Here is a 60,948-nt window from a genome sequence, read left to right as displayed (position 1 = left end):
AATAATTTTGTAATTTCTGATAGAAATTATTTCACAGTCAATAAAAGAATAATTGCATAATTATTGAAAGAAATGATTGCAAGATATATTGAGAAGGCAAATAATTTCAGAATCACCAAAATAAATAATTAATGATTTAAAGTATCTCAGAATTAATTAATTTAATCAGTTATATTAATCAAAAACTTTTTCAAAATTAGTGAAAAGAAATAATTCAGAACTAATCAAAACTAATATAATTAATAAAAATAATTTCGGAATAAATGAGTCTCAATTATTTTTGTCTCTGACTTGAGGCCCCCCGTTGGCTCCTATTAAGATGGCACTGAATTACATGAGTTGGGGGCCCACAGACTTTGTGGGAAATTTCAATTTGGCCGCCATGTCTGAGAGGTTGAAAAGACCCCTGGTTTAAACATTTATGCTTGATGAATTCATGAATCCCCTAGGCAAATTGAGATTGAAAACGACTGATTTATGTGAACGATAAGTTTCCAGACCAAATGCAGTGGCCTATATGCAGCCTTAATTTTCATAAACTTTTCAACATTCCGAACCTCCCGTTTCAAAAGAAATTTCATGAAAAAAATTTGAAAAAAATAAAAAAAAGCTTTTTATCACTCTAAATGCTCTCAAAAAAATTTGCAATGCCAAAAAAAAAAAATTCTCAACCAACAATAGACTGTAATTTATTGGAAGTCTTGGATGATTTTGCCTGGTATTTACGGTTGGGTTACGTTCTTATTTTCTGTGTCATTTTAAGGGTCTTCATTATGCTTTCACAATTTCTTTTGTTCACCTTCATTTTTAGGTTCAATTTTGATGTGTGTGCAAAACAATTATCAGTCACCAGTCAATCTCTGTATGTCTATATGCTCATTTTATGTTTTACATGCTCTGACAAATTTCCATTGAAATCCACAAGAAATGAGAACCGACTACCACCAAGCAGTCCAGAGGTCAATTCTTCACGAGCTATATACATTTGTTTGTTTTTGTTGCCTTTAAGACGATCGTAGAGAGTGCAGTAAAGTAATTGAACAACATGAAATGCTGCTATCTATAAGAATTATAAAATGTTTTGTCCTTATTTTTATGAATAATAATATTTTTACATCTACTTCGGCCAATCGTAGATTAAAAATATAAAGGTTGGTGCATGATTACCAGGTGCAAGAGACAATATGGCAATGATGCAATTAGGATGCAGGTTGCCAGACGTGGGAAAAGTTGAAATATTGACATAGGAATTTTGTTTTTGTTGGAAAACTGTTGTTGGTTTTTGTGGGTGCAGTGGCATCATCTGTTGTAAACATGGGAAAATGATATTGCCCGAGTATACAGTAGCAGATTTTGTAGGAGCCTCATACATTTACATAAATTATTTTCAGATGTAAGCATATAAATGCATGTATATGCATATAATTTCTATAACATTAACTGAACAGTACATTAAAAAAAACCTGTTACAATAAACTTCACTCAAGACAACATGAAACATCATTGATCCAGTCACATCAAGACATGCTCAAAATGCAGTTTATTTAAATTATAGCAAATACAACAAAGAAAAAAAAGAAAACCTGTTTTTATATTCAATATACATCGCAAATGAGTTTGGTAAATATAAAATAACTTGTGTCTATTATATAAGCTGTATTTTGTAGTTTTGCTGGAAATCATTAGCAAAAAAGAATAAAAAATAATTTCATAAGTATAGTTATTTACTTTCCAATGAAAAATATATTACATGTTTTGAGAGTTCATTGTTCTGTTTTTCTTTATACTCCACTATACAATTATATAGATGCTAAGCAATCGCGCTTACATACAGAAGTATTTTTACCATTGAGTATTCACAAAAGTAAGAGTAACCAAAAACAGAAGCTATCAATGCTACTGATGGAAAGCCCAGTCAGAAATTCTCGTCTCAACTGTCTGTAAGAATCTGAAATTTTGAGCTATCACATCAACCAAATTTACCATTAAATTCACATCAATTGACCGAGATCGCATTTGGAAAAATGTTAATTTTACTCATGAACATACGAAGTATATATGCAGGAAAATAATAAAATTGCGAAAAATTTTCTCCATAAATAACTGGTTACTCGGAAATATACATTTCTATACTGATGATTACGTAATTTGAGTATCATAAGGGTGTCATTCATATCAGAGGACAATTAACTAATTTGAGAACTTCATTGGAAACAAAACTTTTATACTTTTTTGCGATTAGCACCTGCAATTGTCAGAATCCAATAACTAGATACTACAACGAAAGAATTACCTTATCCTCTGCCACCAAATTAAACACAATCATTACAAAAACAAATAATAGGTAATTGATGCCCGTTATACACAATGGGTCATTATCTAATCCCAGATATTCATAGAAATAATTTAGCCACAGCATCACAAAATTTGATACCATAGGCTCCGAGATGTAGATAAAAAATATACATACACATAAAGCTTATAATAGAAATATCAAGTACATTATGTAAAGCATATTAAAAATCTGAACACATAACACAGAAGTAAAAAAAGAGGACAATACTACATATAATATATATACTATTGATGTTTTCATATCGCTTGTAAAACTTAACGAATTTCTCGTAATAAGAATGCATCTTTTCCCACTCTCTACGATTTTGTATGTTAAGTGAGTTTTGCAATTATAATTAATTCTTGAAAAAAAAATCAAGTTCTTTCATTGAGGGAATTATCAATTATAAAATTTTAAGCCCATTAACTTGCTTGCAGCAACTTACTAGCACGTTCAAAAAGTTTTGCAATTTTTTCAATATTTGCCAAATGCCGAGTGAGTCACACAATTCCTTGCTGGGTAAGAAAAGCACCATGTGATCAACCCACTACAGAACTGTTTCATCAGAATCAAAGACATACAAGCAGGTGACTTATGATTGCAACACATTTAAAGTTCTCTGTTGCAAAAAGAAAAAGTTAATTTTTAAAAGCGTTCAAGTGTTTAATTTTGCATCTTACTAGTAAAATCCTTTGCTGAAACTTTTGAAATGATCGAGTCAGTATATTATGAGAGAACAATGAGTAAACAAATAAGTGGTATCGATAACTGAAATTGCCAGGCGGGGTTTCGAAAGAATGATAGTTTTCAACATTGTAAATAAATGAACATATCACAAATGTAAAAAAAGAGTCAAAACTGTAGCAGAGACTAATAATTAATAATGATTTTAGTTATAACTTCTGATGCCATTTTAACAGACCAACTAGACATGTATATATTGAGTGCACCAAAAAATTGTTCCGAAGAACCTGTCACTTAGAGAAAGCCTATCACGCCCTGGCTTCTGATCATTCTCAATCTGTTACACATTTTAGAATTGATACTACTGATAAGATCTGATTTTCTCTGTCACTACACACTAACTTGAGCATTTGAAAAGTCTAAGCGAAGAGAGAGAGAACTTGGCACTTGAATACTGTTCAAAATCAACATAGAATCCCAAATATGTTGTTTCAATCATGAATTATCCATATTTGCTGAATGCAAGTGATAAAGATGAAATAAGTTCAGGTTATCGGTCTTATAACTATTTGCTTACCCAGCAAGGAATGATATAATTCACTCACATCTGTTAAACATACAAAAGTTACAGAACTTTCTGAATATACCAACATATTTGAACGGTTTGAAAACATATCAACAAGAATCGAAATCTCATCAACAAAGGCTTCTTATGTTCCGGAGAGTGTATAACAACATTTTCTTCTTTATAAATCTTAAAAGGGGGAAAACTATGAAATTTGATAGTGAGTTTATGCTTTTTCCAAGTTAATGTACAAGATCTAGATTGTAATACCATTGAAATGTTGGAAAAACTAATTGCCAAGAGATTTTACGAGTTCTCAGATACATTTTAAAAATTCTGTGGGTCAAAATAATGGTCACAGATATCACTAAAATCAATTCACATGTCTGAAAAACTCATTCTTTCAAAAACATTGTTAAAAAAAATCTTTCAGTAAATAAAAAAAATGGCAAGAGAAGGGAGGGAAAAAAACGAGCGATACAAAGTACCTGCTTTCTACAGTCTCAAATAGAAACCGTTTCTCAATAAGATCTTCAAAACTAGTGATATTTATCAACTTGTCAATCATCTCCAGAATGAGCTCTACATACACTGCTCTAATTTTTTAATCATTATTATTATTATTACATTTGGAAGAACGATAGAAAATTTTCAGTTCTCGATACTACAAATTATTTATGGAAATTTGAATTTGAAAGATAGAGAGTGTGTGTGGACAAACAATGAAACATGAAATGGATGTACAAAATGAATGGAAGATATTGAGGGAAGGGGAAGGGTGGGGAATAAAGTGCCTCAATACATGCATGGCACAATAAAAGAAAAATGTTTTTGTACAGAATTTTTTTTTCCAAACCACATGTTACACCAGATACACATAGCAAAAAAATTTAATGCAGAGAATACCTATATATGTGTATCAAATAAACACTACGAAAAGACGGGGTATCATGAAATTCATTATTTTCAATATTAAAATTCAATTATTATTTTTTTGAAAAAATGATAGACATATGTATTTTTTCAAACAAATATAGAAAAAAAAGCAATAAATACTGAAAATATGTATGTACAAACTAAAACTGAGCAATCGAAAGAAAAAAAAGAGCATGAATATGCTAGTACTATCAGCCTCGTTAAACCCACAGTGAGCCCCAAAAAAGTAAAATATTTTGTGAACATTTTTTGTTTCTTTTCTTTCTTCTTTTTTTTTAAATATATCTTTCCTATATACAAAGACACACTGGTTACTGAGACAATTAAAAATGTGTATTTCCAATGCCAACAGCTGCAGTTATGTGCAAAGGAAAAACAATGTACACCCACAATGTCCCATATACTTAATAATGATAGTAATAATAATAGTGATCATAATGCTGTGGGAAAGGGGGGAAGTATCCTTTTGAGTATTTAGTTTAATGATTTGTTTCTTTAAGATACATTTCATATGCCGCTTGTATCTCTTCGCTCATTTCTTCGTAACCAGCGTCATCTTGGGTGCTGAAACAAAAACAAAATAACTTTAATTTAATCAATTGTTCATTAATACTGCAATATAACTCTGTGAACACCTGTCAATTCATTGTATTTCTTGAAATAAGTGCCTTTTTTTAACCCGCCATAGCCCTGAAGAAACAAATACAAAGGCTACAACAGACAAAATGTCCAACAAAGTGGCTGAAAAAAAAGATGCCCATAAAATACGATTGTGGAATACGTATCTAAGCTATATCTCAAAAATAACAACTTCCATCTTCAGCTCCATCTCAGTCCATCAGTTGAGGATACCATAGGCATCAACTTGTATTGGGTCCATGCCTCACCCAAAATATTTGCCCCACACTCTCTCTCTCTCTCTCCCCCCCTTCCCCATAATACCTATGAAACTATGAAGGTTTGAGACCCCCAACCAATATTTTCAGGCCTCCGAATATTTAAGCTAACTTCACTGATAAGTTGATGTTGTGAAGCAGCTGTCATCAAATCGTAACATGCAAAGCTAGTTGGTGAGACAGTATCAGTTTAAAATTTTATTTTTTTTTATGTTTGACTGACTTGTCTTTTTTTTCTTTTTTTGTATATTAGTATAGCAAAGCCTGTCTACAATGAATTTGCAAGGGATAGAGATTTGCTTCTGTTGTGAACACAGGTTTCTGCTTAATAAAGGTTCAATTGGCATAATGTGTAAAATTAGGTTTTCACAGCATCTGTATAAAACTCCATCTCACACTGTTCTTGTTATTTTGAATTGATAACATTTACGTTCTTTTTTACTTCCTCTAAAATTTTGAAAGAGGGTGTCAATATCTGTCGTGTCAGACTCAGTTTGGACATTGTCGTCTATGTTTATGCATCAGCACCAGGGCTATAACTGGAATTTTTGTGGGGGGGGGGGGGGGCATGATTTTGCTGACACTACCACTATAAAATTTGATGATTTTATAACTGTTTTTGTTTCCATCTAAAATCCTCCAAATTCTGTCACCCGAGCAGTTTTCCCCTTCACCTCCCCCTAATTCCGACCCTGGTCAGCACTGCATCATGGAAAGCAGCTTGCATACAATTTTGTGTCTTGCTTGTCATTTGCAAATCCAAAATTCTTGCACAGGTTTCTCCCATAGAAAAGCCTGCTTTTCTAAAAAATTTTTGTTGTAATTTCAAAAGCAGCTGCTTCACTCACTACATATGGGTTACTAAAACCTTAGCATCAAGTATGGAAAAAGTTTTTAACAATCTTAGGGTGGATGGTGTAGAACTTGCATTGGCAAGCAGAGATTGCATAAAAAATTTTGGTACAACATTTTAACATTTTGTATGATCCCTTGGTCTATCGACCAGGAAGCACTCTGAGTATTTGTATGAAATTTTCTGTTGAGGTACAATTTCAGTTTTCTCGTTAGGTTCTGTTTAATCCAGGTTTTTAAATGCTTATTTGGGCATTTTGGAATAAGAGGACTAAGATTTTTTTCCACTGAAGACAGGTTTCATTAAAGACAGGTTTTAATGTATAATACTTTTTGAATGGTGGAAACACTAGATATATGTCAAAATATGATTTCTTATCTTCTACTTACTCATATTCTTCAGCATCAGATGCATTATTAGAATACTGACTGTGCAGGAAAAGAGATTCTTCATCAGAAATCGGCTTCCCATCGGGTCCATACATTACAGGTTCATTCTGCAAATATTCAGTTATAAATCTTTACTAACATTTTATTAAGAAAAATATATACACCAAAAATTTATTAATATTAAATTACTATAATCAACCTGAAAAATTAAACCATGAACAGTGTGATAAAAAATTATAACTTCCAATGTCAAGGAAACAAACAATTAAAAGTATTCACCAGAGGTGTTGGAGGCGGAACTTCTTCAATAACAGGTTCCTCTTCAGCACCACGGCCCCAATTACTAGACCTCAGGTCAACAACATTAGATACCATGCTACGAATGTCCCTAAAAACAAATACACGGATATAATCTGTAAATTATTTCAAAATCAATTTTAAAAAAATGATAGCCTCTCATCGTATTGTGTGTGTAGGGGGGGGGGGGGGGGAACCACGAAAAAAGACAATATATTTAAAGTAATATAACCGATGACTTTAGCTGGTTCCAATATTGTTCAATCTTTTACCAAAGGTTCTAATAGAACAAAGGAGCAAAATATTCTAAAAAAATGTTTATAGTAATGAGCATTGTAATGATGAAATTATTATGCATGATTTCAAATGAAAACATATTATTTGCATACCTGAGCTTTAAGCTCTATGAGCTATAAGTGTTCTTGCACGTATTAATAGTCTTATTTTACGCTATACATATGATGCTAAACAAGGCATGAAAATTGATTTAAATGTGTGAAATCTTAATTCAGCGGACCTCAGATCTTTAGATTTAACAAAAAAAAAAAGTGGTCATTTTTCCCCGCTTCAACTGAAAAATTCTAAATGGATGCAGTATTAAGTTTATTATAATTACATTTTGATATTTTAGCAACTCACTTTGGAAAATCCTGATTTTTTGCAACTGCGCTCAATGAGCCTATGATTTTGTCCATCTCTGGAGCTGAACCATTGTTGGGAGTCTTATTCCTCTCTTGATCTTCCACGTAAACCCCTACCAACTGCACAAAAAAACATGACAACAGAAAAATATTTCATTATTTTGACAGAGGGAATTTTTCTCCCCAATCTTGCATATGTGTGTTACAATAAAATTACTGTACAATAAGTGAATCGCTTCATGCAACAAGGGTGTCAGACACAAAAACTGGTTTTTACAAAACAGCAAATTACTTTCCAAGACTGTATTGCCTTTTAATTAACTTTTGCTATGTATGTCTCAGGATTGTCTGGTTTAAACTATGGGTGGCCAACCTTTTTTTCAAGCCGTACCACAATGAAAAGTATTTTCGATGCACCAGCCACTCATACAAATTTCAACAAGCAGACCATATGTCTTGTTTTTACAGGACACATGCATTTTATTCATTCTTTGAAGATATTGTTCAGCTGTCTTCTTATTTTTTTTTTAAATTTCAGTTTGTCACTCTTTTCAGTTTCAATTTTTTATTTTTTTTTGAGTCATAAATTTCGTTATGAAAATGCAGATTGTGTAGTTATGTATATCGGTAAAAAAAGTTGATCGTACCTACAACATGTTGGCCAATACATCGCACATGACTGGTGCTTGGGGACCCCTCCCACCAATAAGCTTTGTAAGAGGGCTTAGCATCCCCCAACAATTCGTGGATATAAAATGTAATTGTGTGTCATGGCATTACAGGCACTCGACCCCAATCATAAAATAGGTACATACATTGGTCCCCAAGAACATGTGTGTGGTCCCTGCAAAGAACACACTGTACTTTTTGTTGGCAGAAAGTCATTTTTCTGACTACACCACTCTCAAATTTTCAGCAATCGTCCAGATCATTTACATTTCCATACCAAAAAGGGGGTTGCCAACCGTTTACCAACTGGGGGCACACTATCGTTGTCAATTCAATGCCAGGGCCTTTGCATAGGCTTGGTGACAACTAGAAATCACCAGTTACAGTGACCATTACAGCACAAAAGGACAGTCACATATGCCAGTGGCGAGCTCGTCACGTACACTTGGCAAGCTCGTCACGTACACTTGGCAAGCTCATCATTGATAATGAGTGAAAACATTGAACTCAGTCATGTACAAACCAAGAGCATAGTCACCACGTTTTTTTAGAGGAAACGGTCCACTGTGGGCCGTGTGGTTTTGAAGTGGCTATGTAAATCATACTAACATAGTTTCTGTATGTATTTTTTTTAACCAATGCAAGTTACTCTGTAAGGTCAGAAAGAAAGCAAAATGCCATAACAAACGGGTCTACCAACATTTAATGAATTTTGGGCTGGTGCAATAAATCATGCTGCATGGAAGGAAATTCAACATCTGCAATATGAAAAAGTCACTCGAGCAACTGCCACTAGTGATTGAGAACTTTCCGTGAACAAGAACTTCCACCACAAAAAAAGGAACTTTCCCTTGTCATGATCATGGTGAAATGGGTGTGTAATTTTTTTCAATTTAAATTAAATTTATTACACATGCACAAGGAAGAATATTAAATGTGAACAAATATTTGCAATTGGATGGTGAAAACAAGTTCAGCACGAGATTTGCCATGATGTGCAACATAAACATGATAATAAAACAATCGTGGGATTTTTCTTGTACTCCGACACGACATTTAAATTACCAAAAATCTTTTATGAGATGAGTAAATCGTTAGATGTCTCTGTGCCTCGAAGCAGAATGTTTTGCATTGGCCTGCAAGGAGCCCTCAGCTTACTGGAAATGTTCTGTAGTAAAAATTCCCATAATTATGTTTACACTTTTCTTAAAATTTTTCCTGATTGTTCTGCAGTAGCACTTATTGTTCTGCGACGTACATCGCAGATTTCAGCATATTCTGCTTTGGAGGCTCTGTGTTTAGCTTAATATATTAATCACGGGATGAAAAGCGCTGGCATGAATATATATATATTCATGTTGAGAACTTTTGACTAACAATTGAGAACTTTCCATGAACAAGAACTTCCACCACCACAAAAAAAAAAAGAATTTTCCCTTGCCCTGATCATCATGGGGTAATAGGTTCATGAATATATAAACTGAAGAGCCAAAAAAACTGGTACAGGTATGCGTATGCAAATAAAGAGATATGGAACAAATCAGAGTATGGCGTTGCTGTCGGCAATGCCTATATAACACAACAAGTGTCTGGCATAGTTGTTAGATAGGTTACTGCTGCTACAATGGCAGGTTATCAAGATTTAAGCGAGTTTAAACGTGGTGTTATAGTCGGCGCACAAGAGATGGGACATAGCATCTCTGAGGTAGCGATGAAATTCGGATTTTCACGTACGACCATTTCACGAATGTACCGTGAATATCGGGAATCCGGTAAAAAATTAAATCTACGACATCGCTGCGGCCGAAAAAAGATCATGCAGGAACGGGACCAACGAGAATAATTAAATGTGACAGACGTGCAACCCTTCCGCAAATTGCTGCAGATTTCAATGCTGGGCCATCAACAAGTGTCAGCGTGCGAACCATTCAACGAAACATCATCGATATGGGCTTTCGGAGCCCACTCGTGTACCCTTGATGACTGCACGACACAAAGCTTTACGCCTCGCCTGGGCCCGACAACACAGACATTGGACTGTTGAGGACTGGAAACACGTTGCCTGGTCTGACGAGTTTCGGTTCTAATACGTCTAGATACGACTAGACCTGATACGTCTAGATACGACTCTGACAGGTGACAGGTACGTAAGCATCCTGTCTGATCACCTGCACCCATTCATGTCCATTGAGCATTCCGACGGACTTGGACAATTTCAGCAGGACAATGCGACACCCCACACATCCAGAATTGCTACAAAGTGGCTCCAGGAACACTCTTCTGACTTTAGACACTTCCGCTGGCTACCTAAATCCCCAGACATGAACATTATTGAACATATCTGGGATGCCTTGCAACGTGCTATTCAGAAGAGATCTCCAACCCCTCTTACTTCTACGGATTTATGGACAGCCCTGCAGGATTCATGGTGTCAATTACCTCCAGCACTACTTCAGACATTAGTCGAGTCCATGCCACATCGTGTTGCGGCACTTCTGCGTGCTCGCGGGGGCCCTACACGATATTACGCAGGTGTACCAGTTTTTTTGGCTCTTCAGTGTATATATATATATATTCATGAACCTATAACCCCAATATGATCAGGGCAAGGGAAAATTATTTTTTTTTGTGGTGGTGGAAGTTCTTGTTCATGGAAAGTTCTCAATTGTTAGTGGCAGTTGCACGTGTATGGGCGACTTTTTCATATCAAGGCGTCAAATTTCCTTCCATGCAGCACGATTTATCGCACTGATTGAACAGCACAAAGTTCATGAAATGTTGGCAGGTCTGTTTATTATAGCATTTTGCTTTCTTTCTGACCTTACAGAGTAACTTGTATTGGTCAAAAAAAATACATACAGAAACTATGTTAGCATGATTTACGTAGGCACTTCAAAACCACATGGCCCACAGCGGACAGTCTCCTCCGAAAAAAACACGATGACTATGCTCTCAGTTTGTACATGACTGAGCTCAACATTTTCACTATAGGCAATGATGACCTTACCAAGTGTGCATGACCGAGCTCACCACTGGTGTATGTGACTGTCCTTTCGTGCTGTAGTGGTCACTGTAACCTGTGATTTCTGGTTGTCACCAAGCCTATACAAAGGTCCTGGCATTGAATTGACAACGGTAGTGCACCCCAGTTGGTAAACAGTTGGCAACCGCCTTTTTTGGCATAGAGACAGTCATTCTGGATGATTGTTGAAAATTTGAGAGTGATGTATTCAGAAGAATGACTTTCTGCTGACAAAAAGTACAGCACATTTTTTGCAGTGACCACACACACATTCTTGGGACACTGGTGTATGTGCCAATTTTGCGATTGGGGTCAAGTACAAAAAAAAATAATTAAAAAATGCAAATTCCTGCCTGTTATGGCATGATATTGTGTTACACAATGCATGTCCTCCATGCGGATGATCCTGAATGCTGTACACATGGGACATCCAGCAATTGCATCCACAGATGTAAAACCAAACAAAAGTATTGAATGGAAGGTAATGACATAATTTTATTATTAAGAGTGTCTACTATACTAAATATAGGTTTGGCAACCTACAAGACCATAATCCATAAGAAAAGGATTGTTGGGAGAGAATTTCTTTAATATTTTAAAAGCTTTTACTCTTGATAACATGGTGTGCCACAGGGTCAGCCACCCCGGTTTAAATCAAACAACCCTGAGATGTATACTGGGTATCTTTTTTAAAAACTTACCTGTTTTGAAAAAAATCACATAAAAGTAGCCCAAATATAATTTTTTCCCTTTCTAAAATATCACATCTGTTCTTTATTAGTCAAAATTTTTCATCCTTACCACATTTTCTAACCTTGGAGCACATTCTGGTAGTACATATTTAAGTTGTACAAAATGGTATAATTGGTTTTTTTTTTCAAAAAATTCCATAAAAGTCATCTGAATATATATATATATATATATATATATATATATTTTTTTTTTTTTTTCATATAAAGTATCTTAGTTACCAAAACTTTATATACAGTAGCCAAAATGTCTCATTCTTACCATATTTTTTAACATTGAGCTACATTCTGATGCTTCTATCTTTAACAAGTGCATGAATGAGGATTACATAACATATTTTCTACTTAGTGGGGTATTTATTATCTCTGTACTGTGTAAATGATTCATAAAAACTAATCAACTATGTACATGGTGAATATAATTGAATAATTGAAGTTCCAATTCCAAAATGCAGTAAAATAACCACTGGTCAGAGTTTGAAAATTTACATAAATACTCCTGAAGCTATAAAATTTTCTTTGGAAAAGAAAAAAAAATACTTAAAATGCACAAGTAGATGATTCGGTACTTAGCCAGTGGTATAATCTATTTTGTGCAACCACATCATTTCATCACTTCAACAGCATCAGTGTGTGGCTAGCATAACTTTTATCAAGATGCAAACATTGCAACCAGGGTTGGCAGGTTTTTGACACATGGCAGTTTTTGACGGTTTAACTCTTTAACGCCCAGGTAGAAAACCTGGGAGGGTTGTGAAAATACCAAGTTTTTTGTGTTCGAAGTGGACTCGTCCAAATTTCGGCCACTTTCCCTCTCCCTACCCTTTCTCCATGAGTTTCTATTCATGCCACCCTTTGCATTGACGTTCACCCCTTCATTTCAATGGATTTTCGGGAGATAATTTGTCTACTGAAAACACCCCTTTCCTCACAGTATTATCTCTTTGTAAAATGCATTGAGTACCCTTCGTTCATTCTCAAGGAACATTCTAGTACATCAGCTTTTAAAATCCCATTGATAGGGCGTTGCAGTTTTCTTTCCCGTTCCCGCCTCTGACAAGAGCTTTCATCTTCTTCCCCGTTGGTGACAAAAGCCCACCAAAACATACCCATACCCCCTAGCTGGGCCGACTTGAGGCGGTTATGGGCATTAACCTACTCGGCCGACTTCGGGCGATCTGGGCATTATAGAGTTAAACCGCAGTTTAAACTGTCACGTCAAAAACCCTTCGTCAAAAACTGTCAAAAACCTCAAATATTGCTTTTCGATATAAAAATTCCCATTGAAAATGCACACGTTAATTGCATGTAATGTTTAAAGTGACTATGTTATACAAAGAATAAATATTTAATAAGATTCTAAAATAATTTTCTACTCCCGACAGAATTATTTTGGACAATATATGTTTTTTTTTTCTTATAAAATTTGAATAAAGCATAACATGAACATTGAATGGAAAACTGTGGAACGATTTGACATTCTTTGATTCAAGATGATTCTTGACCTTCCAAAATTTCTTCAACTGCTTATATATATGCATTGATATAAACTATCTGCTGTACTCTTTTTACAACAGATAAGTGTTTAAAAAAGTTTATTACATCATGTATGTAATGTTGATTTCTGTTATTATTAAATTATCTAGATAACCACTGATACTTAAAACAATACTCTTATTGCACATAACATTGAAATATATCTAGCGATCAAAATACTAATTTGTAGGACTAAAATGTCATTTAATTTGGCAATGCTAGCTTGTATATGTCAAACTTGGTTTATTCTTACTTTTGCACTATGATATGGTACATTTACTAGTATTTATAATGCAATGGTTTTCCAATTGAAGCTGTATTCAAACGTGCAAAACAAATGCTTTGGGTATCAAGTCTTGTCAGCTCTGCGTGTGAATTTATACACACTGATCTAAGAAATTTTCAGGCGAAAATAAATGAGTTTAGTTAGTGCATTAACAGATGCTGCGTCAGAAATTTTATATGGAATAAAATTTTGGGCAGATCAGAAAATTTAAAATATCTAAATATATATTTTTCCTCAGTAATTATAATTCTGAATATAAAACCCTTTAATCTAAATAAAAGTAAGTATTTTGTTATTTAACATATCTATCAAGTTAACAAAAACTATTTGACATCATTGACAGTAAGATTTTGATAGTTTTAATACCGAGTTAGTTTCTGGGGTCAAAAACCTAACCCTGATGCCCTATCATACATATTTTGAATAAGCAGCTCTAATCCACTTAACAAATTGAACACAGGTAATGAGTAGCTTAGATAAATAAACCATAAAATTATATTTTATATGTTCTAGACTAGATATGTTGAAAAATTCAAAAGTGCAAATTATAATTAATATTTTGTTTTAATTATTGTAATAAATTAATGTTTAAAAATAAAACATTGTAATATGCCAAAAAGTAAGTTTTTCATCATGTTGTACACCTATTATGTTCAAAACATTATCAAAAGGCATTCATTTAGGTTTTTGACGGTTTTCGACAGTTTTTGATGGTTTAAACCAGTTTTTGACAGTTTAAACCAGTTTTTGACACTTGTCATGTCAAAAACCAGTTTTGACGTCAAAAACCCAACCCTGATTGCAACACCAACAAAGCAGATGCTGAAGAACCATTTTGACAATAACAGGATAGCACGACACCTGGCCGCCATGTTCATGTCACCTTAACCCTCACAACTTTTGGATTGGGAGGGGGGGTACCTCAAAATGTTATGTACGGTAGTCGGATTGCAAACTTTGGTGAATTGAAAGCACATCCACAATACTCTGAATATGTTGTTTAACAAGCATTTTTGCACTTCCACATCATAGCCAGAACACAGTGTTCACAAAATATTTAACATTTTCTCATGTAAGCTGTAGTTGTTTGCTTAATGGCTTTATTTTTGTGATGTTTCTATGAATTATGAAATCATGCTATGCTAATTTATTTTTTTGCCCTGGCCGACTATCATTTCCATTCTGCAAGCAAATTTCCCACATGCTGGATAAGTATAGCGTTGTCTGTTTTACATTTTTAAGATTCCCCTCCCCCTTCACCATACAAAGTTTCACTGCTTCAGAAATATTCACGCAAATTTTCATGTCATTCTGACCAGTGGTTCTTATTTTAGTGTTTAGAAATTAGAACTTCAGTTATAATCACCCTGTATATTGTAAATCATCGCTAATTAATCTACATTAATTATGATCCACACATTGAATTTACCTAGTTTTCATCACAGATTTTTTGCCAATGATTAATAATAACATAAGAGAGAATTTTCAATCACAAAATAATTCCTTGAGTTAAGCTATAAAGTAATTAAATTGCAAAAGTTAGTTTTTGTTAAACTAATTATATAACAAAATATATAACAAAAATATATATAATATATGTTATAAAAATATATATAATATATGTTATAAAAATATATATAATATATGTTATAAAAATATATATAATATATGTTATAAAAATATATATAATATATGTTATAAAAATATATATAATATATGTTATAAAAATATATATAATATATGTTATAAAAATATATAACAAATATTTACAGATTAATTAATAAGGGGATAGTTTTTATTGCATTGAAACATTTTACTTTAATTTAGAAGTTTGAACAATTTAAAAAAAAATTTGTTTTCAATGCTATTTAAAACTGAACAAACTAGTTTAAAACAAAAACAAAAAAAACCCTAGTTTTTTTTATCAACCCAGCTTTTGGGAGTTGAGTTTATTTCTTTTATCTGTCTGAAGAAATCTCTCCCATTTCACCCATGTTAAATTCTACCCACATTTCATCTTACACTATCATTTTGCCGAACCAATCAATCACGTAAAGCAAGAACATATACTGTTTATGAAATAGCATTAATTTCATTCATCCAATCATAAATTTCCGAGACTTATTAAGAACTACAAATTCATTCACGAAAATTTCTTTCCATGCTGGGTGTTCTCTTTTATCCTTCAGAAGAAAACATCTATCTTATCCATACTAAATTCATTTCACTTTACATCAGGGCTTGACAAATCAAAAAAAATGTAGGCACCAGACAAATGATTTTAGAAGCCAATCATATCTTCTTTTAGAAAAATGATCCAATGTTTCTTGACCTTTCCAGGACTTGGTGAACCTTTTCCATGTCAGTAGGTACGTCATATAATTTCTAAAGATTTTGTGTTGTGCTCAGACTCTAATTTACCAATCATGCATAAAATTTTTTAATCATCAATACCAATTTGTGAATCACCATGGTGACCCGATACCTGGGATTTGTCACACCCTGCTTTTACATGATTTAATTTTGAGATTATGTAGTAGAACTAATTATTATTAGTGTGAAACAAGGATAACCTGTAAATATTTAACTTGCACATACAAGCATATGCAAAATACACATTCTCACCTTCAAAATCTGGCATATGCATTTTAAATTATCTGATGAGGGATTTGAAATGAGAGTTTCGATAACTGCCATCAAATAATCACCCAAGACTTTGATCCTCTGATGTGACACCTATACAGAAATAAAATAGCAACATTTTATTAGGTCACAAAGGTACATATAGGCCCATTGCAATTACTACAATTCATGAATTACGAAATCCAAATGATAATATAGTACAAGCAATAGACCCATAGAGATAACCATAATAAATTCTGAAGCAGTTTTAACCTCCCTTATTATAAGATACAGTCTGGCTAGAAAAGGAGTTGCATACTCCGAAACTTTGTTGGACTGCCCTCAGCACAATTTACAGTACACATGTGATGGCCTTAATTTTATGAGGACCTCAATAACATGCAATATCTCAACACTTATATTTAGTCATATTTGCATCAAGGTTCTAACAAGATTTTTGTTCGACCAACGAATGGCTCCTTAATTCCTTATTAACAAGTTCCATTTTCTCCTGATCAGATTCAGGTTGAGAGTTGATAGTATATGTGTGTGTGTGAGTGTGTGTGTGCATGTGTTCTCTATACAAATCTACAATTTTAGACCGACCGTCGCCAAATTTTGCATATATATGAAATGGGACCCGACTTGAACGATGGGCTACTTTAAAATTTCATCAGAGCAGGGCAAATGCCCCAAATGGACAAAAAACTGTCAGACAAACAATTTTTTTTGGGCCTCAACAATCACTTTCGGAACGTTTACTTTGGTTACCGTGGTTCCCTAGCAATGCGTTTAAGACGTGTATATGCCTTTACAATGGTTTGCAATTTCTTCAACGCTGTCAGTATATGTATAACATTTATGCCTTTTTATAATGGTCTGCCACATTTTCAATACTCCCAGTAATGAGGTTTTTGAATGACGTCATAATCATCATCAGCATCGCTTTGAGGGCCAGGAAAACGGTGATCCTCATAGAAATCAGTGCTAAAATTGCTGATTTTAATGTAGAAATGCGGAAATTTGGTGGGGTTTTCTGTCACATCAATAATTTAAAAAATTGTATTCAATACTCGATTTTTGAAATATTGAGTTTGCTTAGAAGCCCAGAAAATTAGATATGAATTAATTAGCCGGACCTCTACTTTCGAGTTGGATATCCATGCAATAACATTGATTTCAACTTTTTATTTATATCTTCTCAAGCATGAAAATTAATGTCTCCGTATTGTCTTTTAATATTGAACTGTATAAATTTACATATAGTTTAGGTTGCTTTAAAATTAATTATGAGTCCGTAAAAAGTACATAGAAAAAATTCCACAGCTTTAATTAACCTTTTTTCGAAGTAAAAAAAGGGAGAGATGGATAACTTGAAATTCAAAGGCGGGGGGGGGGGGATCGAAATACCTAGCACCCTTTAAAAAAAGAAAAATATATATATTTATTTTTACGTTTCTTTAAATCTAGATATGTTTATTTCATGAGTTGCCATATTGGTGAACTTAGACACGGTTTGCATGTCCCTCAAAGAAAGAGGGAGATATCATGTGATCCAAAAAAGCCTCATTGAAGAAAACCCGGGCAACGCCAGGTATTATAGCTAATGGCCAATAAATTGTCTGATCAATACCTAATGCTTTATCAAATAAAATTTCAATACTACATTTAATTGAGCCCAACAAAAACAGCCTCCAAAATTTGCTTTCCTCCTGAAGCACTTGCATGGTGGAGACAATGCAATACGACACTACTTTTTCTTTGCCACACGGCATATTTTATGAAAATTAAGGTTTCAGCCCAAATTTTAAATAACTCAAAGCAATAGCAAATTACAGGAGCATTTTAAGAAATAAAAATTTGGCTGTCAATACATTTTTTTCACATCAAATTTCATTTCTTACTAATGCCTCATTCATATATATTTTTCATTCAAAATACTACTACTACTTAACCAAACATGCACCTCATACACATTCCTCTACAAAATTTCTAACGAATCAGCACATTCCGGAATATGTGTTCTGGGGGTATGCTTGGCTCCCAATGCATTTCTGTTATCGAGTTGTGCTTGTTTTGCGTTCATGCTGCCATCTGGCTTCCATTTTCTGAAGTAAAGATGGAAATACTTAAATTTCTATTTTTTGTCAGTATCAGTGTTTTAGGCCTGCCCTCTCTCTGCGGAGAGACTTTTTCAAATGGGAGACCGGCTTCACATTCGTGCCTCGAAGCTGGAAAACTGTAGAAAACCAACTTCAGCCGCCCACAGCTGCGTCATCAACTATTATCAACTGGGTTCATTCAAAATACTGATCTAGCAATTTTTGATTTTTCATTGAGGAAATTTACTAAGATTTACGCATAAATCTGACATCAACCGTTACAGTAGTGATACAGAGATATCTCAGGATTTTAAAACTCTGTCAAAACAATGACTGCAAGACCACATATCATTGAAAATTCTTTTCCTGAAAACATGTTTTCCTTCCCTCTAGTCCTGTCAATCAACTGCTAGTGGATGGAGTCAGCTTTTGTTAAAAGTCTTATAACAAAAGGAGAAATAGAGACAATGTTTTTCTTTTCTCTTGAGGTAATATATGATTAAGCACACAGCATGAATAATAGAAAATGATAGTTTCTCTATCTTACTTGTTTTTATTATTATTTTAATTTGTTTTCCAGGGAAAAGCATTTATCAGCTCGAAATCGAAAAAAATTAATTCTTGGAAGTAGGTGGCAATATCTAGAAGGTTTAGTGATTCCCTATGTGGCAGTTATGATGTGAATCATGAAAATCTTAAAACCACTTTCAAACAATTGAGTTCTACTATTCACTCTAGCAAAAACTCCTCTCAATTTTGGGACGCTTTAAAAACATTTTGTGGAAAAATATTATACATTGTAATACATCTGTCAAAGTTTGGAAAAATTATTATCGTTCCCTATTTTTAACTTCGGGGGAATCACATATGCATATCCAGCTATAATACAGATCAACTAACTGATAGCTTAAACGGAATCCTTGGCAATACAATAACAATGACTGAACTCAATATGACTGAAAAGGATCATGATTTAGTTGCGAAAGCTAAAAATATGTTGAACAAATTATCAAGTGGTAACAAAGTATGTAAATTGGACAAAACATTATAAAGTTTAAAACAGTCTGGGCGACGCTGGTTCTTGAAACTTGATGAAATTTTGAAATGTTTTGGTTTTGATAATATTGTCACAGATCCTTGTATATTTTGTATATTTGTATATTTGTATATTTTATGTCACGTAAAGGTAAGTTAACTATTTTAACTGTATATGTGGATGATATTCTAGTATTTTCTCAAGATTGTGATACAATTTTTGAATTGAATGAGCATTTGAAAAGGGAATTATCTGTTAAATATATGGGACTAGTCAAACATTGCCTTGGCGTGGAGTTCAATCAGAAAAATGAAAAAATTTCAATGAGTCAATCTGGTTATATTAGAGATCTTTTAGATCGTTTTAACATGGCTGATTGTAATCCTGTTTCAACTCCAATAGACATTAGCACAAAGCTCAGAAAGTCTGATGGTAAAGAAGAAATTGATTTTCCCTACAGAGAATTAGTTGGGGCTTTGATGTATTTAGCTGTTTGTACTAGACCAGATATTGCTCACGCAGTCAGTAACCTAAGTCAATATTTAACATGTTTTGATAATTCTCACTAATTCTCACTGTGTTGCTGCAAAATGTGTATTCAGATATTTGAAGAAAACAATTAATTATGGCTTAATTTTTGAATGTTGCAATGATTATTTATATGGTTATACAGATGCAGATTGGGGAAATGATAATAATGATCATAAATCTTATACTGGATATTGTTTTGTACTAAATGGAACTGTAATTTCATGGGAATCTCGTAAGCAAAAGACTGTTGCTTTAAGTTCAACTGAAGCAGAATACATGGCACTCACAGAAGGTGTTAAGGAAGCCATTTATTTACAAAAAGTGATTTCAGAGTTAGGAATGCATGATATATGTGAAACTAAAATATTTGTTGATAATCGTAGTTCCATAAAATTAGCTGAAAACTCTGTGTATCATAGTCGTACTAACCTATCAATATTCGGCATCATTTTGTTAGAGAGGCTTTAGAGGAAAATATTATATCATTAGAATATGTGTCCGCGACTAAGATGGGAGATGATATTTTAAACAAAGGTCTCCATCAATGTAAACATGTAAACTGTCTGAAATTGCTTGGTGTACGTAATGTTTCTGAATAACAATTTTTGGTAAGCAATCAAAATTTGCATTCAGGGGGAAGTGTTGATGTTACGGAATGCAATTTCTGTATTGAGCTCAGTGCCCTCATGCAGTAATGTGGACTATTTGTAAGTTGGTATTTGGCAATCGTACAGTACGCATGTTTATATCTTTGTTATAATCCTGCTTTACTTTATTATGTGTATGTTTATATTTATTATACATAATGCGTGTCTATGGATTCTTTCACCTACGTTCATACAAGATTGGAAAAAAATGCCAAACAACAGAGCTTCCAAAACAGCGCTTTTTTAAAACTTTGTGATAGATACGAGGTGAGTAGAAGCAAAAAATACAATTTGCTAACAAATTTGTGGAAAATAATAAATAACAGTGCTTATTGTTTTTGAAGAACTCAAGTGATTTGGCTGTAATCCAATACTATATTCCTATCATTGGTGATTTCTATATAAGTGATTTGGCTGTAATCCAATACTATATTCCTATCATTTTAAACTCAATTATCATCCAAAACATGTAAACTGACATAGCTAATATTCAGAGAGCGCATTTTTCACCCCATTACAAACAACTTAAACCCAATTTTGATCTTGAAAGATACCTTACTGACTACAATATTCTGCTTAAATTTAAAAGAACTTTCATGCAAATTTGTTTTGGTGCAAACAGGTTGTTCATAAATGGGAGAATTCTCGAAATCAATTTGCATGTTTCGTGTACCTACTGTAACTCCAATGAACTTGAGACCTGGGCTCTCACGTACTAATGACACGCTCAGATTACAATTGCTTTAGATGCAAATGTTTAGCCACACAGAGTCATTCTACCTAAGTGCCTGAGTGGCACAGTGGGACGATGCTTATCTTATACTATGAACGTTACCATCGAAGTCCACGGGTTCGAATCCCGGCAAGAACATCAGAAACAAGTTCTTTACCCACCGAGCCTGGGGTGACCACTAATAGATAGTGTCTTCATTTCGCACCCAACTTCACTGGTTGAAAATGGCTGTGTGGCGATATATGACCGGAGTTGGTGTGCGGTAGTCATACAACCTTTTATTAATTTTTTTCTCATTTATTTACTTACTAACATGTTGTAAAATACATATTTTACTAACCATAGTTATTTAAGCTACTTCACAAACAGAAGAGATCATTTATAAATACTAATAATTTTCTGTTTTTTTTCGTAAAATGATTTTTTGTCATTTGTTTTTGTACTGTATATACTGTTACCACCTATTACAGTGGCTTCTTGCCTAGGTCAACAAAGATTATGAATTACGAATTGCATATCTTCAACTAAAGAAGCCTCCCTTTCTTCAGAAACAAAATTCTACAAAAACAAAATCTTGAAATTTTATTTCTATAAATGATGACCGAGTGCATTGAGAAAAATGCTGAAATTTAAGACTCACCTCAAGTTGTGAGAACAACTCTGCCAGATACATGGCGAAACCTCTTAAGTATGCTCCTCCATCTTCAGCATCAACGAGGTCTTCACGACGTTTTTGCTCTTGATTACATCTGAAGGAAAAACAGGAAAAGGTAATGATACATTTAAATGTCTGTGTGAGAAGGAAGATTTCTAATTCTAAACCTATCATTAAATCAGGGGAATCAATCAGTAACAAAATGAAGTTTTTGAACTTTGATGAAATTCTGTCCAGACCATTTAATTTTATTGTTTAAGTTGAGGAACTTATTAAATTGAAGTTTCGTTGTAATCTGAAACACTTTGGAATCTTAACAGGTACTACTATTACTTATCATATTACAGTAGTTCAAATCCCATTAGTTTGAGTGAACTGAACAAGAAGATGGACAAAGAGGCGACATGAAGATTTCGCCTCTTTTTCCGAGGCGTAAAATGTTATACGTGCAGTAATCTTTGGAAGGCTGTAAATTGTAACTACAGTACTTCACTCAGTATAACTTTATATAGGATTTTTTTTTGTTCCCCTCATTTCATATTTCTATTATACTGTATTCAGTAACTGAATAATAACCTAATACAATATATCTTTGTGCAAGCATAATTTCCACCCTATGTCTTTCTTATTTTACTTAATATAATCATAAAATCTAATTACGGCCCGTATTACCAGACTTTTCTGCTACCAGACACAGGATTAGTCCACATTAGTTTGAGTGACTGGGGGTCATACTTTATACATAAATCCATGTATATCAAGTAAAAAAATAATATACCTGGATGCAGAAGGGTACATAATAAAACAAACCTGCCCAGGAGTTTACTTCATTATTGAGGAAAATGGAAGTAGCCCTATTTTCATCAAATATCAATTTAAAAATGAAAAAAAATCTCTTTTTAATTCAAGGAACCATGTCAAGGTAAAAAACTGCATTAGAATCGCATTCAATCCACCAGAAACCTATTTAATGGAAATAGACATTGGTTATGTTTTGCATCGATGTGTGTCAAATAGATGTATACACTATTTCTCACCTTGATAATAAAAGTTGCATAAAGTTGGTCTGGTTGTTAGCAGGCATGAAGTCCTTGAATAAATATTTTGACAATCTTGCACCATTGTAACGAAAATTGGGTTGTCTCACAGACTGCATAAACAGATTTTTAAATTCAGTCATATAATTCATTCGTCAATCAAGAAAAATTATAATAAATTGATTATAAAAACACAGAAGGCAAATGATGGTGAGAAGCATTTTAACATGTTTCCTGGGACAGGGAATATGTTAACATTCAAGACTTATGAAATATGCTCACACTTAAAGTTCAATAATTTGAGTATTTTTCATACCATGCAGCAAAGTCCAAACCGGGCAGAGAATGTGATAAGGTTATGATTCAAGGACATGTGCGGGATCTGCAAGCCCCAATGTTTGATTTAGACCATAGGTTCCCAACCTTTTTGGAACCAGCGTCCCCTTTTATAGTGCACAACTCCATAGCGCCCCCCCCTCTCCAGGTAAACCATATTGTACATAGTATATATTGAAAACAAGGACAAATTTTTGAATTAATTTATTAATTTATGAGAAGGTAATAATATGTATTTTTCTCACAGTATTTGATTGAAAATATATATGCTATTTGGAAAAAATGAATATAATACCATTAGTGAGATATCTGAGCTTGATGTGATGAAACTAATTTCTCGATGTTTGGTGCCATTTTTGTCATCAATAATCTTAAATATCCGCGTTCCACTATTGACAATGTTTCTTTTCTTCGTTAATAGACTGGTGATTATGCTAAATCCTCTCTCGGCTGAATATAATGATGGGAATGCAATAAAAAACTTTTTTGTTGCAGCCCATAAAACCGGATATAATGTTTGAATTTGACTTTGTAGCCAAAATTCCTGATACCCTTTTCTTAATTTTAATTTCAACTCTTCATTTGTTGAAAATTCTATCAACTCTTCCTGCAGCGATAATTCTGTTATTTGAGGAAGGTTCTAGGACCCATTCTGGAATAGTCATGTTGACTACATCCTGAAATCTATTCGTAAAATCTTCTGTCAGTGCTTCCAAATGCTAGCAATAAACCAAAATGTCGTCATCAGTTGTTTCAATTGAAGAAAGCATTGGAAACTGATAAAATTGTCATCTACCAAAGTTTTGTTTGTAAAAAGCAAGTTTTGACACGAACGCTGCAATAATTCCTTTTGCTTTGATAAAATTCAAATCATTACCTTGAAGTTGTACATTCATTTCATTAAATTTAGTATATAAATCGGACAAAAAGGCGCAATATCACTCTTAAATTTCAATAAATTCTCTCTTAATGAATCATCCTTGTTTTCAAAAAACTTTGTGGCTGATTCAAAGAGTTCGTAAAATCATTTCAGACAGGTACCTTTTGACAACCAACAAACTTCTGCATGTAATAATAAACGATTGAAGTGTCTTCATCGTTTTAATCACAAAGATTTCTAAATATCCTGTAATGGAGAGCATTGCTTCTGATCTTGTCAACTGCTTTAATTACATATTCTAGCGAGCAATGAAAGCGATCACTAAGATTTTTTGCGACCAAATGTTGTCGGTGAATCATACAATGCACGGCCACTAAATTTCGTACAACTTTTTTTCAGGATTGAAATGAATCCACGGTAGGAGATTAATATCACTGGAACATATTGTGTTTATTACAATGAAATGCCTTTATGATTTTACCAGGGTTATTAAAATCAAAACAATAAAAGTAATAAACACATTCTTACTTTTGGTGGTAACAATTTACCCTTGATATGAAGAAATTCTGGAATACATTGGTTGGTATTTATAATAATTTTTAACCTCTGTCCACTGCACTATTGTACCGCCCGGGAAATATTGCCCCGGGAATTTAAGGTCTATATGACCTTGAATTTTCTGCACATGCTTAAAAGGGTGGTACCTTCAACGCCAACTCAATAGCCTTGTTTACATGGGAAATGAAAAAATAAGGGGAAACCGCCATCCACCAAAGCCAAAATTTTTTTGCTGAACAGGGAAAACTGGCAAACTCTGTTTCCTTATTCCACAATAGCAAAAAATCGCAAAGGATTATGACAAATAGTATGCACCGTGAAAATCCCCAAAAGGATATGTAAATACAGTATTTTTTCCTCCTCTTTCTTTACTCTTCTTTCTCTACTAGGGAAAACAGACATCAAGCCAGTGCCTGAACTCTCAGTGATACCACAATATTGAACATGCAAACCGAGCTAATATGACTTGAACATGAAACGCCCCCTCAATATGACTTGAACTAAACCCCCCCCCCAGACTTCTCAGCGCCCACATTGGGAACCACTGATTTAGACAATTATGACTAATTCAAAAAAATATATTTCTTTTCTAAAATTAAAAGGCACTCATCTAAACTCATCAAGAGTTTCCTTTATTTGAATTGCTTTCATCACTTTCTTTCCTCACTGGCTATGGGACCTCCCCCAAAGCACCATTTGACTAAAAAGTGCTGCAGTGAAAATTCCCATAATAGTGTGTTTTTCTACACTTTTTATCAAAATTCTTCCAGTGTTCTGCAACAACACCAATTGTTCTGTGACATACGTCTCAGTTTTCAGTATATTCTGCATAGCTCCAAATAAATGTAATTTGGTCATTGAAAATTTCTCAATTGCTTACATTGTCATACTCAAGAATTTCTTTGTCAAAACTGGCTTCACAATTACGCTTCAGGAGAATCAAAAACTTGTTCTGAGGTGAAATTTTGATATGCTTAACCCTTTTCTCACGTGGTGTCCCCATAGTGAAACCACATATTTACATTGTTTTCTATGAACTTTGGAAAAACGTCTGTACTTCAAAGGGTTAAAAAGTCATGCAAAAGTGTGAATTGAATTATTGGACCTTAATTTGTTTTCCTTAGGCCGGTATTACACTACAAAATGATATTACATTTTTTTTATAAAACTTGATAAATGCAACCAACATGCTTATTGGTTTCATTTGCTCGAATGTAACCGACGTGATTCATGGTCGCATTTTTCAAGTTTTATAAAGGAACTTTTATAAAATTTCTATAGTGTAATCCTGGCCTCATAAAAAACTAATTTATGACTGATATGGCACATTTTTTCTCAATGCACTAGGAAGATAATGACCTTGACCTAAGCCAGCATTTCTCAACCTATGGTTAGTGGACTAGAGGTGGTCCATGAAGGTGGGATAGATGGTCCACAGGCACACCTGAAATTTACTTCTGAATGAAAATTATTCAGTTGTGTGCAACTAATATTAATGATATTTGCATAGGTTTGAACAAAAAATTAGATCCACATACTATAAATTAGTAGTCTATTGAATTATTTAAGAAAATTGAATGGTCCTTGGGTTCAGAAAGGTTGAGAAACACTGACCTACGCTAATGAAAGAATGAAGTTTGTTTATCAGGTTTCAGCGGACAATTCCACTTCATAGACCCAGTGCAAGGGCTGTCAGGTGAATAAATTTCTAGGAAAAAATAAATAATGCAGAACTAAACCGAAATTATAAATTCTATTGTGAAATTCTAAACATAGTAACCCATCATTATACTGTGCATGTCAGAAGGCAAAGAAAAAACATGATGTAACCAATCATCTCATCTAAGTTTCAATATTAGTTACATTCTTGAAAGCAGTTTTGATAAAAGGTGTGAAACATCCAAATGTTATAATGAGGTGAAGTGTAGCGACTGGCTACTGTAATTATGCATGTATTCCATTGTTTAACTTTCAGTTATATTGGGCAAGCTGATGAACAAGCAGCTAGCCCAGCGATTTTTAATCATACGCAGCTAGTAAAGACTAACAAATCGGCAAGCTTCCAATTTTCCCCCTTCTTCCTGTTTTTATTCTTGTCTTTTGCTTTTGTTGTGAGTCAAACCATGTAGAAAGAAAAGTAGCCTTAACTTCACTCGCACTAGCAGAGCAAGTGGCAAGTTTACCAGACAAAGCTCATAAATCACTTACAAGACAATGTCATGACACAGAGTGATTTTACAGGGTTCCTAGCAAAATCTGTTTGATCATCTTCCTGGGCAAAACTCCTGAAGAAAAATATTAGAATTCAAAATCTTAACCTTCTAAATATTTTCAGTTACTTCTTTCCTTCACAAACCCCCCCCCCCCCCGACTTTTAACAGACATTTGCATATTTACCTGAGACACTTGCCAAAAATATATTACACATTTCCCTGGCCATTTTTAATTTTCTTGAATTCCCAGGTTGCTGGCAACCTTGCTTTAATAGCAATGAGCAAAACCTCATGCTAGTAAACTCGCCCATTCTAATTGAGCTGTTGGTGAGCACGAGAAGAAAAAACACAATATGCAGTGAAATAGATCAACAAATAGAAACATATAAACAACCTCATCAAAGACAATATTCACAACAGCTCGCATGGTATCATCGTGAGATATGAAGTCGTTGAAGCAATCTACAAGTTGCTCGATTTTCGATTCAAATTTTCCAGGATTCAAAGTGATCTCAAACAAGAACTGCCTCAGTTTCTGGATAGGGTAGCTATCATTGCTGGTGTCGATGGGAATGACAGCCTGAATGAATGAATGAAAACGCTATTAGTCAAAGATACTACTGACATGCATAGTCTACGGTCACTAATGATGATGGAACAATACAAATATTATACCAATACATTTACAAAAAAAATCTATACATCATTTTAAAAAGAAAACTGAATCATTTGTGGCGCTTGAATAGCTCAAAATTATTTTATGAAAAAATAATCGAAATCTCAGAAGTACATGCAATTTACCTCATCCGCCCTGGGTTCTGGACGAAAGTTTCTCGGAACAAACACTGGAGCATATGGCGACAAAACAGAATTGACCTCAGATCCACTTTTATCATTGCCTGTGTTGTAGATGATGTTCTGCGAGTGCGCGAAATCTCCTCCACGACTCATATGGTAACCTCCATGGTCTCCTGGCACAATCGGAGAAAGAAAGAAATGTGAACAATGTTAACATGGGCATTCCATTTCTTGCAAACGCAAAAACTTTCCAAATTAACATTGCAAATTTTTTGCTACGCAGACAAGTCATTTCTGAATTACCTCACCTTTTTCATTCATGATTTTACATTTACATTGGATAAACTTTTCAGATTCAGATCTATTATAATAACAGCTGTATGTGAGAATACAGTAGACTCTTGCTAATCTGGCACATATCAGACCAGGATGTCCCGGATTACCAAAATTGCCGAAGTACTGGAAGTCCATTGAAAAAGCCCATTCAAATTATATAAATTTCTGTGCAAAGACACTCAGTGACACGTTTTCTTTGATGTTCAAAGAAAACCCGCCAAAAAATAGTGGATTAGCACATGGATGGATGATCAAGAGTCTACTGTATTGTTAAATTATACTTTATATGCCGCACAACAAACAGGGGGGCATGGCATTTTACAGGCAAACTGTTGATCCTAGAGGTGTGTTTCCAATTAGAAAGAGTTTCCAAATAGCGTGTTGTACTCAGATATGTCACTCATGTTTCAAGGGGTTGTATAGTTATTAAAATAAAAAAATTAAAATAAAAAAAAAAGAAAAAAAAAGAAAGAGTTTCCAAATAGCGTGTTGTACTCAGATATGTCACTCATGTTTCAAGGGGTTGTATAGTTATTAAAATTAAAAAAATAACGTTGTATACAGTCCCGAATGCCCTAAAACCCAGTCAGAAACTTGTTACCCTGTCTCTCCTGATGCCAACAAATAAAATTGATGTTTTTAAGTGCAACATTCACTGAGATATTTTAATTCAAAAAACAAAGGAAATTTGGGAAAAGAAAGTGTTAAATGCAGGTAAATCTGTTTTCCACATTTAGAGCTGTTCTTTCTCAACTTTCCTCCATTTTTCAAATTCGAATATCTCAGCAAGTAATGTGCTTTGAAATTAGGATTTTTTTTTTTTTTTTTTTGCATCAAGAGAGACAGGGCAACATCTATCTAATTGGGTTTTGTGAAACACAGGGGACTGTATGAAAAGTTAATTTTTTTTATTTTAATAATTATGACATTAATGGCATATCTGAGGTCTACAAGTTATTCTGAAACTTTCTCTAATTGGAAGTATACCTTTAGGATCAACGATTTGCCAGTAAAATGCCATACTTTCCTGTTTGCTATGCACCCTGTATAGAGTATCATTATTTTATTTGAATCTGATCACAGGAATACAATTTTTCAAAGATTCATCAATATTATGGCCAGGATTGAAATAGTTTAAAAAATGATATAATTGAAACAATTAATTAAATTTATTCTACTTCATCAAAAGTCAGCAAATCAGAACCCCCCCCCCCCCATCATCGATGATGACGTAATACTTGAACGACCGCTTAAGGACATTTCCTTACCTGCTAATAAATAAAATATAGTCAGCAGTAACGTTTGCTTAAAATGAATGGTGGAAAAAAAAGTTCATTTAAATTTAATCATGTTAAGAGAAATCTGGCGTGACATTTTGCATTTCTCAGCACAAACTTGTCCATATATGTATTCATATTGGTAGTTTTTTATTTTCAACTTGGACAAACACCGATACTCTGAATAATTTTTTTTATTGGTAATTGCATTTTTATTTTGTGTCTTATTTGTGTTTCTCGCTCTTTTTTTCATCAATTTTATAGGGACAACAGGTTTCTAATTTTTCTCTGTTAGAACTGGACAATATTGAAAATTTTACATCGTGATACATAGTCAACCTTACATTATGATATGATATATATCAATATGCAGGGCAGCCACACACAAAAAACATAACAAGTAGGACAAGGGCACTCCCCCCCCCCCAAATACAACATAATCATCTTATGGGGAAATTTTATTTTATTTGTAAAATAATTAATTAAATATTCTTTTTCCATAGTAACACTTTGGTAGGCCTATCCTACCCCAGTAGCACAACGACATATTACAATATCTTAACCATACCGTTATATATAGAAATGTGAGAGGAATATCAGATGCCATATCTATGATAGGCCTATAGAACGATCTCATCCTATATGGTGGAAATTATTTATGAAGTCTATAATTTTTCAGTCGAATATGTATTTGATTCCATGTGAATATTCTTTGCTTTGAAGGACAACAACTTGGGACAATAAAGTATTTTAATATAGTTAGAAATACACAGATCTATATCAGATTCACAATATAGATCTGATATAGATCTATCTTAGGAGACACATCTGTATCCTGGATCTGACATAAATCTGTATCCTGGATCTGACACAAATCTGTATCCTGGATCTGACATAAATCTGTATCCTGGATCTGACATAGATCTATATCATGAATCTGATATACATCTTTGTCAGGTTCATGATATAGACCTGATATAGATCTATCATAGAAGACATAGATCTATATACTGAACGTGATATAGATCTATATTGTGAACCTGACAAAGTTATATATCAGATACACGATATGTTGATAAATCAAAATCATACAAAGGTTTCTAACCGCTCTGGCTGATGCGAAGATATATTTAGGAGAGAGAAAATTCTAATGTCTTTGCAGGGAATCAAACCCATGTCCTCTCTTGCCAGAGCATGCCAAAATCATTCCATCAATTATAATCGAATCCTCACTGTGTATGTTTTATATCATAGACGTTAGTATTTTAGGAGGAGCAAGAACTTATCCACCATTAGCTTCAATTGCCCCTTTATAATCGCACATATTTTTAATTTAGAAAAATTTGCTCGTTTTTGTTGTATGTGTGAGTTTTTCTTAAAATTATTTATTATTTCTTTTTGATGTTTTGTTCGTTTTTTTACCATACTTTGAGAATTTTAATTCTTTTGTTGCATTTTCTTTTTTATTTTGTATTTTTTTTCTATTATATAAATTAATAATTTTAAATAAATAATTAATATATTACACAATACATCAATTTTAATACATTAATTTGTCTTTCTTCATAATAATTTTATCATTTCCTTAATTATAATGTAATTTTTTCAATTATTTGCTTCTATAGATCATAGTTTCCCAACCATTTTTGTCCCATCGCCCCCTTCTTTAGAAATTTTTTTCTCCCACCGCAATCTAACCCATAGGATTCTATATTATACCTGTTGCTTATACCAGCATCCCTGGAACATTCCATGCCCACGTTGGGAATCACTGTCCTAGATGACAAATATTTCTCCCATTTTCTCTTTTGCAATTTTTGTGTATACATGAAAATTAATAAATTGGACTTGATTTGAAATACCAAGTAAAAACATTCAAGTAAAAACCATTACTTGTACATTAATGTTATAATAGCAGTTTAAAGAGAGTGCTGTTAGGGTGGGTTGGTAAGTCATTAAGTCAGAGATGGGAAGAGTTCAGGCGGTGATTGGGTTCAACCCCACACACAGGAAAACTAAACTTTTTTTATTTCTTTTCAAAGGGCACCATCTATTGTCCAAAAGTTAAAGTATTTGCATTTATCTCTTTTTTAGCCAGAACGATATCGTGGCTCAGTATTGGAAACTTAAGTTTTACAATATACAGGGTGTTCTGTTAATGGATTGACAAACTCAGAGGGCTGTTACTAGATATCAACAGAAACAAAAATTGCAATGGAACATAGTGTCGCAAACGACATTGATAGGGTGAAAATTACAAAAAAAACATGCAGGCTCTGAGTCCAGAGGAGATGAAAGGTGGACGTCAGTTGATCGCTGAATGAATTAGTGTGGTTGCTCACCATATTTCATATAAGCAGCATCGCGAAACACATGTGCTGGGGTAGAATCGCATGCTGTAGACAACGCAAATTAGCATTATTGCTGTAGTCACTGCAGAAAACATTAAAAGCATACCTGGTATCTTTGAGCATGTCCGGGAATCTCGTCATTCCAGCATGACGTTGAAACCTGCATGCGTGTTTTTTGTGATTTTCACCCTCTAAACATGGTTTGCGACACCATGTTCCATTGCAATTTTTGTTCCTCTTGATGTCTACTAACAATCCTCTGAGTTTGCCGATCCATTAGCAGAACACCCTGTAGATCTATATCTTTGTGCCACCTGGATATAATATTGATTCGAGCCGAAGCGAAATGGCAGAAATGACTTGGCAACCAAAACTATTTTGGGCCGAAACACTGTACTAGAAACCACAGATAATTCTTTTGTCTCTCCTAATATGATGCTTTCTTTTTTTTCAACGAGTCTTCCATACCATCAACTCTCTTCGGCATTGCACAGCAAATTATGAAGACATGTAAGTTTTCAAGGAATAACACTCTTTCGGGACTACTTCCAAAAGCACAGAGCAAAATTTGTAAATTACAAGGTCCAATGTAAATAACTCAATGGTTTTACTACACTTTCCATTCTTTTTTTAAAAAGGATTTGTTTACATTTCACTGTTCAATGTCATCGTTTTTGACAAATGAAGCATTCCCATTTCCAGCTCTTCGCTGAGCATTGCAAACATTGTTTATGCCTCTGCGTGTCCTAAAAATAAAAGGCAATTGAATGCTACTGGGTAGCGTCAGTCACAAAACCTACAATAGGCCTATGTATCCAACTGCTTTACTATGCACAAAACTGTTGTTTCACCTATACCCAAAATGTGCACCATAATTTTCAATGATGAATGTTAGAATAGTCAAAGACCATGAAGTCGTAAATACAAAATTATTTTTTTCTATCCAAATAGAAGTTTTTAATTACTTAAAACACTGACACAAAATGAGTTTTCGAACCCTCAAACTAAGCGAAAGAAAAATTAATAAACCACATATGGCCCTACATACGCTCCCCCCCCCCCAAATGACTTGAAAAAACAATAAAACTTTTGCTTTGGCAGAACCACTAATTGCAATCTACTACGTTTGTATTACTGGGCAATATTTTTATATGTCTGCCCTTTCTATTTTAAAAAAAGTTACACAAATTTTATTGACGGGATTTAATTTTAAAAAACCTAGAAAGGAGGACAAAAGTACGACATTTTACCAAAAAAGTTGGAAAAGTCGGACAAGTGGGGAAGCTCTGATTACTACTTAACCATATATATATATATGCACCTAGTCAGCATTCCTCTCAAAAATTTACAATGAACTGATATGCTTTTATAAATTAGATAAATTATACACAATATATTATATGCATTATACACAATAATCTGTTATTATGCATACTAACCAATTGCCTTGGAAAGTTCGATAAATTTGTCACTTTCCCCGGCAAATATGCATAATACCCAAGCTTTGTTGGTAAATTAGTTAAATACTAACAAAAAATTATCACTTTCACTGGTGATTATGCATAATAGCCGAGTCATTGGTAAATTTGATAAATACTTTAAATTGATCTCCCCCACCTCTGATTATGCATAATACCCTTGTGTAACATGTGAATTTGATAAATATGAAACAAATTCCAAATGAGTGATGAATATGTACAAGATGTTTCAGAAAAAACATCGCTAAAATGAAAGGACAGTTCAGGCATAAGATAATCCAAAATCACAAAGAAACAAGTGCAAAGGCATCATTTAAAATAATGCATAATGCAAGGACGAAAAAAAAGGATTAATCCTTCCACAATAATTCATTCAAAAACAATACAACTAGAGATGTTCAAAAATTTGACCGGGCACACGGACACATGCATTACATTAATGCTGCATGGACTGTCGCACTTTCTTAAAAATATCAGGTGCTTCTTGAACACGTCCTGATCTGTCACAATGATTCTTCCTATGCAGTCTTCCGGCGACAAAACAGGTATTCTGTTCACGAGGCCTTCTGACAAAACCCATAAGAAAATGTCCACGGGACAAATCTGGGTCATGTCAATTGTTCATATATTGCTATATCGGGATTACTTTACACATGTGTGATGCAATAACTCTCTGTAGCAGCTGAAAGATGGCATTTGCAAACCTATGTTCCTGTGGGATTTTGGATTGTTATCATAAGCCTGAATTGAATTACCCTTTTATTTTGGCGATGTTTTTATGAAACACCCTGTAGTCTCAGCCCTGATATAACAACATATTTATGATCATACTCATAAATTTGATCATATTATGATCAGTTATCGTGTAGATCTATATTATATCATATAATATGATTTATCATCTTTACCACCGATGCAAAGCTTGGGTATTATGTATAATCACCAGTAAAAGTGATAATTTTTTTAGAACTTATTAAATTTACCAACAAAACTTGGGTACTATGCATCCCCAAAGCAGAATGTGGCGAAATGTGCGATGTACGTTGCAGAACAATCTGGAAGAATTTTAAGAAAAGTGTAGAAAAAAGCTATTATGTATATGAGAATCTTTGCCGCAGAACATTTTCAGTCAGCTGAAGTCTCGTTGCAGAACATTGCAAAACATTCTGCTTTGGGGCTATGCATAACTGCCAGTAAAAGTGTTATATCTGAAAAAAATTGTGAAACTTACTGAAATTGCTCGGCATTTAGGCATAGTAACTGGTTATTGTGCTTAAAAAGGGGTTACCAGATTTGAAAAGTGAGAAAGGAGGATGCGTGCATGCACACTATCTTTTAGTAACATCACTTTTCCCAATCTTCACAGCAGATGGCGGCACTATTTTTGACAATAAAATATAAGCAACAATTTTTTCCCCCAACTAAAACTGAACCGCAAAACAGAAGAAACTCAGGGAATTCTGCCAGTTATTGGCATGTTTCAGAGTACGAAAAAAAAAATTCCAGACTGAAGTAGAATACTTGTCAAAAGAGCCATAGGTGCGCTTACTGAAAGATGTGAGCAAGAAGTGACATGCTATAAGGCTTCAAACACCGGAATTTTGGCAAAAGAATGTAAGAAAAGTGCATTCAAGAATTCCACAATACACTTTCACTCACTAAGGATTCCAGTTTTTCACGTACCTGACACGGAGGGCACGGGAAAGGTGATTCGCTAGGGAAACATGCACTGAATTTGTCATTCGTATTATGTTTAGCTATGCTGATGGGATACTCACGAATAGTAATGTCAATCACAATTCAGTGATATTTATATATACACACTCACATGATTGTAACGGCTGTAATTTACATAGGGTCATAATTGTTATAATTTCTTGTGCCACTCACTTACTAATGGCTCAAAGCTTCTTAGACTATATGACTGCAAACATTGTTTCCATAGTTTAAAATACATTTGCATCTTCAATTATTTAAATAACAGCGTTTTTGGCGAGAATGATAATTTGCCATCGTAGTTGATGCGGCTGTTGAGGAATTGTGTTAGTCCAGTATTTCTACAAAGTTTGGTCATCGAGAATGATGATGGTTGAGAAAAATCACGAAATTGCAATTGGTACCGTTACTTCGTGCATGTTTCATGCTAAATACGCAAAGACCTCATTTCATAATTAACACTTTGCATCTTTGACCTCAATACTTGCATTTAGCTATTTTGCATCACTAGCAAAATAATTAAAAGCTTCGGATAACTAGCTGAGCACAATTTAATTTAGTATAAACTGCCAATAAGCTTTTCAAATCATACTCACACACGTGTTGAAAATCACGTAAATAAGAATTAATTATAACAGCAAACAAACTTGTTACGAATAAATTATTCCAATTATCATTATTTAACGTCACGAATTCATCACAATAATAATCATTAATATATAAACAAAACTTATTATGTAGGTGTCTTCGCAAAAATTCACCTAAATAATGGAGAGAGAGGAAAAAAAACTATAAATTTAATTAATTTTTTTTTTTTTCCCCACGCGACTTACGCACCATTGTGTACGACCGAGGACTGCCTATTCATCATGTCACTCATGTTCAAGATGTTGTTGCTTCCTTCGGCGGGGACCTCGACCACATACTGGACATGCTGTTGCTGCGGTGGCGGTGCAGCTGCAGTCGCTGCATACGTGGTGTTGGGAAAAGGTCGCCGAAGATCGCTGTATTCAATCGGCCTACCGCGGCCGAAACTTCGAGCGTGATCTGGCTGGTTCGGATCCATTTGATTTATCTCCGTCTGCTTTTTTCTGCTTCTGCCGGTCAGTCCCGAAACCAAAGGGTTCAAGGCAAAAATAATAATAACGAAACAATGTGCGAAAACTTTCTGGTCTTATTTTCTGAGTTATTTATTAGAGAGATCGCCAGATGTCTACAATAAGGCTGTTTTGACCATAGGACGTTGCCAAAGCTAGAAATAGTAATTTTCTGATTAAATACCTTTATTGTTATTATCGCAAGACTAATCATCAATTTTCTCGATTTCAAGTCAGTTTAGTTAACTACTACGAACAAAATTTAAAAAAAAATTTAATTATTTATTTTATTCTCGATATTTTCGTAATGAGTAGACATCATTAACAAAAACAGCCGACAATTCGATTTTGTATTGAGAAATGTGACCATACATCCCGTATTTCCCGGGACAGTCCCGGTATTTTCTGGTTTTTTGTGGTTGCCCCGGCTTTTTTGGTGAAAGTGTCCCGGTTTTTCCCGTATTTTACACGAAACTTACTTGAATTTTTATGTTTTATTGAAGTCAAAGATTGGCATTATTTTTCAACTCATAAATTTTTTTTTATGGTAATCACAACTATAAATGAGAATAATAATCTCCCACATTTTTGTCTCGGTGAACGTTTTTTTTCGTGGAGTTCATTTTAATACACTGCAATTTGCAGTAATGGTTCATTTCCCGCCATTACGTTTTTTCCGTAATTTCAACAATATTTGGCAACTTTGTTTGATTTTGGCGTCATTTTTGGCGATAATTAGCGATGTCCTGTATTAGGAATCCCAAATTCCCGTATTTCTCTCGAGGAAATATGGTCAACCTACCGTTGATACATCTTTGGGGTTTTTTTTCTGAGCTTTCGGTTTTGATGAAAATGTCCCGTATTTTCAACGACGCTTTCAACGTGCGACTCGACTGGCGAGACTCGTTGATTAACGAGTCTCACCACGCAGAGCCGTCTGAACTCATGGGGCGCACGCGAACATGATGGGGGGCTCACAAAAATAGGAACCGGTTAAAATTTTCGGGAATTTTCCAGGTGGGCCCGGGGACCCATGATGCTCTCTTGCGACGGCCACGTCACGAGAATGACTCATTTGCTAGAATCTCTGTGGTTTGATGGGAATACATAGAGTTGGATAGGCTATTTCCGCCCATCCCAGCATCATGGTGTCCCGGTAAAAGGGTTTTTCTGAGCCCACCCCCACATTTGGTTAGAAATAGCTTCCTACCAATTAAGATGCTCACTCCCGAAAACTCGAACCAGATCTTATTTTCATGAGGTCTCTCTGCAATTTGGGACCCCCCAGGCCATACCCATGCATTTAGATGGCACTTCACCGATCCGGGTCACTCGACGCATATCCTACGGGTATGTTGGCATAGGGCCGGCGCCAGCAGGCATGAGGCAACTAGGCGTGATTACAGAGGCAGCATTTTTTTTTTTTATGATTCATTATGACGGTTTTCTCACTCTCACAAATTTTTTAACACCGAAATAATTTTCAAAGGAAAATTCGGGTGGATAAGGGATCATTCGTCAGAATCGATGGGTGGGGGGAGGTTCCGATTTGATGACTTTTGATGACGGGGAAGGAAGGTTCCGATTTGCTGACTTTGATGAAAAGGGAGAGGGGGTTTGGATCATGCATCATCACCCACCCTTTATGAAAATATGAAACATTTTTAATGGCATCTTACTTGGTGCACCAAAAACAAGAAAAACCTTTCGCTAGTTTGAGGGCACATGAACTAACATTCCCTTATTGATAAGTCCTCTACAGAGCCACTTTAGTGATCTCCAATGTTTCGCAGATCCAAGTGATTTGGAAATGTGTCCGGACACGGCCACCTAGATAACTGGCCTCTGCACACGTGATCAGGAATGCTGTGACGTCAGCAAGAGTAGTGCTATCGTTCCTCCATGACCCTGCTCAGCGAAGCACGATTGAACGTGTTTGTTTGTTCTTCATCTCTGCTTCGCACGTGTTTTTATAATTTTATTTTAACTCTCATTTTTTTTCGAATTTGTATTTTTATATATTTCTGATGCCATTCACTATAGTCGTGCCGAATTATAAATTAAATTGAAGGAATGATCCAAAAGTCGCCGTGCTCAGATGCCGAGAAATAGCATGCCATCGAAAGGTTTTCAAAATTACCAGCAATAGTAAGGTAAGAACGTTCTTGTATTATTTAATGAAATTTTCTTGAATTTTTTTGGTTATAAGAACATTAGTCCACTAGTTTTATGATAATGTTGAAGGCTATTCCGTGTCGAAAGTGCAGAATCGCTGATTTTTTTTATGATATAATATATTTTTTTCCGTAACAACAAACTTCGATACAAATGAAAGTTTATTTAACTTTTTTTCTGTTGTTGTTTTATTAATCTAACTCCAATAATTAGAAACTGATTATTGTTCAAAATTGAACAGATAAGGTACAGCATTTGTGTTTAGATTACATGTTTCACATATTACTCAATTTTTTGTCCATTTGAAAAAATTTTCTTATTTTACCTTTACATAATTTTAAAGAGTTAACATTAGTTCAATTTCTTACTGGCAATGAACTCAATGAAAATTAAGCATACATTAATAAAGGAGAAATGTTCACCTTGGGAATTTTTTTTCCTTTCTTAGTTTTCAATTTTTTTAAAAGAACTTAATCATTATGAAAATTTATCATATACTTTCAACATTGTGAATATTATGAAACAGTTTTAATTTTTTATGCTTAGATATTTTCAAAAATATTTTTTAGAAAACTTATTGTTTCAAGATGTACCTACAAGTAGGAAATCTTGTAATAATAGAGAAAGAAAAAAATTTGCAATCATAATAAAATTATATTATTTTCAAAATAAATTGATTTAACGCCATAAATTTTTATAAGGGCTCTTTTCTCTCATCTTATAGGTATGTAAACCACATTTCAAGCCAGATTCTCAACAAGCTATTTACAAACCCTGAGGAAGCGTTACTGATTTCATATCTGCTCAGTACCAAACACGGTCGAGATTCAACGACATCTATCCTCCATCAACGAATTCAACAAGCTTCCTGATCGGCAAATCTAAGGATACAGTAAGGTCTCGAGAAACTGTCTCTATGATGTACCACTGTTGGATCACTTCGACCATCGGTGATGCCTTTCAAAGATCAAGTGTTATACTCTGACAGTTTGCTCGACTTCTGCCAATCTGCCAGAGATAGTTGTGTAGTCACACTACGAAGACTTCCAAGAGCCTTTTGAAGCAGACTTAAGAATTAGGCTCCCTTGTAACTTTGCACGTATAATTGCAACAATTATTACAGGGCAGGAGTATGTTCGTGATTGCTAGGTTGCCAGGGAGTTGCTCTTTCATATCCATCGAGACAGGTCACAAATTTTTTTACTTATGGTCAATTCAGATGGTTCTTCCATGTGTTTTTGTACGCTGGGACTCTTGTGTTTCACCGTTCCACACTTCAAAACAAGCCAGAGACTTGACATCTGCTTACATCAACATAATTATTTTTCGATAGTCTTTGGGTTTCAAGTTATTGGGGTTCCATAGTATGTTACTTGGTACACGCCACAGATGATCACAAAAAATATATTTTTAACTGTACTGTTTACTCAAAACCACCAACTTACATTAAAATCAAATTTGCGTATTTTTGAAATCAATATATCTGAAATTACTGAAAATCATTGAAATCAAATTATTAAAATCATTGAAATCAAATTATTAAAATCATTGAAATCAAATTATTAAAATCATTGAAATCAAATTATTAAAATCATTGAAATCAAATTATTAAAATCATTGAAATCAAATTATTAAAATCATTGAAATCAAATTATTAAAATCATTGAAATCAAATTATTAAAATCATTGAAATCAAATTATTAAAATCATTGAAATCAAATTATTAAAATCATTGAAATCAAATTATTAAAATCATTGAAATCAAATTATTAAAATCATTGAAATCAAATTATTAAAATCATTGAAATCAAATTATTAAAATCATTGAAATCAAACTATTAAAATCATTTATCAAATGAGTATTTTTGAATTTATTTCATGTGTGGACAGATTTGTTTTTCCTACATCAATGAAAGGATTTTATATTCATGTAAAATAAAGTTGTCAAAATTTTTCGAAATATGTGAATAAACTTTTCCAATTTGACATTATTACGGTGTCTTTTATTGCTATCAAATAATATTTAGAAGTAAAAAAGATACAAGGCATTTTTTTTTTATCATTTATCTGTTCAAAAATCAGAAGTGTTTTCAAGATATTTCTGCAAAGGTTGAATTTTAGGAACATTCGATTTTTTTTAAAAAGTCTCATACTTATAGAAATATCTGCACAGAATGATTGTTTTTTTTTTTTTTTTCAAATAGAAAAAAAATTGAGGAATTAAGATGACTCTCTACAATGTGTGTGAAGATCTATGAAATCATTGTTTAATTGAAAAAATAAGTGAATAGTGCATAACTGATGGGAAAGGGCAAATGAATTTTTTTAAAATGAGTCTAATGTGTTTATTGTTGAAAAATATCGATGTCTTTTAAGAAAATTTTCTGACTGGTTACGTGATTCAAATTATTCAGGGAGAAAAAAACTTCAAAAAATATCGTCGCCGTATCTGATCAGATCGTTAGGCTTAAGGAGGTGGAGATTTAGCACTACTTCCAGTGACGTCACAACGCTACGCAAAGGCCGGTTATATAGGAGGTCGTGGTCCGGACCGCTTAAGTGCTCTGGAACTGTGTCACGCATCACTCAAGTGATCTGGGAATGTGCCGCTGGTAACTTGAGTGAAGTAGAGCCACACTGGGGGTCATTCAAGTGCTCTAAAACTGTGCCACATGTGACTAAAGAAATCTCTAAATGTGCCGTGGATCGCTTAAATGCTCTTTAATTGTGCCATGAGGCACTAAAGCGATCTGTAAATGTGCCGCTTAGTTGATTTTCACAAAATTAGGTTTTGGAGGCAGGCTATATCAGACAATTTCCAGGGTCACATTTGGTCCGTGCGCCAAGGGTTTATCATACACAGTATGTATATGGCTTAGAAGGTCAGTCACATTGAATTTCTTAAAAAGAAATTTTGCGTTCTTCAAATAGCATTGAAATAAACAGAAACTAATTATAATAACATACTGTATATAGGTATTTTCTTTCGAAATCTTAATTAAAAAAAATTTTTTTTTTGCACTAGAAGAAGGAATTTTTGATTGTCGGGGGCACTAGCACCTTTAACCTCCCACCCCCCCCCGTACGTCTCTGATCCTACCATCATGCGTTTGAAGGCAAAAGGCAGAGCTGATGATGACGAAATTTTACTGACAAGGGGGCAGGATGTCAGAGTTATGCTGACTTTTGCTGACGGGAGGTGGTGAAAAATGGCTAAAAATTTTCTGACGTAATACTTGAACGGCCCCTAAATAAACGCAGGTAAATGTAATGCTTTTCAGTGCTGAAATGCTATTCAACACTGTTATCTATTCAATTCTTAATTCATTGCAACAAACTTACTTTCCTGCACTTCTAGAAAGTGTCATTAACTTCATTTTCTTTAGTCAAATCCCCCAGCACAAGATTAGATTCCTTGTTCATCTCCCGACAGCTGCTTCTTTCAGGCAGCACCATATCACATTCTCTCTAGTGTAGGGCTGTTTGGCCCCGGAATGTTTTGACTGTAAGACCAGACATGATCCAGGCTCTGTCCCAAGAGGGATGTAAGCCTTTTACCACGAGGGGTTGGACCACGCTGCAGAGGGCCGACTGCGCCGGGCCCAGGGGCACAGATTCCGAGCCACCGGGCCCGGCCCTCGATCCCTATGATTGAGGCTCCAAGCCAAGCTGGAATGTTGGCCATTTATGTATATCACAGGTTTCCAACGTAAAGTTTCTCGTGGAACGCTTGAGAGATGTAAGGCTGTTCCGTACAACCCTTGATGATAATGCGATTGTTCTGCAGATCTCAAACAAATTTTTGTATACTTAATTGAAAATAAAGTGTGCCACCACTGCCGTACCAACATCATCATAGCCCCAGGGCAAAATGAAAGAGGGCCTCGGCAGGACCTCTTAATTTACATATTGTCAAAAATAATTGTGCCAGGTCTCATCGTGGAAGTTCCTATTCAACTGAAGTCCCTGCACGGCCCCTACAAAGGGGCGAAAGCGAGATTATTCTCCAACACGTGATTCTATTTTTGTTTTTCACACTACAAACTCATATTAGAAGGGTTCGTGACGAAGAGTCTGACCCCGGGACCCAACAAAGTTCTCAGCCTAAGGGCCAGGATGCATGATGTGGGGCCACGTGTCTCCGTACCATGCCCGGTTGGACTCATGGTTGGGACTCGCGAGGTAAGAGCCCTGTCAGCCTATTCGAAGGCATAGTCACGGATCGAGAGCTTAGATTATAACTCTCACAAGAAGAAAGCATCCGCACAAGAAATCTGACATGGCTTTAACTGAAATGAGCATGATGAATAAATCATTCAAAACGAATCATTGAATCATAGGGTGTTCATCTGAGTTGTCGGTGAATATCTCCTGAGTATGAAATCATGCATCTATCCTTAATGGTTTGAGTGAGCACTACGGCCCCTACAAGGGCATAGCACTAGAACGGGGTTCCGGGACAAATCTCACTGTGCTTTTTTTTTCTTTTTGAACTATAAATTCACTATAGAGAAAGGCCCATCAAAGATCTCAGTCTTGGTCGGGTCACGAAAGACGGGAGCATGATGAGCACCGACATGTGCTCGCGGTAAAAATAAAATAAAAAATATTCTCGCATGAAATGCGTATTTAACATTTTTTCCAAATAGGGAGTATATTCCCTTTTATTCTACCTGCACAGACCGTTTCTCTGCTCACAAAATTTAGATATCTATGTGGAATGAGAAAGCCCCACCTTACTAGGCACCTTTGGCGGCCCCCCCCCTCTTCTCTTCAAAACATATCTTGTATATTTCGTCCCACTTCATCAGCATGCTATGGAAAGGGACATGTGAAAGCACCAGCTTACTGAATAAACGAATTTTACAATAATAAAGCAACAAAAACAAATGTGATTCATCAAGCACCCCCAGAAAACTTCCCCATGGGGTCCCGAGATTCCACTTCACTGAATTTTAGTGGGGCCCCTGACTGGATTTATCTCGGGCTACCGATGTGTTGCAAATTTTACAATGTTAAATAACAAAAATCAATGAGATTCATCCAGAAATGAAAATCCATCATTCGACACCCGAAATGAAACCTGTCAACATTTCCACGGGGCATCGACCTGGGGGCTTGTCGGACATTTTTGCCATGAAAAATGGTGCCTTTCTTAGACACTTCTTTCCATAACCAATAAACCCGTGAATATAAAATTTCATCAGCAATAATATGCCTTCTAAATAATTCCAAAATTAATGAAAGATAATTCCAGAATTAAGGGAAGATATAATTCCAAAATTAATAAAAGTGATAATTCCAAAATTAATAAAAGTGATAATTCCAGAATTAAGGGAAGATATAATTCCAAAATTAATAAAAGTGATAATTCCAAAATTAATAAAAGTGATAATTCCAGCATTAATGAAAGATAATTCCAGCATTAATGAAAGATAATTCCAGCATTAATGAAAGATAATTCCAGCATTAATGAAAGATAATTCCAGCATTAATGAAAGATAATTCCAGCATTAATGAAAGATAATTCCAGCATTAATGAAAGATAATTCCAGCATTAATGAAAGATAATTCCAGCATTAATGAAAGATAATTCCAGAATTAGGGAAAGATATAATTCTAAAATTAATAAAAGCGATATAATTCCAGCGTAAGGAAAGATAATTGCAGATTGATGAAAGTGGTAATTCCAAAATTGATGAAAAGCGATAATTACAGAATTAAGGAAAGAGATAATTTAGAAATTAATGAAAGAAAAATTCTGAAATTAATGAAAGAGAGTTCCAAAATCAATCAAAGAGATGATTTCATCATTAATGAAAGATCATTCCAGAATTAATGAAAGATCATTCCAGAATTAATGAAAGATCATTCCAGAATTAGTGAAAGATCATTCTAAAATCAATGGAAGAGATAATTTCAGTGTTAATGAGAGATAATTCCAGAATTAAGGAAAGATAATTCCAGCATTAATGAAAGATAATTCCAGCATTAATGAAAGATAATTCCAGCATTAATGAAAGATAATTCCAGCATTAATGAAAGATAATTCCAGAATTAGGGAAAGATAATTCCAGCATTAATGAAAGATAATTCCAGCATTAATGAAAGATAATTCCAGCATTAATGAAAGATAATTCCAGAATTAGGGAAAGATATAATTCTAAAATTAATAAAAGCGATATAATTCCAGCGTAAGGAAAGATAATTGCAGATTGATGAAAGTGGTAATTCCAAAATTGATGAAAAGCGATAATTACAGAATTAAGGAAAGAGATAATTTAGAAATTAATGAAAGAAAAATTCTGAAATTAATGAAAGAGAGTTCCAAAATCAATCAAAGAGATGATTTCATCATTAATGAAAGATCATTCCAGAATTAATGAAAGATCATTCCAGAATTAATGAAAGATCATTCCAGAATTAGTGAAAGATCATTCTAAAATCAATGGAAGAGATAATTTCAGTGTTAATGAGAGATAATTCCAGAATTAAGGAAAGATAATTCCAGCATTAATGAAAGATAATTCCAGCATTAATGAAAGATAATTCCAGCATTAATGAAAGATAATTCCAGCATTAATGAAAGATAATTCCAGAATTAGGGAAAGATATAATTCTAAAATTAATAAAAGCGATATAATTCCAGCGTAAGGAAAGATAATTGCAGATTGATGAAAGTGGTAATTCCAAAATTGATGAAAAGCGATAATTACAGAATTAAGGAAAGAGATAATTTAGAAATTAATGAAAGAAAAATTCTGAAATTAATGAAAGAGAGTTCCAAAATCAATCAAAGAGATGATTTCATCATTAATGAAAGATCATTCCAGAATTAATGAAAGATCATTCCAGAATTAATGAAAGATCATTCCAGAATTAATGAAAGATCATTCCAGAATTAGTGAAAGATCATTCTAAAATCAATGGAAGAGATAATTTCAGTGTTAATGAGAGATAATTCCAGAATTAAGGAAAGAAAAAATCTAGAATTAATGAAGGAGATAATTTTAGCATTGATAAAAGTGATAATTCTAGAATTAACGAGATATAATTCCAGAATAAATGAAAGAAATAATTCCAGCATTAATAAAAGAAATGATTGCAGCATTAATAAAAGAAATGATTGCAGCATTAATGAAAGAAACAAATCCAGAGTTAATCAAAGAAATAATAATTAAGAAAACAAAATGTTAATTAATAAAGGAAATAATAATTTATAAGGAAATAATAATTAATAATGGAAATAATAATTAATAATGGAAATAATAATTAATAATGGAAATAATAATTAATAATGGAAATAATTTCAGCATTAACAAAATAAATTATTTCAGTATTAATGAAATAAATAATTTAAATTTTTTTAATATTTAGATGGGTCTCCATCCCGTTTTTTAGTCTTTAAAACACAATATTTAGAGACCGAACTGTACATTTCAATGGAGAAATTGCTAGGCAGGAACTGCGTTATTCACCGAGTCACGTGATTTCCTTGCATTCGATGTCACTGCCGTCGCGGCGGTTCGATGCTCCCTCCAGGAATAAAAGCTCGATGTCATTAGTACGTTAATCTATCTGTATCTGTATGTTATTAGTACACTGCGTTGCTTTTTTCGCTCTTACCTACAAACTTGTTTTATATTTTTTCTTTATTTTTTGTATTCTTTTTCTCACTTCCATGTACAGTATATAATAGCAGAATTAGTTCTGAGAAAGATACATTATATGTGTCTATGTGTGGGCGGGGGGTGGGGGGAGAGATGAAGCTGAGGAGAACCGAAACCATCGTTATCTCTAGTCGATCGTTTCCCCGATCGTTATCTTGAGACATCACTTTGGCGGTGGGAGAACAAGGTGGCACACACACACACACACACACACACACATTGAAAATATTTTTAATTTTTGGTCGTCTTGCACGGCCCCGCCCCAATGTTCTCTCCTACGTACTCCCCTGGTGACAAACGTATGCACTCAAGCATGTCACTTCTCTTGCAAATTTCGCAGTATCGTATACGGGGCCGTTACGAGGCCGGGGCTTTTACTACATTTTACTCCATTTGGATGAAGGTTGAATTTGTTTAATTACATTTGTTATAGACAACAAACTATTTGCGTTGGCCGCTAGTGAGTCTTTATACGCTATGACGTCATTGCAAGCTGAAAGTATACGGGGACTTTTACTACATTATAAGCATTGGTGAAAAATTGGATTTGCTTAATTATATTTGTTACAGAAAACAAATCGTTTGCAGTGTCGTCTATTGTGCTATTGTGTCTTATTTAAGTATCACCATTAGAAAAACTGACCATATTTGTCTGAAAAAAATGTGGTACATTGATCTTCGAAGTATGAGAATTTACAGGATATTGCCAATTACAGCTAAAAGTGATCCCAAAACTGAGCAAATGAGCGAAATTGCCAACTCGTGCTAAAATCTCAAGGTGCGCGAGCGAACGATTGAGTTCAAGCGCGTGTGAGTGCATGGGCGGAGATACGGGGGTGTGGGGGGGCTGATCTAATGTATATATGTATATATGAACTGACATCATCGTGCCCCCCCCCGCCCCCAGCAATAATGACCTTGCTCCCCCAGACTTCCAAGTCAATCTCCCCCTATGTGTGAATGAGAGAGCAACTGAGTGAGGGAGTGCTTGGATGAGAGAGCGAGTGTGTGATCCCATGAGCGAGTGATTAAGGAAGCGAGTGGGCGAGCGCCCTATTTAGTCTCTGAGCGGGTGAGTCAATGAGCGAGTGATTAAGTGAGAGAGCATGTGGGCGGGTGCCTGGGCGACTCAATGAGTGTGTGAGTGAGCGAACGTGTTGGCGGGTGTGTGGGCGAGTGAGCGAGCATGTGTTTGAGTGAGTGAGCGTGGGATCGGGTGTGTGAGTGGGTGAGCGTGTGAGCGGTGTGCGGGTGGGTGAGAGAGTGAGCGTTTGGGCGGTGTGTGTGTGAGTGTGTGATTGTGTGTTTGGGCGAGTGATTGAGTGTGAGAGTGAGCGATCGTGTGGGCAATGTGTGGGCTAGCGAGTGAATGTGTGAGTGAGTAACCGTGTGAGCGAGTGAGTGAGCGTGTGTTTGCGCGAGTGAGAGAGGGTGTGTTTGCGCGAGTGAGTGAATGTGTGTTTGAGCGAGTGAACGAAAGTGTGGGCGATTCTGTGGGTGATCGAACGTGTGGGCGGGTGTGTGCGCAGATGAGTAAGTGAGCGTATGGGCGGGTGAGTGAGTGCATGTTTGGGCAAGTGAGTGAGTGTGAGAGTGAGTTATTGTGTGGGTGATTGTGTGGGCGAGCGAGTGAATGTGTGTTTGGGCGTGTGTGTGGGCGAATGAGAGAGCGTGTGCGTGGGTGAGTGAGTGTGTGTGGGTAGGTGAGTGAGTGTGTGAGAGGCTTTTGGAGAGCGAGTGAGTGAGCGAGCGTGTGGGCGGGTGTGTGTGCGAGCGAGTGAGTGTGTGTTTGGGCGAGCGATCATGCGTGTGGGTGGATGTGTTGGGGGTGAGTGAGTGTGTGTTTGGGCGAATGAACGAACGTGTGGGTGGTTGTGGGGTTGAGCGATCTTGTGGGCAGGTGTGTGGACCAGCGAGTGAGTGAGTGTGTGTTTGAGCGAGTGATTGCGCGTGTGGCCGTGTGTGTCTGCGAGCGAGAGAGTGGGCGAGCGTGTGGTCCGCGTGTGGGTGATTTGTGAGCTGTGTGTGGGCGATTGAGTGATTTAGTGTGTGGGCGAGCGGGCGAGCGAGTGAATGTGTGAGTGAGCGAACATGTGGGCGGGTGTGTGAGCGAATGAGAGAGTGTGTGGGTGGGTGAGTGAGTGTGTGTTTGGGCGAATGAGTGAGCGAGAGTAAGGGCGGGTTAGTGAGTGCGTATTTGGGTGAGTGAACGTGTTATCGAGCGAGTGAGTGTGTGAGCGTGTGCGTGGTTTGGCGGGGGGCGTGTGAGCGAATGAGTGGTTGTGTGTTTGGGCGAGTGATCGTATGTATGGGCATGGGCGGGTGAGTGAGTACGTGTTTGGGCGAATGAGCGAGTGTGTGGGAAGCGTTTGGGTGGTTTGTGAGCGGTTTAAGCGCGAGTGAGTGGACTTTTACTACATTTTAGGGTTTGGTGAAAGGTCGAATTTGTTTATTTATGTCTGTTACATACAATAAAATGTATTTCATTTTCCTGTGTGTTTGGGCGACTCATCGTGCGTACGGGTGGTTTAGGGAGTGCATGTTTGCGCGAGCGAGTGAGCGTGTGGGCGCTTGTGTGGGTGAGAGTCTGAGTTTGTGAGTGAGGGAGCATGTGAACGGGTGTGTGGGCCAGTGAGTGAGTGTGTGTTTGGGTGAGTGAGCGAGCGTGTGGATGGGTGTGTGTGGGCGAGCGAGTGAGTGTGTGAGAGAACGAACATGTTGGCTAGTGTGTAGGCGAATGAGAGAGCGTTTGGCTGGGTGAGTGAGTGAGCGTATGGGCGAGTGAGTGAGCGTGTGACAGGCTTTTGGCGAGCAAATGAGTGAGCGAGCGTTTGGGCGGGTGTGTGTGCGAGCGAGTGAGTGCGTGTTTGGGCGAGTGAGTGAGCGTTTGGACGGGTGTGTGTGCGAGAGAGTGATTGTGTGTTTGGGCGAGTGAGTGATTGTGTGTTTGGGCAAGTGAGTGATCGTGTGTTTGGGCGCGTGATCGTGCGTGTGGGTGCATGTGTCGGGTGGTGAGTGAATGTGTGTTCGGGCGAGTGAACGAGTGTGTGGATGGTTGGGTGGTTGATCGATCTTGTGGGCGGATGTGTTGGGTGGAGTGTGAGTGTGCGTTTGGCCGAGAGAGCGACTGAGTGCGTGAGTGAGGGAGCGTGTGAGTGAGTGAGCCAACATGTGGGTTGGCGGGTGAGTGAGTGTGTCTTTGAGCGAGTGGGTGAGCGTGTAGGCGTGTGTGTCTGCGAGGGAGTGAGTGGGCGAGCGTTTGGTCCACGTGTGGGTGATTTGTGAGTGACGTGTGGGCGATTGATTGATTTAGTGTTTGGGCGAGTGAACGTGTGTGTGGGCGAGTGAACGTGTGTGTGGGCGAGTGACTGAGTGTGTGTTGGGGCGAGTGTGTGAGCGTGTGCGCGGTGTGTGGGTGGTTTGTGGGTGGTGTGTGTGCGAGTGAGTAATTGTGTATTTGGGCGAGTGATCGAGCGTGTGGATGGGTGAGTGGGCGACATTTTGAAAAAAGGTCGAATTTGTTTAATTAAATTTGTTATAGACAACATACTGTTTGGGTTGACTTCTAGTGAGTCTTTATATGGTATGACGTCATTATAAGCTAAAAGTGTTTAGGACTTTTACCGTATTATAGGCATTGGTAGACAATTTTATTTGTTTAATTATATTTGTTGCAGACAAATAATCGTTTGCAGTGTAATCTATTGTGTCTTAATGAAATTCCAACATTAGTGAACTGACCATATTTTTCGGAGAAAAATGCGGTTCTTCGGGTTTCAAAGCATGAGAATATACAGATTTTGCGAATTATCGCTGAAAGTGATCCCAAAACTGAGCAAATGAGCGAAATTCCCAACTCGTGCTAAAATCTCGAGGTGCGCGAGCGCCCTAGTTAGTCTCTGAGCGGGTGAGTGAATGAGCGAGTGATTGAGCGAGCGGGTGTGTGTGTGAGTGAATGAGCGAGTGATTGAGCGAGCGGGTGTGTGTGTGACTGAGTGAGTGTGTGAGTGAGCCAACGTGTTTGCGGGTGTGTGGGCGAGTGAGCGAGTGTGTGTTTGAGTGAGTGAGCGTGTGGGCGAGTGTGTGAGTGGGCGAGCGTGTGGGTTGTGTGTGAGCGGTGTATGGGTGGGTGAGTGAGTGAGCGTTTGGGGTGGTGTGTGTGGGCGAGCGAGTGAGTGTGAGTGAGAGAACATGATGGCGGATGTGTAGGCGAATGAGAGAGCGTGTGTGTGGGTGAGTGAGTGTGCATTTGGGCAAGAGAGTGAGCGAGAGTATGGGCGGGTTAGTGAGCATGTGTTTGGACGAGTGAGTGAGCATGTTATCGAGCGAGTGAGTGTGTGAGCGTGTGCGCGGTGTGTGGGTGGTTTGTGGGTGGTGTGTGTGCGAGTGAGTGATTGTTTGTTTGGGCGAGTGAGTGATTGTGCGTTTGGGCGAGTGAGTGAGCGTGTGGACGAGCGAGTGAGTGTGTGTGTGTGTGTGTGTGTTTGGGAGAGTGAGTGAGCGTGTGACAGGCTTTTGGTGAGCAAGTGCGTGAGCGAGCGGGTGAGTGCGTGAGTAGTATGAGCATGACTATGGCGCTTTTTTTTCGGCACGTCCCCTGTGCTGTGGGCCCTCCGTCTCAGGTGGGCGTGGTACAAGGAGGGGGCGTGGCCATATTGGATGGTCGTGTTGTTGGACGGTGGTTTTCTTTATGTGCTGGCTGTCGTTGGGTCACGTGATGTGAACACTCCTGGGGGCGTGACGGCCATATTAGATGGTCGTGTTGTTGGACGGGATTTTTTTTTGTGACGTCATGTTGTCGTTGGGTCACGTGATGTCCCCCTCCTCTAAAGGTGGCGTCTCTCTCCTACAGCGATCACGTGGCGCTCATGTTGATGGTGGCACTATCATGCCTCCAATTTTCTACGCTAGATGGCAGTACTACTGATGTATTTTCTCGGGGAAAAAAACTTTCCGCTAAATTGACATACCTGCAGCGAGTAAATCATCCCGGATCTTCTGGCTTCGGGCTTTGTTGGCCCTTGCCTTCGCTCGCCAGTCAGAGGGATACGAAAAATCCATGACAATGGTTCATGCTCGGTATGAACTCGCTATTTAAAGGATCCTGGACCCTAGGAAGCGATGTGATATGTCTGACTCCGCCCCCTTCCGCAATACAGTACGTACTGGCCTATCCTATTGTTTCTCCGCTCATGACTTGACTCGACTTGTGGGTTTTGAAAAGTTTAGAATTTGCGCGTTGGCAACACGTCAAAAGACGATTCTATTGGCTCTTTGTGACCACGTGACAACATTCGTCCAATCGCGAAGTTGTTTGGTCTGACTCCGCCCCTTGTGTACGCACTGGTATTGCATTTTGATTGACAGCTTGACCCCCTTTAAATAGCAAGATGTCCAGAGCTTCAGTCCGTTCAGTAGTATGACCAGTAGGATAGCACCTCTGGACTGCCTTGACCACAAGTGGGCGTGTCCCATAATCGTGTTGTTGGACGGAGGTAGTTTTGGAGGGGGGCGTGGCCATCATGATGGCGGCCATATTGGGTTCGTGTTGTTCGAGAGGGGAATTTCCCCCCCCCCTCCTCCTCCTGTGATCGATTCGCACTGTTCGACGATGTGTGTTTTTGGGTGTCACGTGACCACTGGGATAGTGTCCCAAAATCGTACTGTTCGACGAGGTGGTATTTTTGGTAGATGGCGCTGTAGTCATTCAAGATGGCTGCCATTGTCACATGACTATTTTTTCATGTTTTCCCACCAGGTGGCAGCACTACCGGAAAAAAGTTTTCGTAATGTTCACCGGCCTGGTTTCGAACCCGGGACCTTGGGATCTCGGAGCGGAGATCCTCCCTCTCGGCTATGACGTCATTATGGAAACTCGAGTTAATTATCAATATAAAAAAAAGGCTAGCAGTAGTTTTCTCCGATTTTTTTTTTTTTTACGAAATATTTTTTAATTACTCAACTTACGATCACGTGACGTAGATGGTGCTACATGGTAATGATGTTATCATTCAAAATTGGTGTTCATAAACATGCAGGGACGTGTCGAATGATCACGTGACCTAGGTAGTGTGAATGACATCATCATTCAAGATGGCATCTCCCTCTGAACATGCAGGGATATATGCGATAGGCCTAACCTAAAAGAAATATTAATTACCTAATTAGAAATATTTGGGTGGTCCTGAAAAGGGCCTTTTTTTTACCTCCTCCACATTTAACATGTGGAGGCTTCGTCATCTCTATCATACGATGAAAATGACGAATCTGTGAGTGATGGACCTTCCGTCTGACCTTCAGGTGTTATCGCTCCTCCCCCCTCCTTCCTCTTCGTGGGGGGGATGATGATAATGCTCCTTTTCTTTTCCTTACGTTGATGACGCTAATTAATCATTAGTGTACAAATTATGCTGCTTCGCTCTAGTGTTAAGCCCATTTCCGCCACTAGATGGCGCCACCGGAAATGTTTCCTATTTTTCGTGCGTTTTTTGACCGATTTCCTTTTTTTGCCGGATTTCGCACCTTTCGAGCCAGACTTCCTGTCGCCTGGAAAATGTCCGATATATTTTCTGGATCTCGCACCTTGCAAACCAGACTACCTGTCTGGGAGAAATGTCGGATATATTTTCAAAATCGCGGTAGGTCCTATTTATTTGGGAATAAAAAACTATTTTAGAGACCTATCGAATCCATGACAGCTGATAAAGAATATTTTCGTTCTCCAGGCTATTGTGCTAGCCACCGAACCAATTAGACTTGCTAGGCCTTGTGAAATAAGTATATAAAATATAAAAGCAATAGTACGTATAGCACATTTAAAAAAGTATATTAAAAAAACAACGCTCCTATAACAAACACATGGCTCCTAATTTTGATGATCTCAAAATATGCCTATGATCGAGGCTACCACCCGTCCATGGAGTTATTGGTGAAAAGGGTGAATATCGTGAACCATCTCTACTGTTTTTCCAATTATTTTCACACTAATTTTCCACAAACTTTTTTTTAAAATAAATTTTAAAAAATTTTCTCAAGATGGTTGATCACGTGACCCACGTTGATCACATTAATGACGATACTAGGTTGCAGCACTACCGATACACAAATTTCGTGAAAATTATTCACTACGTCGTTATATAAAAGAACTTCTATCAAATGTCCCGATTTTCTCTTTGCACATGAAGTTGCTGTATTGGAAATGAATTTAAAACAGAAAAAATTAAGTCGCCAAATTACGGCACAAAACTAACCAAGATTTTTCTCTAGCTGTTTTCAATCCCCAAGTTTGAAAAGATATAGTTCGTTTTTGGTTGATGATGCTAATTAACCTCTAGTGTTCAAATTATGCTGCTTCGAGAAGAGCCTTTTTATAAACAAATATTCAAGTTAATCAAACATGATCCAAAAAACGCTCACTTTCCAGGCATTATTATTTTTACCCCTCTTCTTCGGATATTTAAGAAATTAAATACCAAAAATAAGAGAATATGCACACACACACACATAAAAGTTTTCATTGTCAACATTTTTATATTTACTTCCATAACGAAACGAGATTTGTAACAACACCCATAAAACACGCATGCTTTAAGCATATTGCTTCTCATACCACATAAATAAGAAACATATTGTGCCTTCCCGCACTTTATTATTTTATTTCTATATTCCATTGAACCACTTAAAAATTATTTATTTCACTTGTTTTATTTTCATTGATATTATTTTTTTAATTTAAATATATTTTTAGTGTTTCATTATGTCACTTTATTCGTGGCTTTTATTTTATTTTACCACTTTTATTTTATTTTATTTTTATTTACTTCAAACACTTAAAAATTTATTTATTTCGCTTTATTTTATTTTATCCAACTTATTCTCTATTTAATTATTCAAACTTTTATTCAAAAACTTTAATATTTTCTATTTAATTTTTATTATCTTAGTTTCATCATATTATTTTCGTTTCGTTTATTTTTCAATCATTCAAAATTTTATTTTTTAATGTTTCATCGTTTATCTATTTGATTTTTATTATCTTTGTGTCAACAATTTATTTTTCATTTCTTTATTTTTTATCGTTATTATTTCATCTATATCGTTTTTTCACTATCTTTGTTGTTTTTTAAATGTAAACCTACTTTTAGTTTTTCATTATATCACTTTACTCATGCTTTTATTTTAACAAATTTATTTTTATTCATTTCAAACACTTAAAAATTTATTTATTTCACTTTATTTTACTTTTTCCAACTTATTCTCTATTTAATTATTCAAACTTATATTCGAAAATTTAATTTTTTCTTTATTTTATCTATTTGATTTTATCATCTTAGTGCCATCATTTTATTTTCAGTGTTAGCTTATTTTTTCTCTCATTTAATTTATTTTTATATTCCATTCAACCACTTAAAAATTATTTATTTCACTTTATTTCCATTGATATTATTTTTTTTTAATTCAAGCCTTTCCAACTTATTCTATATTTTACTTTTATTAATTATTCAAACTTTTATTCAAAAATTTTAATTTTTCTTTATTTTATCTATTTGATTTTTATTATCTCAGTGTCATCATATTCTTTTCATTTCGTTTATTTTTCAATCATTCAAAATTTTATTTTTTAATGTTTCATCGTTTATCTATTTCATTTTTATTACCTTTGTTGTCAACATTTTATTTTCGTTATTTTTTTATCATTACTATTTCATCTATATCGTTTTTTCATTATCTTTGTTATTTTATTTGTATTATATTTGTAACCATTCGATTTTTATTTATTATATTATTATATTTTTATTCACTTAAAAGTGTTTATTTTTGTCGTTTGAAGATTTTTATTTCTTAAATAATATATATTTTTAAATATATATATATATATATATATATATATATATATATATTTTTTTTTTCCTTTTATTAAAATGTTATATGAAAAACCTTCACGCGTAGTTCAAAAAATGAGACTAGTTTATTCAGTCCAAATATTTATGCATATCAAGATATCGATCGCATGCTCGATAAGTTTATACATTTGTTTTTAATTTAAATTAATTCCTTTTATCGTCGGTGTGTTATTGACAAAAACACGAATGTCGTAAATTGTACTACATTTCGTGAAAAAAAACACCATCACCAAGAGGTTGGGAACGAGAACAGTTTCCTCTAAATTTGAAGCTGGGGTCGTCGTACACATACAATGCAAGGCTAGATAAAGTGATAATCACGGACACAACGATGATCCCGATCAAGGCTTCCCCCGGTCTCTTCACGGCTAAAAAAATTTCTCTGGGCCGTCACAGCGCTATACTTTGGCACGTCTTGCATAACTCTGTACTTATCACGATCTCCACTGGAAGTGACAAATGCTAGCGGGATTTCAGCAATTAATATGGTTCATTATGAAAAATCGACGTGGTCTTTCTAGTGTTAAACTGTATTTACGTTGAATTGGGCATGAAAACCGTGTCTCTGACATGTCTCAATGAATAAAATTTTCTTAACTTAAGAAAATATTCATTTCCTGCCGTTTTATGAAATATCAATGTTTCTTACATTTCTGCTGAAAATATTTCTAATGTTTATCAATCCGGGAAGTTACTCCGGCTTACGTACTATAAAATATTATATCTGTATGTTTATTCGAATTTTTTTCATGAATTTTACGTTCCTTAGCAGACATTGTTACCACGAGAGGCATTTTTTTTTTCGAATAGTGATGAGAATAAGAAAAGGCTAAAAATAATCTACTGTATCCGATATGACTGGTGTCAACTAAAGAGTGGACATGGCATTTTAACTTTTATTCTTTCTCGCACCAATTTTCTCAGAAGCATGTGTGTATTCAATAAAATAATAATACTTTTATAAAAAAAAGGGATAAATAACATGAAAAAATGTTAAAACTCATAAAAATGATAAAAATGATAAAAATGTTAAAACTCATAAAAATGAAATGAATTAAAAAAAAAATAATCCACAAGGAATTTTTAGCCAGCAAGACTTCAAAATGAAAGTCCTTTTTTACTGTTTCTAAATCGCATGTTATATCGTGACTTAGAACGTGACCTACGTGAGTGACACTTATTACTTTCAAAGGGAACGCTTAGAACGACCAACTGAACACATTATTTCTCCCTAACTATTCAGTGTTAATCCATTGTTTCTTTCATAAAAGTTCTCACTGTGAATGCTTTCCAAAATCAGTTTTTTTGTTTCCAATCTTTAATTCCGACATATTCAATTTCTCGAGATGAACGAATTCTTAGCTGTTTTCTCTCATTCAATTTACTATCTTTTACTAATTTTAACATATTCTATTTCAAATGAAATTAAATTTATTATTTTTATATATACAGAAAAAAATTGAGTTATGAGAAACATATATGCCATCTAAAGAAAAATGCTGTACCGACGATTAAAAAATTACATTGTTATTAAGGGATAAATAAAATATTTACAAAATGAACAAAAAAATATAAAAAAACAAAAGACAAAATTACTGATGTCAAATAAAAAATAAGCACAGAAAAAACACATACAAACACAATATATAAGGGAAATTTCTTAATTTATGATGAAAAATGCAAAAGAAACAAGACAATTTTACGTTCACATAAAATTCCAAGATTTAACGAAGTGAAATGATTTTTTCAGCTGTTGTCGTAAAGTACTCCGGATATCAAACTATAAAACGTAATGAGTTTTTTATATATATAAGTTATTCTTCTTAGATTATTTTCACAAATTCAACAAAATGGGATACATGTCGTTCTTTTAGTTTTTCATAGATTTTCACAGTGGTTTCAAAGGATTCAACCTAAACTATGTGCTAGTCAAGTAGTTGATTTGTTCTCCCACCCCCCAAACAAGAACGACAATAGAAAAGGTAGTATGGATACAGATAATTGCAATATCAAAGATGGATAGACGAAACAAATACAGAGATGTTTGGTTTATGGATGAGATGAATGATGGTTTTTCAAAACTGCATTGTTCAAATAGATAAAGTATTCACGTAATTTTCGAATGATGTTCAATATGATGAGACTTGATAAACCTCTTTTATTATTTCAATGCATTAATTCCTTTTGACATATTTTCTTTGATTTCGTGATTTTTCCCCTTTTCAAATTACCGATTTTTGATTAAAAAAAAGACAGCTGTATCATTTTCATCAACTTTTTTAACAGAAAATACTTTAATTACCGTGAGCTAATAAAATATGAATTTGATTATTTTACTCTTCGTATGCTCATTCAAACTTTTCCTTGGACTCATCATTCGCGACGTTTCAAAGAATTATTTTCCGATAAAACTTGCATTTTCGATGAAAAGATTATTCGTCGAGGTTTCTTCCTGCTATCTTTCTATTGTTTATTAACATATTGCTGCGAAGATACTCCAGCTTTAATGTTATAAATTATTATCTCTGTATATTTCGAATTGTTGAACATCAACGAGATCACGAAACCCCATACCACATTAAATACTCAATATTTCTCACCCATATGAGCGTTAATGCTGAGAGTAATACTTTGATTTAGATAAAATTTATCACTTTAAATTCACTTTGAACGTATAACCTGATAAAAAAATTTATCACCCATACCAGACTGTTGGAAAAAACGATTAGGTCAACAAAATTTGGGCGTTCACTCTTAACTTCGAGAACTTTGATGTCCTATATTACGACACAATATTGACCAATCGATGGGTCGTTCTTGTAATCCAAGAATGTCGTTCAGAACGGGTACAAATTTAGGTGAAAAGACGGTATACATCATCAATATAGTGGAAGAGAAATTACATCGAGCACAAATATTATAGAAAGGCGTTTATTCAGTAAAACAATTATACTTTAAAATAAAAGAAATCATTGAAAATGATAAAAATGATTTAAAAAAACATTGAAAATGATAATAAAAAAAAAAATGGTAGAAAAAAATATTACAAATACCAAAAATACCACCTCGTCGAACAGTACGATTTTGGGACACTATCCCAGTGGTCACGTGACACCCAAAAACACACATCGTCGAACAGTACGAATCGATCACAGGAGGGAGGGGGGGGGGAAATTCCCCTCTCGAACAACACGAACCCAATATGGCCGCCATCATGATGGCCACGCCCCCCTCCAAAACTACCTCCGTCCAACAACACGATTATGGGACACGCCCACTTGTGGTCAAGGCAGTCCAGAGGTGCTATCCTACTGGTCATACTACTGAACGGACTGAAGCTCTGGACATCTTGCTATTTAAAGGGGGTCAAGCTGTCAATCAAAATGCAATACCAGTGCGTACACAAGGGGCGGAGTCAGACCAAACAACTTCGCGATTGGACGAATGTTGTCACGTGGTCACAAAGAGCCAATAGAATCGTCTTTTGACGTGTTGCCAACGCGCAAATTCTAAACTTTTCAAAACCCACAAGTCGAGTCAAGTCATGAGCGGAGAAACAATAGGATAGGCCAGTACGTACTGTATTGCGGAAGGGGGCGGAGTCAGACATATCACATCGCTTCCTAGGGTCCAGGATCCTCTAAATAGCGAGTTCATACCGAGCATGAACCATTGTCATGGATTTTTCGTATCCCTCTGACTGGCGAGCGAAGGCAAGGGCCAACAAAGCCCGAAGCCAGAAGATCCGGGATGATTTACTCGCTGCAGGTATGTCAATTTAGCGGAAAGTTTTTTTCCCCGAGAAAATACATCAGTAGTACTGCCATCTAGCGTAGAAAATTGGAGGCATGATAGTGCCACCATCAACATGAGCGCCACGTGATCGCTGTAGGAGAGAGACGCCACCTTTAGAGGAGGGGGACATCACGTGACCCAACGACAACATGACGTCACAAAAAAAAATCCCGTCCAACAACACGACCATCTAATATGGCCGTCACGCCCCCAGGAGTGTTCACATCACGTGACCCAACGACAGCCAGCACATAAAGAAAACCACCGCCCAACAACACGGAGGGTCCACAGCACCGGGGGCGTGCCGAAAAAAAAGCGCCATAGTCATGCTCATACTACTAAGCTGCATTTTTTTTAAATTCATCTGGATTCTTTTTATTTTCATCAAATATTTGAGACAAAGGTAGGCTATGCACGCACATGATACTGGCGCGGGGAAATTTTCTAAATTATTACGTTTAAAAAATTATTTTCTATTGAAGTTCAATGATGTTATGAATTTCCAAAACGACTATCAAAAATATCATCATCATATATTACCATGTTTTTAACACATTTATCTACCGTCTTGATATTAAGTCAAAATCAAGAACATGTAACCTTTTATTTACATCATTAATTAGAAAATTGGTTCCCTTGTTTCACACACGAAAATGAAGTGCCACCAAATTTACACTGTTGTTGACATCTTTTTTATACTCCGATCAGAAAATGCACTCAAGGATTAGAAAAAATTTATTTGTTGATTAATAAAATTTACTTTGATTTTTTATAGTGTACTTAGTGCACAGAGTATAGTGTGTGTAATGGTGTTTACTGCATTACACTTCTGTGTACTGCACAGAAAGTAGCAATACTTAATTGATATTACAAAATATCAATGTTATTAAACGAATTAAGAAGGGGAAAATCTGGAGACGTTTAAATATATATTGACGTCGATTTTGAACGAGATGTAAAAAAAATATTGAGCGAATTTCAAAATGTCTTGAAAACATCGCGATAGAGAGAATCACCAGTTAAATAATATTCTTATATTGAGATGAGTTTAAGATTAGAATAAAGGCATTTCCATGCAAGATTAAAAAAAAAAATTAACGTTGTGTAGAGTGATTTATCTTTGTACCTAGTATAATAACTTATAACGATTTACCACTATGATTATTCTTTTCCAATCAGTATGTGTACAGATAACATTTTAAACGATAATGCTGTCTCTGAATCTGAAGGCTGCCCCCAAGGATCCTTCTCCGGTCCGACATTCTGGAATGCGGTAGTCGACGATCTGTTGAAAACAAGGTGGCCAGGTGGCAGCGATGAAAGAGTCAGTGTACAAGCGTTCGCCGACGACATAGCCGTCTTAGTTACCTGCCAAACGGAAACAAGAGCAGAGTCACTGGCAACGGAGGTGCTTAACATGATCCACAACTGGATGGAGGCACATGTCAAGAAAGAATAATATAAAAAAAAAATCAAAGTCTAACTTGTGTGGGGGAGCTGAAAGTAAGGGGGAAGAGGAGAGATGACAAAAAAAAACAAAAAAAAAAAAAACAGCGAGAATTAATTTTTCCGAGTCGATATAGGGAGAAGTACATTTTAAACGTTATCTTTATTAAACACATATTAGGGGAAGTTGATGGATGAACAAATGCTTGGATGCACATTAATATGACATTCGCCATACTATGGCACAAAAATAAAATTCAAAGCAACATAGTAGATAAAATATTAAATGTAAGAAATATTAACGAATTAACGCGAGGTATACTTAGGCTCTGCTATATTTCTCATTAACGTTAAAATAATAAAATTGTGCACTAAAAAAAATACACAAAAAAATTTTAAAAAAAGAAAGAAGCGCTTCAAAAAAATCAGGTACCTTTTGCTCCATATCTCGATGACACAAACGATTGCCCTTCATCTCGACAACACAAACTATTGTTCTTTCGCGAAAGTCTCGTCATTTGCGAAGAAAACACTGCGCACGAATTATTGCCAGCTTGCCGACAGCTTCTTCCACAATATTTTGAGTTCGTTCAGCCATCATGAGGTCACGCTTGGTGATTATTGGTGACTTTCGGTGAATGTAGACATATTGATTGTAGTTTCTCCCGACAGCGCAATGCACGAAGTTTGTCGCGTTT

At 35.5% G+C, this 60,948-nt stretch overlaps 1 protein-coding gene across 1 annotated transcript; it reads right to left on the bottom strand.

Moving 5' to 3' along the window:
* Positions 1-1,521: 1,521 nt before the first annotated feature.
* On the bottom strand, positions 1,522-36,411 carry LOC149065273 (polyadenylate-binding protein-interacting protein 1-like). Its single transcript, XM_089254256.1, has 10 exons — positions 36,002-36,411; positions 28,010-28,179; positions 27,603-27,788; positions 23,222-23,334; positions 22,170-22,278; positions 16,484-16,594; positions 7,595-7,716; positions 6,938-7,046; positions 6,659-6,765; positions 1,522-5,084 (listed from the first exon to the last, which is right to left on the bottom strand). The coding sequence occupies exons 1-10, from the start codon at positions 36,228-36,230 to the stop codon at positions 5,000-5,002; spliced, it is 1,341 nt and encodes a 446-aa protein (XP_089110382.1). The 5' UTR covers positions 36,231-36,411; the 3' UTR covers positions 1,522-4,999.
* Positions 36,412-60,948: the final 24,537 nt, after the last annotated feature.

This window comes from Pholcus phalangioides, unplaced genomic scaffold, assembly GCF_987345545.1.
Source record: "Pholcus phalangioides strain wild (caught in Gottingen) unplaced genomic scaffold, Ppha-v1.0 ptg000040l_1, whole genome shotgun sequence".
Lineage (NCBI taxonomy): Eukaryota > Metazoa > Arthropoda > Arachnida > Araneae > Pholcidae > Pholcus > Pholcus phalangioides.
This window is presented reverse-complemented; position numbering and strand designations above follow the sequence as displayed.

Bases quoted from the DNA above. Each gene is read 5' to 3' on its own strand.
- LOC149065273 (XM_089254256.1), bottom strand. From the start codon at position 36,230: ATGGATCCGAACCAGCCAGATCACGCTCGAAGTTTCGGCCGCGGTAGG. The intron at 27,789-28,009 runs GTAAATTGCATG...TCATTCATTCAG, and splicing joins CAGAACCCAGGGCGGATGAG to GCTGTCATTCCCATCGACAC. The intron at 6,766-6,937 runs GTGAATACTTTT...GAATATTTGCAG, and splicing joins TTCCGCCTCCAACACCTCTG to AATGAACCTGTAATGTATGG.